Source organism: Buteo buteo, chromosome 10, assembly GCF_964188355.1.
Source record: "Buteo buteo chromosome 10, bButBut1.hap1.1, whole genome shotgun sequence".
In the NCBI taxonomy this organism is placed as follows: Eukaryota; Metazoa; Chordata; class Aves; order Accipitriformes; family Accipitridae; genus Buteo; species Buteo buteo.
Window position 1 is genome coordinate 34,630,343 of NC_134180.1, and position 60,948 is coordinate 34,691,290.

At 47.4% G+C, this 60,948-nt stretch overlaps 1 protein-coding gene across 3 annotated transcripts; it reads right to left on the reverse strand.

Annotated features, from left to right (window-relative positions):
* Positions 1-27,292: 27,292 nt before the first annotated feature.
* Positions 27,293-40,796, reverse strand: TMEM275 (transmembrane protein 275). Of its 3 annotated transcripts, none has more exons than XM_075037603.1 (2): positions 40,695-40,796; positions 27,293-31,646 (listed from the first exon to the last, which is right to left on the reverse strand). In XM_075037603.1, the coding sequence occupies exon 2, from the start codon at positions 31,553-31,555 to the stop codon at positions 31,007-31,009; it is 549 nt and encodes a 182-aa protein (XP_074893704.1). In that variant the 5' UTR covers positions 31,556-31,646; positions 40,695-40,796; the 3' UTR covers positions 27,293-31,006. The 3 variants fall into 3 exon arrangements, with proteins under 3 accessions (XP_074893704.1, XP_074893705.1, XP_074893706.1); XM_075037604.1 differs by lacking the exon at positions 40,695-40,796 and adding an exon at positions 36,167-36,318; XM_075037605.1 differs by lacking the exon at positions 40,695-40,796 and adding an exon at positions 33,610-33,668.
* Between the last annotated feature and the right edge of the window lie 20,152 nt (positions 40,797-60,948).

Genomic DNA, 60,948 nt, shown 5'->3' on the forward strand with positions numbered 1-60,948 from the left:
TAAATACAAAAAAGGCCCCTCAGGCTATTGGTGCCCAGACACTCATTTTTAGAGTGGATAATTGACTCCTTTCAGTTGATAATTCATAGCTTGCATATGCCAGCTAATACATCAGTGCCCAGAGACTCAGCGAGAGCCCCAAGCACAAACGGGAGAGGGGGAAAGGAAAAGAAAAAAAAAAAAAGAAAAAAATATTTCGGATGATAGATGAGTGCATTACGGCTTTATGAATGAATTATGTCCTGCAAATACCTTGAGCAGGAGAGACTGTCGGCCTGTATCTATACTAATCTGGGAGGAATTATGACGATTTTCACATTAAAAAGGGAAAAGGGAAAGAATTAATTGAGCAATTGGGCCATTAAAAATGTATGTCGGCATGTTCTGTATGTCCATTTTCCAATTTATCATACGCTAGGAAGCTTCCTCCCAGGGTGACTGCCATTTTTCTTCTCTTTCTTGTTTGATCTTTTTTTTATTTATTGTAGGTTCCTGTCATACAAAACCAGATCAGGATCGTTTTGACAAGACAAAGTCTGTTTTTTCTGCAGGGAGGTGTTGTCTTTGTGCATGTGCTCCCTGTCAAAAAATAGGGGTGGTGGGACCCAAATGAATTTCTTCTTTGCATCCCATACCTCCTACAGTCAGTATTTCTAACTTAATAAAACCAGATTATTTCACTCTGTAGATTTTTATTCCTTCTCCATCTGAGATGGTTTGAGATGAAGTTTGGCTATAAGAGGGCAGAAGTAGTGGGGGCTTTCTTTTAAAAAGTTATTGGTTGCTAATGCTGGCTTATCTAAAAGCACTAAGGGTAAGTGCCAGCACATGCCAACACCTGCTCTACACACGTGTGAAATGCCACACACGGCTGCTTGAAAAATTCACTGACACGGACAACGCAGCGCCCAACTCTGGCATTTAGCTATGGATCATATCCATTGTTGGCCAAAAATATATTCTGAATGGTTATAGTGTTTGTATTCTGCATATGTACCCTGTAGAATGTGTTAATTATTTTCAGATCTGAGAAATAATTTAGTGGATTAGAAGAGTTTGCCAATGGGGAAATATTTTTAGAATAACAGCAATGTTAGGAACTGTTTTCAACTCTATAATTAGTAGGGTTTTTTAAATATCTGAAATAACTACAAAATATGTTTCCTACTTTCATATACATAATATATTCCAGTGTATTTGCTTAAAGTTGCTTAAAATTTTAGTACCCTTAAAAAACAGATCTTAGAGTCTAGAAAAAAAAATATCAGTAACTCAATCAATGTAAAAAAAAAAAAATCCCATTTAAGATCTGCCAGCAAATTTCAAGCAGTCTGACCAACACATATTGTTTAACCTGTGTCTTCGATTTTCTAATCCAGGAATTATGCTTCACCTGAACTTCCTCTAATACAATTAGCGTGGTGTGTTTGCTGAAACATAATGCCTTTACAGAATAATGTTTTATGCTGCAAAGCATATCTAATCTCTTCACGCAAGCCACTCTACGGCAAATCATTTTATAATATGCAGGACTTTTTTTCTGATGTTTATGTTCTGGTGTTTATGAGGTCTTTAATTGATTGTAAGCTGCTCTTTAAGTACTTAAAGATGGTTTTTATATCCTATTAATTTTTTCTGTCTTTTCTTTTTTTAGACTTGTTAAATACTTGTTAATGTGCTGGCTAAAACACAGGAGTGCTGGAGGAGAATTTCAGCAAATTATTGTATTTGTATTCAGGACCTTTATGTGGGATATGTAGGTTTATTGTCTTATTTGAGGTGCAGCAAGCCCCTAAATTCCCCTTGATCACCGTGTACATGGGACTGGGAATTTTGCTGTGGGTTTGATTTAGTTGTTCTCTGCTCTTGTACACAATGAAGAGGTAAGCACATCTCAGTGCAAATGTCACCCTCCTGGATATCGGTGCTTTTTCAGCAGCTACTCGGCTGTACAGAAGCTTTTGGGAGGTCTTAAACAACCCCTGTGAGAAGGCTGATGTATATAAAAGGGATGTGAAACAGATTTCTGCTCCTGCAAATCTTTCTGAGCTTTGAAAGATTCCTGCGTTCCCCAAGACTTTGCAAATTTTATTCGGGGGGAAAAAAGCAGGGACACCCACTGAGCAGCACCCAGTGGTCCTGTGCTGAAGGCCCCCGTGACAGGACCATTTCAGGTCTCATTGCCACCTGACAAAGCGCCCGGTGCTCCTGGACAGCCCCCAGCCCCAGTGACCCCACTCCTCCTGCTCAGGTGGAAGCCCTCTTCTCCAGCGAGGGTGGTTGCGGAGAGCTCGTATCCCTATCGACAGTTTTGTCTTCAGCAAAATGGCCCTTTTCCTCCAAAACCACCGCAACATTTTGACAGTGAATCAAGGCTCAGAGAGAAAATAGGAGGGAAGACCAAAAGCTGCATGCCTCCCCTCTGACCTTGTCTAGGGCAGCAGGCTCAGGCTGAATGTGGGATTCGGGATCGTACGTGGATGCAACCTGGAGGGGACCGCCTGAGTGACTGCTGGGATAGGCAGGACACCCCTTGCCTTTCTGGGTTCCCACCAGCATCCTTCAGTCTGGCTTGGAGAGCTGAACTGCTCTACAGAGATGAGGCTGAGTCACATTCCCCCTTGCTGCAGGAGAGGGCCAAAGGTGTAAGGTGCTGTACAGATACCAAAGGAGACCTGGTGGTTTTGTGCCAGGTCGTGTGCGGGTGCCGAATCCTGCACCCTGCTTTGCTAGGCTCAGGGCCCTCCTGGGGCAATGGGGTACAGCATGGGGTCAGCAATGAACCAGAATCCCATTGCCTCCCTGCACATTGTCTGGCTCTTCTTGTCCTGACCACTCCTAGCCTGCAGCACAGGAAGAATTTCATGGTGGATTTTGCCCAGTGCAGGGAAAATACCTAATAATACTCACTTCTTACTTCTGGGGATCTTAATTTTCTAAAAACTACGTATCAGAAATGAATCACCCAGCGGGACATCTCCAGGTAGTACCACTGAAGAGCTCTGAGCCCCGTTGCAGCACAGCACCCTTGGCCAGCCACCTTTCGTGCCCACGCCTCCGTCACCCAGCCAAAGGATACGGGCGCACGCTGCCTTCCCCGTGTACCTCTGCGCTGGGGATGGCTCCTCGCCCTTTGCACCGTGAATTAGCCCAGCAGGGCCTTCCACACCATGGCAACTGAACATAGTTCATCCAAAAACCAGCACATCAGTCTTGCTGATTACACATGCCTTCTTCTGGTAACACACATCTCCGTAAGGATTAATGACAGCCAGAATCCCATTAAGAGAGAAACACAAGTTCCCCAGCTTACTTAATATCAGGTTTCTCGCACCTGGGTCACTGAAGTAGGACGTAACCTGCAGAATATAAAATGTCCTGTTATTGCCTTTGCCACTGACATGCACAGAGAGGTGTTGTGAAGAACAGACATTTATAATCCAGCCTCCCTTAGACATGCTAAGGCATGCACAGACCTGAAGGTTGTACATAACCTTTGCAGCAAGGTTGCTGGTATGTTCTCCTTATAACTTAGCAGCTCCAGTTTTGGATGGATACACAGAAACATGGATTTTTTTCTTGCTGTACCCCACAAAAAGACAGGAATGAATGTTCCCCTGAACAACTCCTCCATGAAAACCTTGTGCATGAAGGTCTCGGCCGGTTGAAACATTGAAGATATTAACACTATAAAAGCTCTAAGCATGCACGTGCATGCGTGTGGCAGGGACTGTGCACTGTTTTCATGCCCAATCCTGAGCTATGTGAAACCAAAGGAAAGTCTCCAGAGTGGTCTCTGGTCAATGGTTGTGACAAACATGGAGTTCAAGGTGTGTTGAAGGCCATTTGTCTACAAAAGTTTAACCATTTTGCCAGTGTCTGTATATTATATTCAAAGAAAGTCACAACCAGTTCTACCTGCAGCTAGCCCCCATGTGTCATGCCATCCTGTGGTTTCCAGCATCTTTCCTTTTCTGCTGGAGCCCAAGGAGAGCTATCTAAAGTAGAATATTATCTTTGTTGATCCACAAAGAAACCATTCCCATGGCTTTTCTCCCATGGCCTTGCAGTGGGATTTGGGTGCCTCTAACCTCAAAGCTGTCTCAGACCAGATCAGCCATTTCTGAAAATGTTCCCCAAAATGCAGCCTGAGCGAGGAACAAGGGAGCAACTTTGAAAGTCAAAGAGACTTTTCCCTGTCCTGCTTCCTGGACAACTTTACCTGGGACAAAGTCACTTTCAGAGGACTTTAGTAACAGATGATTTTATGCCTTTTGCCTGATGTACTTATCATTTTACAGTGACACCAACCAAGAGAAAGGCTAAATAAATATGGAGAAATAAGCCAATATGCTATCAGGATAGTAGTCATCATCTTTTTTTTCCCCAAGATCAAAGAGTTTAATAACAGACTAAAAAAATAAAGGTTACGTGTTGCCTTTTGTTTTATTTAAAAACAGATAATTTGTTTTTAAAAAAAAATCCTCAAGTGTCAGTTTTTAAAGAATATCTGTAAGTAGTTTTATCTCTTGTGCCCCAGAAACACAGGGCCGACTATTCTTACCTACACTGTAGGAAATACATGAAGATCACTGCACTTCATGGGGAAAAAATGGAAACTAAGTAAAAGGTGGGATTTCTGGAGAGGCACTTGCAATGGGAACAGGTTCTATCTGGAGTCAACAGCTACACCCTGACTGCAGTGAATCCAGGTCTTGCTGTTTCTCTACCTGAGATGACTCCATACACCCATATGATCCATCCAGCTGCTCAGCAGGATTTAAGAATCAATTAGACATAATTTGCTTATTTTTTGTCAAAGCTCTATGACTAGCAGTGCCTCCTATTGCATTTCCGTGATGGTGCCATGGGGACAGAGCAGCAGCCTCAGTGGCTGTGTAATGCTGTGATGTTCAGAAGTCTCCTGCATGCAGATATAAAGAAAATGGGTCAGGGATGTGGCACCTCCCTGAAGCCAAGCCACAGCTGAAAACCAGCAGAAAAGCACCTGCAGCCAATGCCATTTCTCCACCGAGCTTTATACCGGGTCCTTTCTGGGGTGAGAAGTTTTTTGAGGGAAGGATTTGTTATTATTAACGATAATAAAATCGGCCATGCCCTTTTCTCCACTTGCCTTCCCCCAAATCTCTCTGTTTGGTTACCTGCTACTTCAGGGATCCCACACTCAAACTGTGCTGATAACTCGGGGGTGGGACCTTTCTTATAGAACAAGGTGGGAAAAGCAGCTTCAAGAGTCAGGAATTTCTTCCAGACGTTCAGCATCTGTATTTAAATTAAGAGGCTTAAAGCTCTCCTGAACTTTTCCGGATTTTTAATTTTAGTTTAACTTCAGGAGTGGACTTTTAGGCCCAGAATATCATATCTGGAGTGCCATCTACTGCGTCTTCCAGGGACTGCTCTGAAATAATCTTTGAGCTTGGAGGAGTGCAGCTGTCAGGAGCTCTTCGCCTGAAATTCTGGATGCGGGTGTTCATGTCTGGGTAGGGATGGGAGAAACTCACACGTGTGCTCAGGAACACTGAAAATAGTGTGAATGGAGGTTGGTTTTGCCAAAGGAGGTGAGGTAATGTTATGGTTTAACCCCAACAGGCAGCTCAGCCCCACGCAGCCGCTTGCTTGCTCCCCCCGGCGCAATGGGGGAGAGAATCGGAAGGGTGAAAGTGAGAAAACTTGTGAGTTGAGATAAAGACAGTTTAAAAGCAAAAGCTGTGCGAGCAAGCAAAGCATAACAAGGAATTAATTCACTACTTCCCATGGGCAGGGAGGTGTTCAGCCATCCCCAGGCAAGCAGGTCTCCATCACGCATAAGAGTGACGTGGGAAGACAAACACCATAACTCTGAACATTCCCCCTTTCCTCCTTCTTCCCCCAGCTTTTATTGCTGAGCACAACATCTTATGGTCTGGGTTACCTCTTTGGTCAGTGGGGGCAGCTGTCCCAGCTGTGATCCCTCCCAGCTTCTTGTGCATCCCCAGCCCACTCACTGCTGGGGCAGATGGAGAAGCAGAAAAGCCTTGACACTGTGTAAGTCCTGCTCAGCAATAGCTACATCACAGAATCACACAATGGTTTGGGTTGCAAAAGACCTTACAGATCATCTAGTTCCAACCCCCTGCCATGGGCAGGGACACCTTGCACTACCCCAGGTTGCTCAATGCCCCATCCAACCTGGCCTAGAACACTGCCAGGGATGGGGCATCCATCCCTGTCACAAATCCAAAACATAGCACCATACAAGCTACTATGAAGAAAATTAATTCTATTCCAGGCAAAACCAGCACTGTTCAAAAGGAGGGGAAAAAAAAGAAAGAAAAGAAAGGAAAACTGCTCTCTTGTGCTTCTTGCATCTTGAAGTTAATGTCAATGCGTGCAAAAAAGTTACATTAAAAAGGCCTTTCAAAGTACTGAAAGACAAAATAACAAATTAACTTGCCCTTCAACTTCAAGCCCTTTTATGATGCCCTGACGTACAGAAAAGTTTTTAGATTATGCCTGTCCTTTGCAAATGTTTCTGTGGAGAGCAGGCCCCTTCAAAGCCCCAGTGCCCAGTTGGCCTTTCTCGCTGGAGAAGTAGGATCATGGCCAAGAGAGGAGGCCAGGGCTCCTCCAGCACTGCACCTCTGGCACTGCCACATCTGGCACCCATGGTCACATCTGTGCCTCTCCTCAAGAGGTGTCCGGAGCACCAGCAAGGGTAATTCTGTCACGGTGACATCCTCATTGCCTGACATAGGGTACAGCCGTGGGACACCTCAGCGGGGCCCTTTGGAGTTCAGCGTTTAACCTGCAGAGCTCAAGCTTGTCGTTTGGGCCAAGTATTTTGGTAGCCGACTCTCCTTGAGGTCTGGCCCTGGAGGATGCTTTTTGGGGCAGGGACACTCTCCGGTGTGTCACTTTTGTAGGCAGCACAACCACATCACAAGAAACAGCCATTAAACATAGAGATGGTGGGGAATCTACCCAAATTGAGACGATGCAGCAGATGTTGCCCACCTGGCCACTCATGGGGAAGCTGGCAGCCCTCCGTCCCGCTGCAGAGCACCCACAACCTCAGGACGGGCAAATCACAGCTCCAGGTGAGAAATTGTTCATACCAGAGGAGCGAGCTCCCTCTGCTGCCCAAACCTCTGCTACCGGCAGGCAAGAGCCGGCAGCCTTTTTTGCCTGCATCGCCTTGGAAAAGGGGAAAAAGAAAAAGAAAAAGAAAAAGAAAAAGAAAAAGAAAAAGAAAAAGAAAAAGAAAAAGAAAAAGAAAAAGAAAAAGAAAAAGAAAAAGAAAAAGAAAAAGGAAAAAGAAAAAGAGAAAGAAAAAGAAGAGAAAAAAATCATGTTGGCTGTCTCGGAGGGGAAATGCGATCGTGGCAGGACCCGCTGCATCTCATAGCCCTCCTACAGACTGGGTCCTGTGGCTTGATCCAAGCCAGTTCCCGGGCCAGACGATAGTAACTGGGAGCCAACCACCACCAGCACCCCCTCTCCCAGTCCCTGCTGCCCCAGGGAGCCGGGGGGGCCATGGCTCAGCCTGGGCCAGGCAAAGCACTTACTGGGTTTCGAGCTGGCGCGGGGTCACAGCACGTCCGTCCACCTGCAGCCAAGTGAAATGTTTACCCTGGCTTGTTTTTGTTGCCAACTGTAATTAATTACAGCAAAAGGGCAAATTGCCTGTCTTTTGAATTATTTATTGCAGTCAAATGCAGGCAGATTGCGTGGGTCTGTGTAGCTATGTGGCTTTCTGGCGTCAGCTAAAGGATTGGTGTAATCCCTGTAAATTCATTAGCATTTATCAGCTCCCTGTTTGTGGCTGTACCGCTCCATTCCCCCCCCCGCCCCTTGCCCTTCTCCCTCCATGGAGCAAAGATTTATCACTGAATTAAAGCCGGAGAGCTCCTGGCCGATGAGCTGGGAAAGGAGGATAATTCTATTACTTGTCAGAGCAGTTGAGGGGGAAATTGTGTGCAATAACCATGGCTCAGAGCACAGGCTCCAGAAGTCCAAGCTTGTGAGATGGTGTGGGGAAAAAAATGAAAAAAAACCACCAGGCAGATGAGGTGGTGCCCAGGGCTGGGGTTTTCCTGACTGAATGTCTGTAGCAGCGTGGCTTAGCAGCAAAGCCACCCATGCACCCGTTGGCCCATCTCTAGCATCGTTCTGCACAGCCGTGCGCCGCATTATCCCATCAGTTTGTAGCAGGGTGCTGAGGAAGAGGATGGTCCTGCCTGGCGTGAAGCCTGCACGGAGGCAGGAAGGTCTCCCACAGCTGGTGCCACGTTCCTGCCCCTCCCCATCACTGGCAGTAGCAACTGTGGGACAAAGCAGGGAACTGATCCAGTAGGAAACTAACTTTTGGAGGTGAAAAGGACATCAGATTTTTCAGCCAGATCAGGTTTGTAGTGTTGATAGCAAGAAGGGGGCAGCTAGGGCAATAGAGGCAGGACCTTCCTCTTGGCAGTGGGGTGGACTAAGACCAGCTGAAAGTGAGTGCCAGGCCATGGGCCAACTCATCTGAGCTCAGGTTAGGCTGGATTAGGAGTGCGTCTGTTCCATCTACTCTTTCGGCAGCTGCTGACAATTTGCTGACAAGTTTGCAGGACAACTGTCGCATCTGCTTACCCTGGCAATGCAGGGCTAGCATTGGTGCTCAAAGCCCATTGCCACCTTCTCTTTTCCTCCATCCTTTCCTTTATGTGGGCTGTCAATATCAGGCAAAACCCATTTATGGACAATAACTTCAGTAGAGAACAGAAGATGAGACAGTGCTCTGGCCATCCCTAAACCGTGAGCCTAAAGTGGCTTGTGCAACATCTAGATTTACACCCAATATTGCGCGATGCCAAACATGCACACCCTTAATCTAGCAGTGAAGGCTTGATACAGAAATCTGAACTGAACATGCATGTCCTTCTTTCTTCAATTGTATTTATTGCCAGTGACACCTACCAGCTTCATCTGGTAGCACAGAAAACAAATACAGCCTTGCTCTTCACCGAGGATATATATTTCCTACAGCCCTCTGTGCCTGGGTTGCCCCATCAGCTCTAAGCCAAGGGTACATTTATCTCTGAGGGTCCCTGTTCAGCCCCAGGGTCTTCTCCACAATTGCAGCCATCACATCTCACAGCCACAGCAAAGTTCTCCAGCTGCTCTGCTTTTTTATGACACTGTCTTGGGGGTTTCAGCGGAGGGTGTTGCTTTTTGTCAGGGGTGGGCACAGATTTGAGAGCTGAGGGAGGGTTATGGAGAATAAATAAGCTCCACGGTTGGTCTGTGAATCTAGAAAGTCCCAGATGTCCCCAGATCTGCATTGCTGCTGGCTAAATTGCCTCCAGAAAGTTTTCTCCAGCAGCATTTGGCTCACACCCTGATGCATGAGGATTTTGAGGCATTACACCCGGTGCCTGGGCATTACCCATCTCTCACCAGAGGGTGCTGAGTGCAGGACTCACCCAGCTGATGGCAGCTCCCTGCTGTGCTGTGGCCAGCTATCAGGGCCACCCTCCAGGGTCACGGCCTCCCACTGCTCTGACCCAGGGTGTTTCTGAGCACATGCACTGGCCCGTGCAAAATTTAAGAATGAAAATGCCAGTTCAGGATCTCTTCTGGTGTTTGCATATTGTCAAGTCGCAGGCTTTGGTCTGGGGGCTCTCTGCCGTGCTCAGGGAGGTTGGCGTAACAGTGGGACGTAATCTGGTCGTCTACCTTTGGCGATTGCTGCTGAAAGGCTGAGGGTATTTATTTCCCAAGGTCTTCTCTTGCAGCCTCGGGTAAAAATTTCCTTCCATTTATTCGTCAAAGGCTCCGCTCCTGTGCTGTGTTTGGGCTGTCAGCAGTTGCCTTGGACATTTAGGTCAATCACAGATATTATTTCTGTCTCTGGAGCTGGCAGCTCTCAGCCTGGGCCTTCAGCTTTGTGTCTTGCCTATAAATAAAACACCATTCATTCTCAGCACAGTGGGAAGAGGCAGCGATGAGCTCAAAGTGCTGCTTCTGCAGGGAGGGGTGATCATTTCAAATAGCTCGACCCCTCAAAGAATTATTAAGCCCCATATTAAGCATCCCTATTGCTTTGATAGGAAGCCTGGTGAGAATTAGGGGCATAAAAATAGGCATTAGAGCTAGAGCGTAAGGCAACTTGTATTTGCAGCTCATCATTCATGTGCTGGACAAAACTCTGCGTGATGGAGACGTGCAGCCAGACTGGGAGCACCTGGTGAATGAGGGGAGGCAAAGGCAGAGCTCGAGGGGTGCAGAAACACTTGTGTTTGCTTTAGTCCTTGTAGGTGCTGATTTAACGCACGGGTGATGTTCCAGGTCTAAACCCCCAGAATCTGTAATCTCACTAATCCAAAGACTTCGGGACCATGGGTCAGGTCTGTCAATGTTCCTACTGCTGACAAATACCAGTTCCCAGACCCAGTCTGACAATAGGCTAGTGAGTCTTTTTCTCTGCAGATGAGTATTTTGACATTAAAATAAAAAAAGTAATAGCTTTTAAACATCAGTACTAAACAGGAGTGTTTACGGGTGGATGCAAGGTTGCTCAGCACAGAGTTTTTTGGAAGAAGCCTTGTTGGCTGTAGAGGCAATAAATAGCTGCTAATTTGGAGGGACATCCTTCTGCAGCCATTTGTTCTCTCATGACCTATGGATGCAGATTTATGCACTGGTAAGTAGAAGAGGCTGTTTTTTCTAATTATTCTGGGTACAAAAAAAAAATTTGAAGTATTGGGTAGGAAAGGGAGTTGGGAAAAGCCTGCAAAAACTGCTAAAATACACATCAAGCAGGCATCTATTACTGTAAATTATTCCTACCCCAGAGCAGCAATGACTACAAGCTCTAGGTCTTTGTTTAATCTCTTACTTCCTTAAGAGTGTATGCATATTGTTTTGTCATTCATTGGAGTCATTTTGCAAAGTGGATCTGGGGTGTTTTCACAGAGGGTTTACATTGCACATGATTGACTGAGCTGATTCCCTTCCAGACGCTCACGTATCCCCCTGCTGCATAAATTGGAGCTGAGCACTTTTTATTTCCTTGCAAGGGAAATGAGCTCTGACGAATGGGAATGAGATGAATATCCCGTTATTTGGGGGCTGAGACAAGGACAGGGGCCAAAGAAAAGACATTTCTCCAGGGCTGCATGGTACTCTCTCTTCTCACTTTTCCTCCCCACCCTCACGCTGGAACATTTCTTTTCTACACTAAAATAATCTCCCAGACACCTGGTGATTATTGTATTAAGATGTGATGAATTGCAACGCTCAAAAAACCTGACAACCTTCTGCCTTTTTGATTTCCAACCACAGTGGTGGAGTATGGGCCAAATTTTGGCAGAGAGAACCTGGGAAGCTGCTGGGGAGGTTCAAGCATCCGCTGTGCCTGAAGCCAGGTTGGCCGGTCCTGCGGCCACCCTGCATCTCAGCATCCCTCCTGCTCCCTGAGCTTTGCCCTCGGCCCCAGCCAAGCCCACTGCAGGGTCTGGTGTGCCACACCACTCAGCACTGCTCGACTCTCCCCGTCCTCCTCAGAAAGGCATAGATTTTCCTATTAGCTGCAGTTTCTACTCGTTGATGATAGATCCATCACTGTGAGCCCCGGCTCTTTGTAACCAGTCTGTCCCCCGCCCCGTAATTAGTCCCTATTTAATCATTACCGAGGATAAAAGGCAGGGACACGTTGCAGTCATCCTCACAAATCATCTTTTGTCCAGATGGCCCTCAAAGTACATTGTAAACCTCATTAACAGATTGCACCAATTAATTATCTGATATGGGAATCACTTTGCTAACCACCGAAGAAGGCAACTGCCTCCAGGAGGGAGCGCAGCCAGGGAAGGACCCGCAAAACTCAGCCCCAGCTGCTGGCCAGGGAAGGGATCAGGGTTAGCAATGCTGCACATTGCTACTGGTTTTTCAAATTTTAACTAAGTAACTTTTTTTTTTTAATTTAAAAATCTGCTTTTTGAGGGAAATGCTGGTTATTTTGCTGAAAGATCTACCCTTGTTGGCTCCAAACCAGGAACCGTGTGGATTGAAATGGATCAGCCTTTCAAACCACACCAGCAACATGGGGCAGTTTTCTCATGTCCTTAAATTTACCTTCAGCTGCGTGAAGTTGCATTTCTTTTTTTTACCCCAAAGTAAGCAGATTAAAAACCAATTTTTTCTCAGTCTAAAACTCAGTACCTATTGATAAATCTGTAATGAATTTGTACTTTAGGCTATTAATTGCCTTGCAGATGTTTAGCCATAGGATTCCAGTGCAGAAGGAGATCGATAGATGTTGAGATTAAATTATCCAACTGTTTCAAAACCCAAATAATCACTGCTTGAGCTTGTTTAGTTTGGGCCTGGGACAAAAGTCAATTCCTTCCCCATGGACATTTCTATAAAGTACAGTTGACATAAGAAATGATGAGACTCTGGAAAACTAGATTGAGCCATAAATATTCAGCTCTGCAGTGGATCCGAGAATAATAATTTAACTTTCTCTAATGCCCAGCTCTCAGAGTGCTTAACAAACTCTCTATTCTTGGCAATCCTCAGCTGTTTAACAATTCAGAGCCCCTAATCCATAACTTGGGAGGGAAAAATGAAGATTTGGTTCAAATAAACCCCTAGCTGATGGAGTTAGAAGAGCTTCACTGTGGCATTTGCAATCAGCTAAAAAGAACAGAAAAGGATGGAGAAGAGTGTCCCTGTCTGTAGGTATCTATAGCTACTCCAGATAAGCTCTCCTACTATTTTTTTTCCTGCTTTTAAGTTACTGTATCCTAGGACAATCGTCCCCTACAAGTGTTTGCACGCTCTAGCTGGCAGTTTCCACCTCCTCTGCCTCACCTGAGCCCTCGCTGGCTCTTTTCAGCCTAAGAAACCACAGCAGCCCCTAGGAAACCACAGCAGCCCCTCTCCTGCTGCTTAAACGGGCTGTGCTCAGGGGCAGAGGAAAATTTTCCCAGCCAGTTGCAGCCAGAGGGGGATGTGGCATCCATTTACCCTCTGGAAGTGCCTGGTTTGCTACATTACCTAATTAAAGTCCTTGTCACCTATCTCCTTCTTGGCCAGGATGGGAATTTTGCCCGACAAATGAATCCTGGGAGCAGCCCAGTAACTGGGGACAAGCGATGCTAAACCCAGTGCCTTTCCATGCAGAAGCAACGCATGAGTTTTAACCTGAACAGGGCAAACGTTCTCCCAGGAGATCAGCCCTGCGTGTACGATGGGGAGGGTCCTACAGCACATCCTGAGCAGAGTCAGGACCCGAAAACCTCCTTCCCCCAGAGATGCTCCTTCTTCATGTTTCTCTGCCTTTTCCCAGGTGGTGCTGCATCCTACCCCTCGCAGGGATAATACAATGGGGGGGTCTCTCCACTGAGGTCTCTCTTGGTCTTCCCAGTACCTTTTTCCTCCATTTCTTGCTGGCAAAGAGCTCAGCTGTTGTTATAGCAACCTCAGTGCGGTTAAGTCTCTAGAGGCAAGGTTTACAGGGAGAGGCAATATCTTTTATTAGACCAGCTGATACAGCTGAAAGAGAAAAATAACAGAGCGGAGCGGGGGGGGAGAGATGCAGAGAGCAGCTCTCTGGCTCACAAGCTCATCGCAGGTCCCCAGAGCTGTGGACAGAGGAGAATGAAGCAGGTACAGAGAAGAAAGAGGTGACACACGGAGACATGGTGTGGGCACCTGAGAAGGGGCAGACCCGGCCAGCGCAGGCTCAGCCAGCCTGCCAAGACGGCAGCACAGCAGCCCAGGCATTACAGGGATGCTAATCTGTTTTTTTTTCTGATGGAAAGCAGCCATTCATTGGGAAATGAGACCCATGTTCAATGCTGGCTCTTTCTGCCAAACACTAGCATGGTGCTGGTTTGCCTTCACTGCCCCAGTACCATCAAAGCACCTCCCAGGCGGAGAGTTGGGAGTCCCTGGTGGTCAGTCCCTCTGCTCTGATCTGCATCTGCTTTTAAGCTCTGACCAAACCACTCAGAGCAAACTTTGGTAGCACCCACGCTAAGTGGTCCTCTTGGGGTACACTCCCCACCTGATGTATCAAAGGCAGCAGAAAACACTCCAAGGAGCTAATCAGCAATGTAGCTCCTGGGTCACCGTCTGGTCTAATCCCCAGCCCCAACCCCAATTCCAGATTCTCGGCCGTGCCCGCTGGTTCTTGGGTCTTCTTCCAGTGCGTGTCCAGCAGCATCGAGTGCCTCTTTGCTTGGGTCTCACCTGCCCTACTCTGCTTGCCCGGGATCTGATCTCTGGCATCCATCAAATATGAGCCACCGCTTTCAGGCATCTCATCACTCAAGCAGACAGCGCTCCTGATGTTGGTACATCCTCATCAATCAGCCTGCTGTTCTGTATAAAACCCACCTCCTAATGCACAGCCGGTATTCGCCTGACTGGTATCTATTTCATATGCTGACTGCTGGGCAGTCTGTCGTTCAGGCTGTCAGTTTTCAGTTAAATTTATGGCTTGATGATAATTTTATATAAACACCAAACTCAGGGCAAAAAGCTTTGCAGGTACTGATGTAAAAGCTCTTTTCTTTCTCTCTGGTGTTTCTACTCTTCAGTATTGCTCAAGTGGAAAGTAACCTTCCATTTTGCATATTCTTTCCTGTTTAACTAGACCCTTGTAACCTCCTGAACAGAAAAGCAGATCAGGCAATAATTCATAGCCTGTCCGCTGAAGAAAACACAAGCGCGTAAAAGAAATGTAAATGAATTCAGCACTAAACAAGTGGCTCTGGGGAAGGACGGCCTGTCTGCAGTGGGGATGGGCTTCTATGTGGCCCAACAGAATGATGTAGGATGGAGTCAACTCCTCCGAGCCAAAACTGAAAAGAGAAGCAAGGTCTGTGGCAGCTGATTTCTTCTTTGCAAGAGGAGGGGAAGTTGCACAATGTTAGTTAAGGTAGTGCAAGACTTTCTTTCTTTTAATAGCTGCAGCAAATTTTGTCTCGACAGGTTTGATGACCGGAGATGCTCAGGGATGACACCATCATTCGAGGTGATGCTGGGTGCTGCTGCGCAGCAGCTTCACCCCCGCACACTCCACCCAACAAAATGCTGCTTTAAGCATAACCTCTTTTGTCGTTTGCTCCCTGTAAGGGTGGTGGATGATATCTCCCCTTGGTTATAGAGTGCGAGGCTCAGTCGCTGTCTGAGGCATGTTTGTGAGGGGCCAATAAAGCTCATGGAGAGGCCAGTTATGAGCAGAGGACAAATCTGCCTTCTGGGCTTGGGCAAATCTAACTTGCTTGACAACTGCATGGGTAGGCTGGCTCATGAGTCTGGGCCTTGCCTTCAGCACAACTGCCACAGGCCTGGTAAGCACTAGGAAGAAGGCAGGATAGCTGTGCTTTATTTAAACCCTACTGGGGTTTTTCCTTCTGCCCACAGAAGAGCCTCGCACCAAGTAGCGGAGCTCTTCAAGCCCCCACCACTCCAGTCACAGCACCACCTCCTTCCCACCCAAAAGGGTGCCCTTTTGGGGTTTTGGTGAGCAGAAGCAGCGGACCATGCAGGACACATGCATGGCCCTGCACACGGACACATCTGCTGACTCAGCAGGGCAAGTCCTGGCCTTCGTTGGTCCTTAAAGCAAGGGCTGCCGGGAGAGCCAAGGAGGGATGCCTCAGCAAAGCTTGACTCCGGCCCTCCTCCTCTCGCAGAGGGAAGAAGTTGGCCTATAAATAGTCCCATGTAGCCCTGGCTTCTTAGCAATGATGGAAAACAGAGCCGGATTTCACCAGAGCATCTAAAGTCATCCCCAGCAGAAGCACGCCCCATCTGTTCTCTGTATCTCCCAGCCGGAGCCAGCACTGTCTCACTGGCCACCTGGCAGCAGCCACGCCATCCACCAGCACGGAGCACTGGCAGGCGAATTTGGCATCGCCTACGCTTCACGTGCATCTTGGGGCACCTCCCATCACATGCGCTGGCCAAGCTGCTTTCCCTACCATTGGCCTCGCCACCGCCAGAGTCCCCACGAAACATCCAGACAGTCTTCCAGCTTAGAGCAGAGCTTCTGTAATTAAAGTGAAATTACTGCTGTGAGCAGATGAACTCCCTCCTAGTCATGTCAGGAGAGACTGCACAGCAAGCTTGCTCTTAGCCTCTCTGGAAACACACCACGTAACGGGGACACTCTGAAGTTATACTATGACTGAGACAAAAGTCTTAGCAGGTGCACTGACCATTTTCATAAGTTCCCATTAATACTAAACCACAGTTGAATACCCCAAATGACCCTGAAGCATCAATTTTGTGGCCAGTCTTCACCTGAGTCTGTGAACACCTTGCCCAAAAGCAACTGATTTAGCCCTTATTTCTCATTAAAAAGGCCATTCATTCCATCCAGGACATCAAACGGTCTCATCACTGGGGAAGGAAACAGTTTTGGTTTGGAGAAAGGGAACAACCTCAAACAGTGCCATAGCACAGATGGTTTAGGGCAAGTTTAGCATGAAATCACTGCTTTCCATTGCAGATTCAGTTCTTTAGCTCCTTTTGAAATCACCAGGGAGTTTACTCTGGGCTTCTCCTGGCATAAGGGGATGCAATTTGGCACTATAAGTTTGGCCTGAGATGGTAGGGACTGGGCTCTGGGAAAAGGGCAGGATCCAGACTGAGACCAGCAAAGAGCTCCTGAGCAACGAAATTAAAGAGCATGGGATTAAATCTAGATCATCACCCCAGTTCACAGACCATTACACATCCCTTCCTCCACTCCTCATCCATTTCTGTGCAGATGAGAGCACACAGAAAACAGGGGAAATAATAGCTGTTTCACTGGTCCCTTCATGAGCACAATTAGCAGAGCATCACAAAACCACAACAGGAAGCATCCACGTGCCAACGAGACCTTTCCAACATGTCTCATGTGCCCAATGCAGTCTTGGCTGACAAGGAGAAAGTCCTCCCAGGCTGCCCCCCAGGTAAGTCCTCAAGAGTCAGAAAGGGCAGGAATCATGCTCTTGGCAAGAGAGGCATCATCCTGCCCTTCAGAGCAGAAAAGACAGGTACATTACTGTGTGTTGGCACCATGAACCCCATTACAGGTTGGAAGAGACGTCAGGCTTGCCTACCTGACATGCCACAGAGTTATAGGCTCAGCCTATGGTAGATGCTGAAGTGCTTTTTGAGGCGTCAAGGACTTTCACCTTAGTCACAGAAACTGAAGGGAGGACGACATTGTATCCTAGATGGGAAGGTCACAGTTTTTCAGTATTGCATCTCCTTGTCCTCAGTGCTGCTGCATGGAGGCTGTATGGTACTATCCTGTACTGCTTACTGCCTAATTGGATCAAACTGACTCTGATTACATTTAGGGAGCTGATAAATAGCATATCTGAAAGCCATTTGCCCGTTACAGACGAAGTGGCTCTTGCTGTAGGGAGTTAATTAAAGCCAAGACTATAAAGCTTTTTTTTTGCTGCTGTGGAACTTGGCTTTTGGGGTAAGCTGGAGGCATCAGTCTGAATGGAAACAATCTGAGGAGCCTGCACAGAGTTATTTCCATTTAGAAGCATAGTTATCACTGCAGTCCCAATAAACTGTGAAGCTGAAATGTGAAACCATGCTCAGAGCTTGTCTAGAACTTGTCACCACCAAAGCAGGTCCAACTAGAATATGTTGACTCCTTGACACGAACATATTTGGCAGAAGTCCTTGGTTTTCACTACATATTTTCTGCAAGAGTTTCATTGGTCTAGGGTATCGGACACAGAGGGGAAAGGCAAGGGCAGGGAAGACACAGAGGAAACTACAAAAGCCCAGCTGAAAGAATACACAGGGAGATGGGAGCAAAAGCCTCTGAAATTAGCAGACCAAAGATACAAGCCTGTATCATTTTCCTGCTCAGGGATATGCTAAGCATTGTTATTCTAAAGTGGGCCTCTGAAATTCTTTTTTAATTTTTTTAAAGACCTAGATGTCTTACTGGTTTTTTTCCCAGTAGGTGATGACCAGGTGACCTAGCCTTAAAGCAGTTTGGAAGACAGGCAGGGCAGCATTCCCACACTGGTCTGACTTCTCAAACACATGTCTTCCTTGAAATTAGAAGGTCTGTAACCAAAAGAGTCTAGTTATTAGTGATAGTGCTTGTGCTATCGGCAATATTATGCCACTAACACCAGGAGCTCGTCAACTTCAGCTGGAAAACAGGTAGCTGAAGCTGATCCCATCTCTACTGGATTTTATGTCAAAGGAAGAGTTCCAGAACTTGCAAGCATAATTTTGCTTCCCCAGGGGAAACAGCCAGGTATAGTGGTTTTGGTCCATAGTTAGGTGTAATCCTCAATTATTCCTGGATGCCAAGTCCTCAGAGCTGCCATTAACCCATCAAAGATTGCACCTCACCTTGGAAAGGTGACTCAGGCACACCACTGTCACCTCCCTGCTGGCTGTTAGGACTGTGCCTAGGCATAAAGTTACCAGGTCTTCAGAAAATTGACCTCTGGCAGACCAGTGCATATCAGAGCACCAAAAACCTGGAGAACTTAAGCCATTTGACCTGATGCCCACACAGTGTCACACGCCAGATCTACCTCAGCCTGGGCAGACTCCGGTCCAGAAGCTAAGAGGTAGCTCACATGCACCTTGCTGAAGATTAGCTTACGTGTGGCTTCTGGGCCACCATCAGCCAGGCTGGAGTGAGGACCAAGGGAAGCAGCGGACCATCCCCATGGTGCCACAGGTAGGGAAGCCTCAAAGCATTAAGAAATCAGGCTGAGGCCAGGTATGGCAGGGACAGAATCAGGTTCAGGTTAGCCTATCCTTACAAATAAAGAGACAAGTTGAAGCTCAGAGCTGAACGGACAGTAAATTACAGCTGCATCCCGCAAAGAGGCAGAGCTCTACAGACATTAATAGTCATTTACCCACCCCGCTTTGTAAGGCACTCAAAGTGGGCAGTACACTCTCAAGACTGCTCTTTTTCTTACTGCTACCTCCTGACTTCCACCTTGCAGACCAGAAAAAGGTCTTCGTGGAAATAGATTTTAGCCTATAAGCTTTAAACAAGGCTCTGGAACCAGGGCAATTAACCGGAAAATGATTGAAGGCTATTAGAGGGTTTTGCATGGCTTTGTTTAATGGTAGAAGATTGCACACAAACGAGAGCTGCCAACTGGAGCTCAGCAGCTGGGAGTGCACCGTGACCCCAGGTGCCAGCAAGCCTGGCAGAGCCGGATCCTGCCCAGCAGATGTGCAGCATGGGACCTTCTCATTTTCCTGGTTAAGCAGTGAAAACCATCCCCCCGATGTTCTTTCCTGACCTTGCAAGCCAGCCTCAGGCACCACAGAGTTAAACAGCATTAATTTCTAACCCAGCATAGAGCCCTCAGGGCATTTTCCAAGTATTGAACAAAATCTCTTACCTCTCCACAGCTGGCTAGGGTAGCTAGGAAATGGGGAAAGCAGGAGTAAGGCTACTTGCCTCAAACCTCATGAAAATGAGCTAGGATAAACAATGCATATTCTGGTATGCTTACACCATGAGGCCCAGATCCCAGTTCTTCCATACTGGTTTCCCCAAAACCATCAGTTATATGGCCAGCCACAAATGAATGTGAGAGCCAAAGGAGCTTGAGGTATTTTTGTGGCTCACTCATGTAAAACAAAAGCCCGCTCAGCCCTTCAGTCCTTCCTTCTCGGGAATTCCCTTCGCCCAAGGCTTCCTTGCCCCACCACAGCACCGGGGACGGCACCAGAGATTCGTGAAGGTGAGCTGAGATCACCCCGCACCCACCTGTGTGGCAATATCTGTGCAGATGACACCTCAAATGAAAAATCAAAGGCTGTTTCTTTACTCTCCTCACCATACTGCAGGTATACAAGTGCAGCCCAGGTTAGACAGCGTTGTTGGGGTCTCTTCTTCTCAGCAATGACTACAACATTTTTTTCCCCTGAATACTCTTTGCAACTTAACTTTTTATTTTCTTCTGAGATCTTTCTCACCAAGTCAGTGTTGATTTATTTGGGGAGAAAAATGCTCTTTTATTTTTTACATTCTCCCCATTGCTGCCCATTTCTTCCCACCCCTCTGCTCCTTCAACCCTCTGCTCCTGCCCACCTCCTCCCTTGCTCTGCTTAGGCTATTTGACAGACCCCTTTCTGAGCCAACTAAACTGACTAATCCTGGGGAAAACAACTTGGTCTTTCATGCAGCCTAAGTTTAATGTGGGTTTGATGAGCTGACTTGCTGCAGTACAGCGGCAGACAGACATCAGTCCTGGGTTGGGAGGAACAAGGGGGGGTCTCGGGTCCTCCCTGGGTGCCAGGGGATGCGCAAGAGCCCCGTGGTGGGATGCACAACCTCACTGAGGCCCTGGGAAAGGCTGTCCAACCCTAGCCTTGTGCTGTCTGCAACAGCTCTGCTCCCATGGGACATACGAGCTAGTCACCGCACACCTCTGGTCATGGGGATGGAGTCTGTCCATCAGGCAATTGCTCATGGCTCAATACAGAGGAGCTTCTATCCCTTCACCATCACCTTCCCTCAGTTTTGCTTCACAGATCATAAAAGAAGATAGATCACTGCTTTTTTCACTCTAGGCAGTCCGTCACTCCTCACACCAGCTCTTCACTTTTATTAACACACATCCATGCTCGTAAAATGCAAACCAGTTACCTTGGATCCTCTTGCCTGCCCAGACCCGTGCCGCATCTGCAGGGTCTGTAATTGCTATTTCAGGTGGCTGCTGCCCATCTCAGCGGAGATCATCTTCCTACCTTCAGAAATGTGTTTTATCACTCCCGATCTCTGATTAAAACAAAACCCTTTCCACATAACTAGGAAAATAACAAAATACAAAAACCCTACACAAACCCACCCTGGCAGACTGGGCTTTATTGCTGTTGATGTGAGCTTTTGCTCTGCTGTTCGCTTGATGGACATTTATCAGCTCAGCAGAGTTACCCAGCGGGAGCTAAGCAATAATCTTACGGAGTAAATACAACCTTGTAGCAGAGAGCGATCTGTCCTGCTTGAGAACATTGTCAGCAGCGATAGCATTGGTACAGCTGGTGTCTGCTCCTTGCTGGGACTTGCTTTCTTGCCTTTGATAGGAACTTTCAGGAGCTGCCAGTTCAGTGCTGCTCCACCAGCTCTAGCCCTGGGTTGAGCCTCCTGCGGGTACTGAGCCTTGGGCAGAGGAAGGACAGATGTCTGGGAGTGGGTTGATGTACCCTTGTCACCACAGCTAAAAAATCTGGCTGGAAGGGTGACCGCATGCCTCCAGCAGAAAGCACATGTAGGTAAAAGGGAGGTCTGGTGGGTAAGTCACAACAACAAGATGCAGTGAACCTAAGCAGTGTTTTCTTCTTTGCCACCAAATCCTTGTGTGACCTTAGTCACATCATCTCCCAGTCCATCCACTTCCCTACATCCAAAATGCGAATGTTCACTCCTTTCTCCCACCCTTTTGACTGTTTATTTCTACTCAGAATCCCAGGTCTTGGTGGCAGCCATGGCTTCTTGCCATTCCTCACACATAGAGGTCCTGACACCTCTGGGTCCCTACATCAGTGTAGGCACTGATGTAGTAAAACCCAGAATGCCTGTGTTTTAAGTGCTTTTAAAAATGTGGGGAGCAAGATGTACGCCCTTACTGCTATTCAGTCCCTCCACCTGTTGCTATGTATTTCCCTGTGAAGATAATAAGGCAAAATATTTCACACCGAATGGGCTCTCTCCTTTCCTCTCCTCAGCAAACGCACTTTGTACCTGCTCATTAACGAATGTGCACCATCCACATCGACCAGGGCTGGCGCTGAATTGAACTTCGAATGCCTTTTCAGTGCCATAGCCTAGTTAATAATTAGTTTTATGACTCACTCCACTCCATGCTGCTGGAGCGCCATTAAGAGAATTGACAGCAGAAATAACAGAAACATTAAGCTTAATGATGGTGCGAGTGTTAGCCCTGCTAAAGTGCTCCCGGTGTCGTGGAAGAAGAGCCCTTCCTTTTAGCAGTTGTCCCTCTCAGGGCGTTGTTTTCTTCCCATCCATGGCATTACAGAGGAAAGTCAGCTCGGTGCTCCTGTGAGTTTTGACAGTAGCTGTGTGGGGTGCACACATACACGCACACATCCGTGTGCCACACACGCTCACGCAGCAGTCATCCCCATTTCCGAATATCTTCTCTCCCAATCGGCAAACCCTCGGCATCCTCGTTTTCAGCGTGGTCCTGCAGCTCCCCACCTCCCCTGCCTCCTGGAGTGGCCCTCCACCAGCCGTGTCTTGCGAGGAGCCCATGGGCTCGCTCTCAGCTTGCCTAAATCATCAGGGAAAAGGGACTAGTTTGAACCACTTTCCTGGATTTCCCTCCCAGTGCACAGGGGCAGAGGGATGCTCAGTGCCTTGCTGACGGGTGGATGGTAACTGCCATGTCTGGATGCTCCTGTCTCTAACAAGATCATTTTCAGACATGGACCAGTCCCCCTGAATTGATTTTTCCCAGTGGCTCCACTCATCTTCTAGACAGCAAGTTTTCCCCCATGCCACCAGGACCCCCCATCTATTCCCCACGAGGATGCGTAACCCTCTGGAAAGGTCTGGCCAGAAATGAGAAGCAGGAGGCGGCTGTACCTCCGCTGCAGTACTGCTGCGGTTACAGCGCTGTGCATTTGTCCTGCCAATTTACTCTCATTTTTCCACTAATTTATAATCCACAGGACTGGACTTAATACTTCCCAAACAGCTTTAAATAGCATATCTAAGGATCATGAAGCTTTTTGAATGTGTCAACGAGCCTGTTTGTTAGGTTTAATAACTTTGGTTCAAGCAGGGAGTTTTCCCTGCTGTTACTTCCCGAAAGCAAAACTGTTTCTGTGAAATAGCAATTTCCTTTTCTTTTAACAGGAAAATTCAATTTCTCTTCCCTTTTTCTTAGCCAGTTCGTCCTATTTGCCTTCATTGCCACAAATTCCCTAATCTTGTTATTCTTGGGTGTTGGAAAAGCGTAATCATCTGAGCCATGAAATCGAAGACAACAGCAACACTTCCAGGGAGGTGACTTAAGTCAGAGGAATTAATTCTCCCAGCAGACAGCTCTTATTTAGAACAAATGTGATTTTCAGAACTAAAGCTATGTTTTTAATGAGGCTCTGTGAAAATATACGTAGCCCAGAACTGCTGGGAAATTCAGAGTTATGCCAGAGAAATGCATCATGTCAGGAAAACAACGGCCAACAGGATCATTCATTCAGTTTCTTGCAGAGAAAACCCGTCTATGTATTTCTCACCTTGGGAGATCGCTGCCCTGAACAAGGGAATCTACAGGTATTTATTGAGGGTCTGAATCTGGCCCACTCAAAAGGTGCGTTCTGAGGTTTAATAGAGAAAAGAGATGGTTTTTCCTCCCTCTTTTCCAAACGAAGCCAGCACGCATGAGCAGGTGGGTCTCCACACAACACAGAGTTAACGCGTGGAAGTCCTTGCCCCAGGATGTTACAGGTGCTGAGAGTTGTTTATGTCTTTCCCTGGGAAAAGCAAGATTAATGCTTTGATCTGATCTGAGACGCCCTTTTCAGCTCTGTGCCTCAGATTCCTTTCTCACCTGCTCTCTTTCTCTTTACCCAGAGCAGGGACTGCCTTACTCACACCTACAGAGCCAAGTACCAGAGGCATGGATGGGACTGCTGGTCACCACCATGGTGTGAGACAGCATTCAGAGGGATTTCCAAGGATTTAGGGCCATGGAAAAGGGTTTATCCAGCAAGGATGCAGCAAAAATTTGCCTTGGCTATGGGGCTGGTTGGCGTTTTCAGGTGAAGGATAAGAAAGAAAAGCCGTTTAGAGACCATCACACAGCATGAAGCTGGGAGGACAGCCTCGGGAAGCTTTCCATGCTCTGCTGCCTGGGTTTACCTCCCTGGAGCAAACAGCTCTGCTGCTCCCAGGTGCAGCTGTATTTGCCAACCAAAGGTTATTTTTCTCCAGTGAACTCGGTGGCCCCGTGAAAGGTTCCCAGCCCGGGAACCAAAGCTGGCTGCTTATTTGCGCAACAGCCACGGGGTGCAGGCAGCAGTGATGTGTCCACCCCTAAGGAGGCTGCAGAAGACAGACTCCTTGGGTCTGCCAGCAGCACGTCCTTCCCATGTGTAAAATCCGCCTCCGAATGGAGAATGTGGAGCCCCAGAGACAGCAAACAGGATAAAGCACCAGCACCTTGCAATGAGAGAGGGAAGATCAGCTCCTAATGACAGCATCATGTTTGCCTGGCTCAGCTGGAGGTAAAAAGATGAACCATAGATCATACTGATTTCTCATACCAAGGTAACTATAGAGGAGGGTTTGTCTCTGAAAGAAGCATCGTTTCTGCCTATGTGCCAGCAAAAGAAATAATTTTTCTGTCTGACTTTATAGCAAACTTCATCAAATATCCATCTGGCACCAGGCCAGAGTGCTACATATGAAGCTGTGTTCACTGCCACAGCGGATTAATGCCGGAAACTCCAGCAAAGATTTTAGCAGGAGAGACCTCCTGCGATGGTTTTGGGAGGGTACGCAGATCTCTGGAGGCACGGCTGATTAAAACCACCACTGCAGAGAGATCTGGCTTTTTGGACTTGATTGAAAGCAGGGCGTCTGGTAAGGGACTGTAGCCCCAAAGCTGCCTTTGATGTTTGGTCCTCATGTGGAGACAGAGCCCAGCAAGATCTCGTTTTAGGGTTGCCTGTAGAATTGAATAATAGAGCAATTCTCAAGTGTCTGGATTGGAAATTTCATCTGGAACCTGGGAAGTTTTTTTCCTGGCAAAAGCATCATGAGAACCAGTGTCTTCTCAGGACAGGCCAATTTCAAGAAATCAGAATTTCCCGATTAATATGTGCTCCCTGGAAAAACTCCTGGGGACTCTTTCTATGCAAGGATGCCTTGAAAAACATAATCTGTCCTCCCAGGCCAGACACCCGCTGTGCTCTGAGAATTCAAAGCCATGTCAGCGTGTGCAGGTCCCACAGGGAGAGATAGAGTGATTACAAGTAGCAGGAGATCTGCTGATGGGAACGGCAAAAACTCCTCTCCACAGACTTTGTAAATCAGGCTGAACAAAGCCATGGAAACGAGCCTGTATGGAGCAATCCTCACCAACCAACCCCGACGGTCCAGCTGTCTTCTGCAGCCTGATGGTTCACTGTGAGCCTGGATGAACAGCGGTCCCCTCCTTGCTGGAGCTCCCTTGGTCAGCAATGGGGGCAGCTGGGACAGCAGAAGCCCCCAAACTGGCCACCACTGCATGGACCCAGTCTCCAAGAGATTTAAACTGATATTAAACTGAAAAAAAGTCAAGCTCCCAGCTTCCTTAGGAAGTGTGAGAGAGCAAACAGTGTAGGACAACGCCAGGGGAGATGCTCCATACCCTTGGTCCATCTAGAGGGGGGTGCTGCTGCAGAGGATGAGCATCTGCTGTGGCTTCACACCACCCTGGGGACATGGGCAGGGTGTTGCTCTGAGGCCACCCCCAAAAAAGAGCTCTTTGGGGTCATCAGTCTGATAGCCAGGAGGTTCAGAAAACAAATATACAAGCCTCTCCTAGAGCATGTTGTAGTGGGGCAGCCAGTGGTGTCTGAGGGTCTCTCCCATGGCTGCTGAAAGCTCAGCTGAGCTGACAGCATCTGACAGTTGGAGAAAACCAGCCTTTCAGCCTCTAAGTTGAGCACATTTGCTATGGGCTTACTGGAGGCTAATGACATAAAAGCTCATTTTTTTTTCAACAGAGGGACTTTGCAAATGGAAATTTCACATTTTCATGGATATTTTTGCTCTTTCATGGATATTTTTTTTTTCCTCTTCCAGGACTTATCCAGGGAAAAATCCCCCATTTCTTGCACACAAGAGACCTGGAAGGTTTGTACCTTTGCTCTGGACTTGTGAGTCCTGCAAAAGAATGGCAGTTCATGAGCATTCATGGAGCTACTGAGCCAAAATCAGAGTGATAGTCTAGAGAGGGAGGTGAGGGCTCCGGGGAAAGGGTGAGCATTTCACAGGAGAGAAGGGTGGAAGGCGTCAGCCGGCTCAGCCTAATGAAAGGGAAGCTCTAGGAAATCTGCAACAAATCTAAAACATTTCAGGGATGAAAATTTCCAGGCGACAAAAAGGTATCTTGGTTAAAAGCCATTGTTGGTACAAGGATAAAAGGAAATAAACTAGCCACAAATAAATTTGGGCTGGGAATTAGAAAAAGCTAATCACGTTTCATGTAATGTTTCTGTTTTATTCTTCCAGATGGAGAGAGAAGCTCACGGTCCAGATTAGTGCTGGGCAGCTGCCATGGCAGGAATGCTACAGGCTGCAAGTCCAGGAGGGCAGCAGCGGATGCTCAGCAAACCCTCCTCTGTGCTTTTCTCTCTGGTTCCACTTTTAAAAAAGAAAAACCCTTCCAGGGAGTTCTTCCTAATGGCCAAAAAAAATCCTTTCTGAAGGGAGCGGGTTTTCATTTTACACACATTGTCAGTGGAGCCTTCTTAGCCAGCTCATTTCCCAGGTCTTTAACCAGCCAGCCTGCCTGGAATGGAAAGATTTCCTCTCGTCTCAGATCACTTGGTTGCACATGGGAGAGAAGCCCTTTGACGAGGTAAATTTGCAAGGCTCTCAAATCCTCTTTATTCTTGCTGTGCTATCCCTCCTTGACTCATCTCCAAGAGACCATGTTGGGCTAAGCCCAGAAGGAGCACGGAAAGGTGATGGCACCAATCCTAGACACACACAAACACACACAGATACAGCTTCCACCCCTTCCCCACACCATAAATTAAACATCATCTATACCCAGGACTGGGGAGGATCAGCTAAAATAATCCAGTCCAGTCCTCTGTCACCAGAGAGGTTGAATTCAGAACAGCCCACAATCCTCACCCACTCCAGCCCACAAACCTGCTCCTCCCGTGGGCCTAATAAACCGGAGGCCCACAATTCACATCTGGCCTTTCAGGTACACATCTGGGGGTCAACATAACACATGCAGAAAAAAAGGCTAAATTGGGCTATTCTTGTGTTAGCCAAAGCAATGATAGTGAGAGTCATGGTGGCAGCAGTGTCTGGGCAACCAGGGCTTCAAGGAGCAATGGCATTCAAGAGGCAACATGAACTCTTAGGGATGCGTTTTCCTTGCAGCTAGTTGCGCTGGCTAGAAAAAAAAGTGCAAGAGTGGGGAGCACGAGGTAAAATGAATACAGACAGCCTTGGGGCACACACAGTCCCAGGGTAAGGGAGAAGGTGGTTGGTAGACTGAAAGAGCAGGCGGGCCAAATGCTTACTGAGTGCAATTATTTTAATGGGTCTGTCTTTTCCAAATTCCACATTGCACACACAGAAATAGTAATTTAAAAAAAGACTCACATCAGAAATGCTGACTGGGAGAACAAGAAACCCTCCCTGTCTCCTGCTACACAAGGAGGCACAAGATTCACAACAACATCAGTAACAGCCGATGACGGAGGCGGACAGACAGGCAGACATGGAAATCCCGAAAGACAGAAAAAGGCAAAAGCAGGGCATTCATGCTTCGGAAGGCAGCAGATGTTCCCATGCCCACCTTGCTGTTGCAGGCAGGCGGCTGGGGTCACGGCTTGGCGTACAGACCCTCCACACCAGGGGATCAGCATCTCACTGGTCCTACACCTCTGCTTGCCCGGGTGCCATCTCTGTTGGTTGTTGTCTCGTGGGTCCCAAGGGCATCAACTCCCAAAGCCACACCGGCTTTATGGCAATCTGCACGTGCAGCAGAGGATGCGCTAGGTCGCGGGGCTGTGTCACGGTTCCCTGTATGGTACTGGCTGTGATGCCACAACGCAAGTGTGAGCCACGCTAAACTCCTAGTCGGCCCTCAAAGTCCTGCTTCTGCCCCTGTTCCTGCCCAAGGGGCCTTTGCCTTCGACTCGTATGGGATCTGCCATTGTATTACCCATCGCTGGTAACATCTCACGGTGCAGCTGCAATAAGGAGGGATTCCAGCACGCACACTGCAGACTTGGTTTTCAAGCCTTCTGCTAGTAGAGAAAGGAGTTGTATGGTTACTACCTGATTTTACCATTTTTTGACTCCAAGTACTCAAAGTGCTGCAGTAACCATATTCATGTGGGCAATGCCTCTAAAGGACTTCCAGCCCGTTGTGTGCTATTCCAAAAGGCTGGCGAGCCAGCAAGCTGGGAATCAAACCTATATCAGCAAGCTATTGTGTTTAATTGCTACAGCAATCACCAGCAGGCAAAAATCATGGGAGCCATTTGCTCAGTGCAGCAGTTCCTGTGTGCCGAAGGGCAGCCAGTGCTGGATGCAGAGCTCACCCATGAAAACGAGCTCTAAAGGAAATCATGCAGAGATCAGACCGTACAGACTGATCCACCTTCAAGCCATCTCCAGACTCAGGTGTCCTAATACCGAACCTGATGCTTGGCAATGTGTTCATCTTTAAAGCAGCTTTAAGTGGAGTTGGGAGCAGGTATTTTCCCTCTCGCACAGGCAGGGAGCTGAGCAGTAGCACAAATAAATGATTTGTCCAGGACCTGGAGGCTGTATCAAAGACTTGAACCCACATTTTCCCAGGCTCACACAAACATCCTTCTCCCAAGCCTGCTTCTGCCTCTCCTAGCCAGTAGACCAACCCTGCTAAAATCACAGACGTAATTCCTTGCTGTAGAAGGAGCTGTTCAAGGCAGCAAACACTTAGAGCACTCGAGGAGGACCTACATCAAGACAGAGTGTTTGGTTACCTCTCATGAAAGAATGAAATTGAACTTCAGCCTACCTGAGCTCACGAAGGGGTCACCAGCTGCACAGCAGCTCCCCAAAGCAACTAGGACACCTTCTGCATGGACTGTACTCCACGTGCCATCACTTAACCCAGCACACCAGCCACATGGCTCTCAGGGACTGGCCATGCAGAGGTCTTCTGGTGGCCCAGGGGAGCCTTGGCCATGTCACAACCTCTCCCTCTCCTCCAGCATTTCCCTTTCAGTCCTCCTGCCTCTCCATATACCCATTTCTGCTGGCTAATGCCTCAGGGCTGTGTTGTCCTCAGCCTAGAGAACCACTGATGCTGAGTTGAATGGGAAGCATTACGTCCCTCCGGCTACAAGAGAAGTGAAGTACCATAAGAAGATGACTGAAGGAAACATGACAAAGGCCACAGAAAACCTGAGTGGTGGGGGGGGAGTGGACTGTTTGCTGGCCCTTCTAATCTGGGAAATTCAGGGCATCAAAGGGAATTAGTAGGGTGCAGGATGAAAATAAGCCAAGGATAGAGAACTTTATGGCCTCTCATTAAACCGTGCAACTCCCTGCTGCAGGATCACAAATGATGAAAGTTGACAGACATTCAAGGCGCAAATAGAATACTTCATGAAGAAGAAATCCATTCCGGGCTACTAAATGCAGGCACCACTTCCAGCTCAGGAAGCTCCTAAGCAATAATGCATTGGAGGCTGGGAGAACATTTTGGGCAAGCAACATCCTGGTTTTTCCCTGTCTTTACACTTTTCTCCAGACCTTGCTCTTGGCCTTGTCAGAAATGGGATGCTGGGCTAGCTGGTCCCTTGGAATGCTCTGGTATGGTCACTCTTGTGTCCATATGACTTCCTAGTCACTCAAAGTCCCAAGATCCCCATTTCAAATATAGGATTTCCATAAACAGAGGACCTATGCAGCTGTTCCTACTCAAAACCTACTCTCCTGCTGCTGCCTCCCCACAGCTGTTGCACAGCTGTCCTTCCCCACACTGGTCCCATATGTCATAAAACGTGTGAACAGCCTCTACAGGAGTCAGAGCAAAGGCCCATTAGGACAGCACCGTCTTCCCAGCCAGCATCGCACAGGGAAGAACACAAAGCCTTGGCAGCAAGAATCCATCAGATCAGCGTCTTTCTGAGGCAGAGGTGGTGTCTTTGCATTGAACAGCTCTTGAGAAATTCTCTTCTGGCAACTCATCCCATTGCTTTGCAAGCCCATGAGCACATTGAGCAGCCGGTTCCCTGCAGCAAGGAGATCCACTCCTGACTGCCCACTCTATGTAATGGATCTCGCAGCCACTTCAGGGAAGGAGAGACAGTCACCATCTTCCAGCACAGGTATACTGAAGCCCATACAGTTACCTGCCCCTTGTCCCAAGCTGATGTGTATCCCAGGCCAGCCTTCCACAAAAAGATGGAAAGGAAGCTGCCTAGCATTCAGTACATAATCATTGCCCAAAGATTTCATTTTCAGGCTCCTGCCAATCTCTGGTGACTCCAACAGCTTGTCCCCAAGGATTCAGCCTGGCTGACCTTCCAAGAAACGTACTGCACCAAGCAGCACAGCTGAAGCCCAACCTGATTAAAACAAGAGGAAAATACCAGTATTAATTGTGATCCTTGTGATTCATTGTCTCTTATAATGGGTGGTAAAGTCACTCCAATGAAGGCAAGACAGAGCAAGGATTTCAAGGGAGGGGAGATTGTTTCACACTGCTTTTTCAATAGCAAACACATAGCTTTGTCCCTACTGCCAAAAAGCCTGGCACTAAAAATGCTGAAATCTTCTTGTGACTGAGTGGCAGCAAGCTGTAATTTACTGCATTCCTGCTTCTTTTATGTTCAAGAATTGCTTCACTACTGGGAAGAAAGAGCTGTCATTTGTCAGCCCCATGTAGCCCCTCTTTCCAGCCATCACATTTCCACGTTATGCTAGACAAATTAATTAATTCCCTTCTTCCTATCTGCCTCCCCCCAAAAGCCGGTGTAGTCCCAAGAACTGAGAGTCATCCTTTCACAGCAATATCATTATCAATTCTCTTTTTAAAGCCGTGTAATGGGCATGTTCCTTTCAGCAAAAATCCGGAATTTTTCTGCTGTTGCATCCACCTTCCTTAAAGAGATGACAGAGACCTGTCTGTCTGCTGGCTTTTCGCAAGCACCTTCCCCACACCTCTGACCGATGGTACATCACGGATTTCCAGCCCACCCATTGCAGTGCCTGGCTGGCTGCTAACAAAAGCTCTGCCTGGCTTTAGGATGCGGCCAGGTCCCTGGGCAAGTTGAGCTGTATCGCCTCTCCTCCTGTCGTGTACTTGGCCACCGGCCCATTGCCTTCCATGGTGAAGAGCTTGCAAGTCTTCGCGTTCTCGTGAACCGGTGTGGACTTTTTGGAGGAGATGGGTGAATTTGTGGGGCTCAGCTGAACAGCGGTGGTATCCTGCACCGTGTGCTCACTAGTTTCAATTTCAAAGGCTGTGTTGCCAGGTTTGATGAGCCCAATGTTGGAACCTGGTTTGGATTTCCTGGCCCCATGAGCTGGCGGCCTCCGGCTGCAGATGCAGCAGGCACCGAAGAATGTGAAGGCCACCACCAGCAAGATGGGTCCAATGATGATGGGAGGGTTGTTCACAGGGAGGAAGGTCCCAAAGGCAAATGCTCCCACTAAAGTGATGTTGATCCCTGCCAGCATGATGCAAAGTCCACAAGCGCAGCAGAGAGCAGGGGAGGGGAGGCCCTGAGGTCGCGTCTTTTTCTGGATGGGTTTCTGGGACAAAGAGGCGCTGCTCTTTTCACTGAACATGTTGAGATGAGTCTCAGAGGTCACTTCAGTCCTCACAGGGTGTACACTGTATTGAGAAGGCTAGCTCTGGTCTCCTGCTGCCTTGAAATCCCTGGAGAGGAACAGAAAAGCATGCAGCTGTTAGAGCAATGAACCAAAGGCACCTTTCCACCACCATTCATGGTGAGCAGCATCTTCTCCAGGTTTGTTTGGTACCAACAACTAAGTACAAATCCAAGCCTACTTTCTCCCTCTACTCCATCCACCCTTCCCTTAAAATACAGGTTATTCAGGACAGGCAATACATCCTGCTGCCCATTTGGGCAGTAGCTGGCCTCGCAGTGTTTATCATCACCCACACAACACCTGCCCAAAATAACAACAGACCCCAGCACTGCTCTGAACATCCCTCACCGCAATGTGAGTGCGATATATTCTTGGATGGGTAAAGGTCCCAAATTGTAACAGAAAGTGGGACTCTTTGCTCCACATCTCAGTTGTCCAGCAATTGAAACTAGTCATCCAGGTTGCCTTTCTAGCCAGTGGAGAAGAAAAGGTCCCAGAAGATGATCCAGAACATCCCCAAAAGATGTGCACAATGGAGGGCTGAGCTGACTGCAGAGGGAACCTTGGCGATGGCTTGAGCAGTTAACAGTCAGATGCTCAGTGCGATAAACTCCATTCACAGATACTGAATGACTTGCTGTCAGTCATAGAAGTCTGTGATAAAATGGAGCAAGCGTGGGTGTTTTGCCTGCTGGACCATGCTTTCTACCATGCATCACACCATGTTCAATGTGATCACAGGAGATCCCGTAGAAGGGGGCAGGGAAGCTTGTTTCCCTCAGCAAATCTAAAACCAAACTTGTACAAGGTTTGTGCACAAGCAACATAGGCTCCTGGATGGAGGCTCATGGAAACTGAGATGATGAAGCTGGAAAAGACCCTGTGTGGGGATCTGCCTAGGACCCAAGGCAGGAACACATAGCTCTGACTGGAAACAGCAGCTTCTCCATGGAGGAGATTAGTGGATGTGATGAGAGTTGGCTTTGTGTTCACTGTACTTTGCTGGGAAGCCAAATTGCCAGAAGCCAAATTGCCAGCAGTTTGCTGGTGATGCCTACGATTTTACAGGCAGGAGAGCATTTCTATTCCCAGCCTAACTGCAAACAGTAGCGGTCTGCTCTCTCCTACTCCGCTGCCTGGCTCCCTAGCTTCTGCCCTCCTCTGCTGTCAAATCACTTTCAAAAGGGTTGCCAAGGTAAAACCGATACCACACAGGTTTCTACTGCAAGAGCCAAGAATCACTGTTGTGCTATTAACACTCCGCAGCCACTAAATTAAAAAAAAACAAACCATCACCCTGAAATATGCCAGTGGGACCAGCCGGGCATTTTCAACATGTTTCCTAGGTTATAAAATTTTCCCGCACCTCCAGCTGAGGCAAAGCTCTCTGCTGCTCTATCCAGTGTCATATCTCGTTTCCTCGGCTTGGGCTTTTGTTTAGACCTGAATGAGGTGCAGCAGTGAACTTTCAGTGAAGTTCCTATTCAGTGAGACATCAGCTGGCGCTGTGTCTCGGATGAGTGATTTAGGATCCTGAAAGACAGGATTAAATCCTTCCTCATCTAGGGATGCCTGACTGGGGAGGAGTCTCTCTGCAAGCAAAGATTTTTCAGGAGAACTGGGAGTGTGCAAGAGAGAAAGGGCATTTTCTCCACTAGCCAGGCTAACATACACGCATTGGCCTTTTGTTCTGTCTGGGAACCTTGGCACGCTGATGTGAGCTGAAGCCCTGATTCTGCCTCCTTCACTAGCCTTGGACCAGCAGCAAGGTAGCTTCTGGTTAAAGACACACATACACACAGACTGTTCTCAGGCCAGCTCTTAGGGATGCCAGTCTGAATCTTTGGCACACAGAGGCTGCAGACCCCTCAGCGTGGCTCTTCCCCTTGGTTTGCCCTACATCCTCCCACTGAAAAGTGCTTGGCAGGGAACTGTGTTGCTCCTTGTGGTTAAATCATATCACAGATTCACTCCACCAGGTTTCTCCCTCCTGACTTTTTAGCGCTCACCTGCTTCCACCCTGCAAGAATTCTCCCTCCTGGGAGAGCTGGGCGGCTATCACAGCTGCTGGGCTCCAGCAGGATGCACAAACAAGCTGGCTGCCTCTGCTCCTAGGCAAGGCAGAGACCAGAGGTCACGCTCCCACTGAGATTTTCGCGAGGAGATTCAACCTGTTGCCCATCACATCTGTCAGTGGCCACCTGTAGTCGCTCGGAAGAGAACATGCTGTTTCTGGCTGCTTTCAAGGCTGCAGCGATGTCACCCAGCGTGGTCCCTGGTAGCTCATTTTCTCTGCCTGGTAATTTTTGTTCATCATTACAGCTTCATGAGCATAGGGGGTTAAGCTTGGGTAAAATCCTCACTGGACCTCCCCAGGCTGTAACAGCGGAGGAGGGGGACAAGAGGGTTTGTTCAAGCACCATTGGCAACGATAAATCAGGGCAGCCCATCCAAGCACAGCTCACCCCAGCAGGTAAAAGAGAACCACAGATCCACTCTGGAAGGATAAATGACATGAGAGAATGATCCAGCTGAGCTCAGGGTGGGTACAGTCACCACCAGCTTCCCAGGCATTCATGGCCACTTCCCAGAAGGAGAAGGCACCAGATCTACAGTACAGAAATAGGGATGTGGCACATAGGGACAGAGACCTCTCACCCTGCAGCTTAACTGGAAGAGGCACCGGCTGCTCCTTGGGCCAGCCTAGGACAGGCAGACAGCTCCCAGGTTGTGCCAAGGGACTGGTCAGGCACCGACAGCTACCTGCCTCCTGGCAAGTGAAGAGGGAAGAAAGCAAGTTTGCAAATAAAGCACTGTGGCTAAAGCAGTGATGAGGAGCTTGTCAGGAGTCCCATCCCGTTGGACTGGGTGTCTGGGAACACCCCTAGGTGGGGAATAAAAGCACCTGGGAGTGACTGAGGGAGGAAGCCATCAAACCTGCCGAGGTGGTGTCAAAGAAAAGCATAGGGAGCCAAATCTGGCTCATTCACATTATGTATATGGAGATACACTCAGAACCATGGGACAGAGCTAGCTGGAGTGGTCAAAAATAGAGCCAGGGTTGAGATCTCATTTCAACTGTGTGAGCTATTCTGGGGCTTGTCATACCCTTTCTATAGCTGCACTGTAAAGGTTCTGACCACGCTATGTGCAAGACAAAACTTCTTTCCCATCCTCTTTGCTTGGAGCACCTATATGGGATAATGGACCTTTCCTAGCAGAAAGCAATGGAGTCATTGGAGAATCTAAGGGGAACCCCGCCTGGAGTGGGGATCTCTCCCATCAGCCTGGGGACAGAAGTCCTTGGAAGACAGCACCATCACAGGGCTAGGACATGACCTGCACACACACCACAGGATAACCAACAGTACATAGAAGACAGCACGTTTGAACTGGGAACATTTACAAAGTAGATCACTGTTTACTCTTGTCTTGATCTCCATATAAAACATCAGGGATTATACACGGGGGATTCCTGTTGGAAAACCAGATGAAATGGAGATGAAAAGCCAGCAGAGCAGTGAAGGATAAAGCAAAAAAAACAAACCAAAGCCACAGAATGCCTTATACCATCCTCTACCTGATAAGACCCTGCAACAACACAAAGTCCATCTTTATTCTGATTGCCATATACAACAGAAGCATCTTCATTCTCCTGTCATCTCCTGGAGCACAGGCTGATGCTGTGTGGAGAAGGGTCACTCTCCATCTGCTTTGCAGTCACAAGAAGTCACTGGTGTGGGTCAGCTCCCACTGCTGACCTGCCTGTGAATATCTGGCAGCTTTTACCTTCCACTTCAGCCAAGTTAATGGGTTCAAAATTGACCAACTTTCTAGCCAAACTATCCTGTCCAAAATGACCAACTTTTGTTCCATCAGGAGTGGAAAAAGTTCTCTTTGGGCTCTCTGTGTGAAACAGGTCCTTTCCTTATCTGTTAGAGTCTAGGTTTCTTCTCCAAACAACATTTCAGCCTGAAATGCATTACTGCTGAGCACTGCTATGCAAAACCAGCTGCATATCCAAGCTAGAGTGATGGAAATCCAGAGGCTATAGTGATTTCTTCCAGGGGAATATCCATCCCTCCCTATATTCTCAGGGGGACAAAGAGAGACTTTCATTCGTAGCTCTGAGAGTTCCTAGAGCTCGAAGGGCATATGGAGATACTCAGCCAGGATTTTAGGAGCATCATTTAAAGCTGTACCAGCAGCGCCAGCAACACGCACAGCTAAGCGTGCTTCCCTCTTAGTTGTGGCAAGGGGGATCGAGCCGTCATCCTACCACCCTGTCTCACCGCAGCAGCACAGCCAAAATATTTGACAGAGCCCAGATGAGCCTCCTTTCTAGAGGTGTGATGGCACAGTGAAATAATGACAGCGATCAGCAAACAGAAATTGCAGGCAGACAGCGATAACCACCCCCCCACACCCAGACAGACTCACGAACACACACGCAGGCACCCTTTTAGCTATCAGGAGCAGCAGAAGACTTTTTCCCCGGGCAAAGTGCTGGGAAACTCTCCGGCAGGGCAGAGAGAGCCCCGGTGTCTGGAAGGGGAGGACACTTACCGGGCTGGAGCCTGGAGCCGGGGAAGGCGATGGAGAGAGCGGGTGCCCCGGGTCTCCCCTTCACCCTTCAGCCGGGGATGACAAAGCCGTGGCTAATCCCAGCAGGGCCGGGGCTAGAAGCCCAGCTGAGCGCTGGGAGGAGAAGGATCTCCCATGCCTCCCTCCTCTCTTTTCACCGAGCTCGGGAAACTTTGCTCGGGTGCCAGGGGAGCCCCGGGCAGTCCCCGGGAGAGCTCGGCGAGCTCTCTGCCAGCTCGGCCGCCTTCTCCCCACTTTCCTCCTTCCCTTCGCAGGATGATGTCCTTCTCCTTAGGCAGAAGGGAGTTCAGACGCAGCATCGCTGCCCCGCCGCATCCCCTCCTGCCTCCTCCTCCAGCCCCCGGTCCCCCGGCTCACCCCCCCCCCCCCCCGGCCGGTTCTCCCCCTCTCCCCGCTCTTTTTTCTCCTTCCTTTTCTACTTCAAGGCTGCAGCGCTCTCCCCCTTCGGCTGACAGAGGTGCCCTGAGCAGAACAGCCCCCTTTTTTCCCCCCCACTACCCGGGGAGAGGAAAAAAAAAAAACCCGGACCGCGGCTCCGCCGAGGGGCAGCCCCGCTCCGGCCCCCCCCCCCCCGCGGTCCCCGGGGCGGAGAACAAAGCGCCGGGGAGAGGAGGGGAAAAAAAAACCCAAAAAACCCAACCCACCGCCAAATGCCAAGCAGTAAAATGCAGGCTCCCCGCTTGCTGCAGAGAGGCAGGGAGCTCTTAAACGCGAGAGGTTTGAGACGCACGTTACGAATTGAAAGAAATAAGTACAACCGGTGCCCGGGTGCCTTTGGATCCTGGAGGGATGCGGGGTGCTGGGCGGTCGGCAGGAAGGGGTGCTGAGGCAGGACCTCCCACAGGTGGAAACGGTCAGGGTGTGGGAGCTGGCAAATCCAAACAAAAACCCGTCCTCCGATTCAAAACTAATGTTTTAACGTAGCAAGCAGATGTCAGGTACGCTTAAAGGTACTTGCTCTAAAAACACGCCTGATGCTAGACCCTGTTGCAAGCAGAGCCGAGATCTTAGCTCCCATATTAAGAACCCAATCGCTGCTTCCAGAGTTGGTGAGCGCAGGAAACAAGGCAAACCGCAAGTTGTGCGCCGGGTAGAGTATAGGTAATCCTTCTGCAGCTTAAGCGGTGCCGACACTGACGTGCCCTCATCTGCTCTCCGTGCCCACACTGCTATGTCTAGCCTGGATGCTGCCAGTGACAACTGAACAGAGGCTCTCCTCCAGCTTATTGCAGAAGAATCCTATACGAATCAGGCTGGAGCTGACTGAACATGAATCATGCTCCCCTCTTTTTTAAATGATTGCTTTCATGATCGAGAGAGAGAGAGAGAAGGAGAAAGGTAACGTAGAGATGGAGAAAAACAAAGGTCAAAGAGAGAAATTGCGTTGAAGGGGAATGAACACTTACTTCTCTCTATTCTCCAGGCACTACTCCAGCCTCAGTATTCTTAACACAGCAGCATCCTCTACTGCATCTTATCGCATTTCACCTTACAGGCCATCCTAGAAACTCAGGGAAAAACAAGCTACCAGAAAAGTGATGGGAGAGCGCACGATGGAAGCTTTTCTGGAGAAAATCTCCACGTGGCACATCAGAGAGAGACAGTTCCACACGCGGCAGAACCAGTGTTTAGTGTTTGCTGACTGTTGCTGGGTAGAAACTGGAGTGGCTGAACTCATTCTTGGTGTGGCTCCATAGAGCTCAGGGGAAACAGTCCTATAAGCCATGTTTATTTAGGAACCGTGGCTGTCAGAGGGAAAGAGAGCACCAGGGTCATTGATTCGAGTCCCCTGCTATCATGTTGTATAATAGCATTCATAAAGTGCTTAAGCTCCAAAGGGGGCCAATTAATACCAAATGACCTGTGAGCTGTTCCCTAATTGCACAAGGCAGCGATGAAGAAGCCTGCACCCGCTTCAGTTTGGCTGTTGCATGACTCTCCATCACACTTTCTGCTTCATGGTCCATAAAGCCAATAAAAAGACTTTACTGAAACATTACATATTTAGGGCTCCACTGAAGCAATAATTCTGAGTTTCGCATATGTGGCCCTGACAACCTGGCAGACTGCATTCACATGATTAAAACAACTGCTAATTCAAGAACCAAAATTAAAGGCTAGATTTCCCACTGGTATAAATCAGAGCAGACTCATTGCCTTGGAGAGCTTTGATAGCTCATGAGCATTCATGATTTGCCAAGGGGGTTTTGCCAGACTGATGGTTCCTAATTTCAGACTTGCCAGGTACTAGGAAGCCCTGCCTTATTTAGAGGCAAGATCCCCACCCTCATCTGACTAGAAATGATATTCCTCTGGGAGAAGCTGTTTGTTCCCAGCTTCTGCTGGGACATAGCTTAAATCAGAAATTCCTGAATGAGAGGCAAAATTGCCTGCCCGCCTTTTCCCATTGTCCGTTCCCGACTCTGGTTTACATTATTAAGAAATCTAGCTCAAGCACTCTTGCAACCACAAAGGCTGGGTTTCAGTGTCACCCCCTCCTGGTCTGAAGCGGGTCTGGATGGCAACTACCACATATGAAGCCCTTAGATATCACACTGGTTTGGGGGAGTTTCTCTCTGCAAGAATACTGAAAAAAAGGTGGGAAGGGTAAGGACGATCCATGCTTTCACAGAGGTTTCAAAGGATTTTGGTTGGGACTAACACTGGACCGAAACTGCATGAGCAGCGGCCATGCTTATGGGAACAGCAGCATGCCCACAGCCCAATTCCTCAGCACGACAGAACCAAAGAGCAGCAGCCTGTGATGCTGCCCGCTGAACCATATCCATCACGCAAGGAGCATGTGGGAGACAGAGAATGCCTGGGAGTTTATGGTCCAATAAGATCATTAGACAAAGGTCACTGCAGAAATGTCCCCCTGCAGATTTCCACGAGGTCTCCAGAACTGGCATCTCTCTGTGCATTTACATTTTAATTGCCTCTTAAGAGAAGGAACCACCAGACTGAATCTGCTGTTGCTCCAAACCAATTCTAACTGCCACCACATCTGTCTGAAAGTTTGCACTACGGCAGTATCCAGCTCTGTGCTCTGTGCTGTCTCTGACAATTCAGAAGAGGGCAAGACTAATTTCTTCAGCAATGTTTACCTGACTATAACATCAAGTACAGAAAGAAGGAGGTAAAAAGGAAATTAATATTTGTCATTCCTAGAGGCAGCTGTGAAATTACTGTGCAGGAGATTTAAATCCACGAAGGAGACATCTCCTTGTACACTGTGTAATTAAAATCACAGGACTCTGCCGTGGAGAACAACAGTATTAATGTGCTCAGACCCAGAATACAGACACAACTGGACCTGTCAAACACAACAGACCAGCTGCAGCTTCTGGTTCACAATGTCCCTATGTTTCCGATCACTGGGAATGGCCTGAGGGGGAAAGCTTGCTCTAGGTTTGCCACAGTCCTTATAATCTAAGCCTCTGCTATTGACAGCTGTTGAGGCAGAGTAATAGGTAAAGTAGATTTCTTTTACCTTGTCCCATATGACTGTTCCCATGTCAGGGATGAAGCTTTTGTTGTTTCTGAACATAGACCAAAAATGGCTTTTCTGATCAGAGAGAGTTGGCAGCCACACTTCATGCCTAGCCCCACTCAGGACAACTGCAATATCGAATATATTCACTGCACGTCAGCAGGGATGGTTCCTACTTTTACTCTGTTCTTCCTGGGAATTTCCTCATCATGCACAGCACTGTCTTCATGACCTAAAGCATCTGGGCCAGCTGTTCCCAGATTCATTAGCAGCTGCTCCTAACCCCATGCCTGCTCATGTCGTACACCAAACCCCTTCAGAGCAGGGGTCAATTAATCCCCAATTAACAATTTTAGCTGAAGACTGTAGACAGAATACCTGTATTTCCTCATCAGATTGCATCTCCTCAGGGTGCTGGCAGCTTCTCACCATGTGCCAGTAAAGCACTGAACCCACCGAGCCCCTCCATTCAAAGAGCTGTGACCTGACATGGACCCGACCTCTCCTGCGTGACCCACTCATGCCAAGACTCCAGCACACGATCTTGAGGAAGCTGAAATCAGAACAGGACACTGCTGGGAGGTAGACTGAGAAAGGTATAAAGAGTTGTCTTCATGCCACACTGCTTGGGATTTGGGCCCTGGACAGAACAGGGGTCTCGGCTAGGCTGTCAGCGTGTACCGTCAGCCTGGCTTCCAGCATCATAAAAGCTTTGCCTCTAGCCTCTGATCAGATGATCTACTTCCATAGCACCTTTCTGGATTGGTTGGGGTTTTCTAAATAATCTAGAGATCATTTTTCCCCCTTCACACAAACAGAAGTTTTTCTTTCCTATGACACCCTCTGAAAATACTGAGCTGAAGAAAGCAGGCAGGAAACATCTATGCAAGTGGCTGTCCTGTTACACAAACAGTACAGTAATTTTTTATGAAGCTTTCTCAAACAGAAGGAAATCAGCAGGTCAGTTATCAGCAAGGGGCAAATATTTTTAATTACCTTGCAGGGAGGATTATGTCTTCTGTGTTTAATTCTCATAGGTTCCCACTGGCAAACTAATTAGCAAGCATCTTCTCTGGAAGAGCAGGCCTGAAGTTATGTGGCTTTATTCACCCAGGAGGCAAACACCCAGTTCATTCTCCTCTGTCACATCGTGGTCCTCTCTGCTAGCCAGATCAGACCAAAGGATAGTTGATCTGGAGGAGACAAAAACACATAGTGTGCCCATCAGCAACTCTACCTCAAGATTTCAAATGCAGTTCATCAAAGACCTCAGTGTTACATCTTCTTTAAAAGAAGTGCTGTTAGAGATTTTAGTTAAAGGGCTGTCAGCTCCTCATAAACTGAAATCACGGTGTGCAATATATATTATACTTTATACGCTGTATGCCACATATTATAATATTTTTTCTTAACTTCCCCTTCTTTTCCAGGAATAATACACAGATACATCTGATCTGCCTTTGAGCTGCCAAGGTCATTAACAGCCTTGGTGGGATTGGAGTCATGAAAGTGAGGTCCTGATCCAGCAGAGCACTTAAATACATGCTTTTTCTAGGTATTGACCTATTGACTTCAGTGGGACTACTCACAAGCCTTAAGGTAAGTATGTACTTTCTATGGTCAGTAGCTTCACCAGATAAAGCAGAGGTAACACCACAAGAAACAGTGATGGGCATGGGAACAGTCAGGCCCCATACATGAAGCATCACATGAACAAGGAACTGCCCTTCCAAGAGCATTTATGTTCTTTTGTTGGGAGTATGTCTTAGGTGAATTTAAGGACGTTTCTGAGGATGGGATTTAAGTGGCATCACAAACAAGCAGTGGTGAACTGGGCTTTTGATCATGAAGAAGACCAGAAATGATGGAATGTTAAAGAAAACAATAACCAAACGTCGTGTCTTCTCTGAACCCAATTCTGGTGGCTGAGCCCAAATCACAAGAAAGAGGACAGCCATCTGTGCCACCTTCTGACATGGGGTAACATCCCACATCAGTTTAGTCTAGGGAACCAAATCCACCAAATGGTCCACTGGCCTGCCCACAGTGTCTTCCCGTCCATCCAGCCACTCAAGTATCCCTTTGAGCAAGGTACTGCTGCCCAGCTGAGCCATGGGCAATATCAGAGGCTGACTGCAAGCATGGTCTCAGGTGCCTCAGGTGCAAATATGTTCATTTCACTCATCCTCATGGGGAAAAGTACCCACATGGTGATTTAGACCCTCAAAGTCTATTTCTCAGTGGAGGCAGGCTAAGCTAGTTACTATGGGTAAAACGATGGATTATAGCTTTCCACATCTTGGTAATTTCACCATTTTCCACAGTGTCCCCATTCAATCTGGACATGGAGACCAAAATCCCTTTGGAACAGATCTTTGTGAGCCAGCAGGAAGAGACTTAATTTGTGCCTGTTATATCCACCTGATGGTCAACTTGTAGCGTGCCAGATCACAAGAGATACTAATTACCAACAGCATAAATCACATTACTCTAGCCAGTTTGGATTCCTGGAAAATCTAGCTTTGAGGAATGACAGACTCAATATTATCAACAGATGGTGCTTCTGTCTGAAGAGGAGACATGTCCTTGATCAGTTCGTCACTGCTTAGGGCACTGACGCTCTTGTTTCTCACCCAACAGAATTCAGCCAAGGGTTGAGGCTTTACACGGCAACACACAGTCTACAAGGATGATTAAGACCTGGAAATACAGGCAGTGCTGAAAAGCAATGTCAGGATGATGTAGTTCACGTCCGTTCAAAATACCTTACACCTTGGACACAGGTGTGATCTCTTGAAAGTTTTTGTGGCTTGCAAAAACTCTTGGGCCCCTCATGGCTCCATCTGCAGCACAACAGTAGAACACTTCACAAGGTGACTCCCTAACTCTTCAGAGCAGCAAAATAAGTGAGACTCAAGTGAAAATTAACGATCAGAATTGCGAGTCCTTATTTGTCCTTATGTGAAGGTCTGGAAACCTCTTCAGTGGGTATCCGATCTCCTCAACTGCAGGATACATAAAAACCCAGACTCTTTGGATCCTTCTGTGGTTTAGCCAGACCCCACATAACTTCATGAAAGTTGTTGCAGTGACTTCAGTGAGCTGCGAACAAGGTCTGTAGGATGCTGCCTTGTGAATATTTACCCTCTGGTAGAGAGCAGATGTCTGCAGCCTCCATATGGGATATCAAGTTATAACATGGCAAAGCACAGCTCATTAATTACATCCTTAAATGAAGTGATTATAAGGTCATCACGTCAAACATTGCCTAGCATCATTGTGTCTGCACAAGTTTTATTTTACACAGAGCCTGGGGAAGCATCTGTTTAAAACACTTGACTCCAACTCATTAGCTCTGCTGCAAAGCCTCTCTCCTAATACACTTAATCTTTCTGCCTCTCACTTCCTACACCACCCTCCCAGCATCGTCACCAAACACAGTGAACAGGTTCTCCTCTCCCTCAGAGTACCTGCTGTCAGGATGAATTCAGCTCTCAGACACCAGAGACCAGAAGTGCTGTGTTTGTCTATAGCAGACAGAGACGTGCACACACCCCACACCAGACCCCATAACTACCCACAGGTCTGTAGGGAGCAACTGCTTCTCACAGGTTTGAGATGAGCTGCACGTGGTAGACATCTTTTTGCCTTCAAGAGCAGGATCCTGAGGAGGAAAAAATCCCATGATAATTATGTGCCGTGAAAACTACGGCAGCTCATACATGATTAGTTCAGCAGCCGTTGGAATAAGATCCTCAGCAGAAAGCAGTAGTGTGGTCATATAACCTTTGCAGAGTTTTATTTACAGTAGTTGAAGAGAAAGGAGAAGAACCCCAAGTCAAACAAGTTTCACCTCCAGCCAAGAGCAGCCACCAGTATTTGCTGTCAAGACAACCAAATCTTTTATTTTAAGCAACTGGCACAAAACAGAGACTCCTACTTCCCCATGCCATTCACAGACTGATGTGATCCATAGAGCAGTGAATGAGGAACCGTACCTCTCTTCTGCAGCGCACACCGTTTCAGAGCTGCCAGCAGGTGTTGGTGTAGGTGAGTTCCGAGCAGTAGGATCTGGGTGAGCACCTCCAGCCTGTAACTCTGCTGGCAGACACCATGAAGTCTCACTCGTCTGCTACAGCTGGGTGGACAACTGTTGGGGCAGGACAGGAGCTACAGAAAGACACCTTTCTGTAGACAGGTTTTAGTGCTATTTCGTTTTAGAAGTCACTGAAATTGCACTATTTCCCTTTCCCCATCCCACACGCAGACAGTGCAGATACAGGGAAAAGCTGCCTCGACCATCGGTGAGACCCTGCTAACTCCTCCAGCCAGGACACTGATTAAGACCAGGTAAGAATTAAGCAAGGGACTCTCAGCTATCACCACTACCAGGATAATGTGAAACTCTGATTAAATCTCACATCCTCTGTAGCAAAACTTGTAGAGCTGAGAAATCATAAAGCGTCATTAGAAGCAGTTGTTGGTTTACAGGAGCACTTTTCCAGTACCATAGATGTGGGCAAAGCCAGACACCCCTTCCCTTACCACCTTTCAATATGCTTTTTGTAAGACTGACATTTCACCCCTTCTACAGAGATCAGGGACCAAAGGTGCCACATAAACACATGGATGTAAGGGATTTCTGTCTCAAAGAGGACACAGGAATGGTAATAGACACATTTGGCAGAGTGGGAAACTGAGGCACGGAGACTATGTCAAGGTGAGGCCCATCCCAAGACTGTGGTCCAGCCCTGCCTCCCCCAGCCTGGGAGGCAATGGGGAGAGGCTTTCCAGGATTTGTGCATCACCCAGAGACACAGCACAACTGCAAAGATGCTGTGAGCATCCCACCCCACTGCCCAGGGGACCGGCAGCCATCAGCTGAGCACTCAGTCTCTCTAAGCTCTGCAGAAGCTAAGGGTTTCTCTCTTTTTCCCACGAAATCATTTGCAAAAAGAGAGTGAGGACACAACCTGCCTGTGTGAGGAGTCACTGCTTGCCTATTCCTTAGGCAACAGAAGCGGTGCCTAGAATTATTCACTACTATTTTAAGCAAATAGGAAAAAAACCAGCCTGAGTATCCAACAACCTGAAGATCAAACTGTGCAATAAACAAAGCAGCAGCTCAGGCTGAGGGTAAGAAACAGAGGCTGGGTGAAGAAGCCTGGCCAGCGCTGATTTGACTGGGAGAGGTGGTTAGTGCTACAGCAAACTGCTGGGGAAAGATCTGCAGGACTTAATGAAGCCAGAGAGGATTTGCAACCATTTTCTCATGCCCAGCAAGTGACAGACTGCCCCCAAAATATTGCAATGTGTTTGGATATAGGATGAATTCACCAGCTGTTTTCTGAAAAGCCTGGGATGCTGCAAACATGATTAAGGAAGAGAAAGAAAAATAAAAATAAATAAACCTAACAACTGGAAAGATCTTGGATGAGTGTTTCTGTGACTGTTTAAAAGGATTAAAACGGTCTCCTCCGAACACAAGGTTCCCCCTCACCTTTCACATGTGCTCTTTAACTGATCATTACTTTCTCTAAAAAAGGGCAGGCGGTTACCAGGGGGTATGGAGGCATTCTCCCAGCTTCCTGTAAGACGAGGACTGAACTTTTCCTACCTCCTCAGAGAAAGGGATGGGGATCAGAGCTTCTGCTTACCATTCATTTGGAATTCGGACCTGCTGCTAATTACACTCCCCGGCCATGCAGTCTCTGCCCAGCCAGCGGAGAATTTAACTCCAGAGAAGAAACCCACTTCTTAATGACTGTCGCTGGATTCTCCGCAGATTTGATTTTCTCAGCTCTTCTCAGGATCTGGCAAAGATGTTCACAAGTGATGAGCCCATGGCATAACCTCTCACCAGCCCCCAGCTCAGCTGCAGCCGCCGCCGATGCACGCTCCCATCCCCTTCCAATTATGAACCGAACTGTGTTAGCAGCACCACACAGCAACTTTACCGTGTGATCAGAGCAGGCTGGGAGCGTACGCAGAGCCAGCTCTAGAGATTCAGCTAACAGGGGCACCTCATTAAGTACCTTGGGGAGAGCTTTCAGCTAATGTGTTTTGCTTTGAACTCAAGATGGGCCTGGAGCATTCACACGGCTGAAAGGAGCCTGCTCACAACCGCTAACTCATTAAGTGCAGTAACTCAATGACGTGCCATATGTGACGGTCTCTAAATAATTAAGCGTGTCCCTTATCACTCCTTGCTGCTCCCTCAGCAAGTTTTCTCGCCATCACCTTGCTGTCATCTCTCCTCCAATGAAATTATTGGGGATACTTCTTGTAAGTGCCCCCAGCCTTCCCCCTCGGCTACCCCAGCTGTCAGGCTGCCTACAGGAGAAGCCAGCACTCCTTTGGAAGCGAAGCAGCTCATCAGCCGGTCTCCAGCATTTTGTCCAGGGCCTACATCCTCCTTACAAGCTCCACGTTATCGAGGACACCACATCTTCTCCACCTCCAGGGTTTTACCACCAGCTCGGCCACGAGGAAGCTGATCCCTTACCTATGCCATGGCACTGAATTGCCCTCGAAGAGGGAAACCGGCGGCAGTGCCAGCATCATCCCTCTGCTCACGGCATCCCCGGGCGCAGGAGGTTCACAGCCTCAGCTGGGTGTTTGTCACGTTTAACCCCATTTTGTAAAGGCTGGAGGCAAATGCTCCCCCATCCCTATCTCACCCAGGAGAAATCTACTGTTGGCTCCTCTGCGTGTTCGAATGGATGCAATTTGATGCTGGGTGGATTGAAAGGGCACTTGTACTTCCCTGTGAGATTTTCTGCTCGCTGCTGGGGCCCATACAACACCTACTCATCTCAGTGGGAAATGGTATATGCTTCACAGAAAGAGCAAGAAGCCAAAGTACTGAGTATGTGCGTTTCTCTTACAGTTCTGTGTGCAACTGCAGCTTATTCCTGACTCAATACCATGGTGATTCCAGCTTCTGGAGAGACGGATTAAATCAATGATTAATTTAAAGTAATTTATACCTTTTACCCATTCAAGCATATTTCCCAGGCCTGAGACCTGCAAGCCGCGCTGGATCAATGCCTGGAAATCTATGAGTATTATTTCAGGTGTAACTATTTATCCCCTGTAGCACAGCAACATCCTCACCGCTAAGGAAACAGTTCAACCCTTGGCTCAGCCAGACTGCTTTTTGCTGGCATTTTGGGTCCAGTTTACTTCTTTGCTCCCTCCAGGGATCATCCAGCGGGTCTGGGGATGCACAAGTGCAGTATACAGAGAAATGTTTTTCTCATCTAACTTACCCCTGTGGCTCCTCTGTAGCTGCTCCTGTACAGCCTTAGCCCACTCTCAACAGGGAGTCAAGGACCAGTGCCCTCGAGGTCCACAGATCCCCACAGGCAAACACTCGAGAGGCTCCTGGAGCAGCCCAGAGGACAACAGCCAGTTTGCAAACTCGAGCCTTCCCTGTGTTTATCATGCAACAGAGATTTGGCTGGTTTTTTTCCTGACCAGGAGATTTTGCTCAGCTCCTGGCGATTGCCACAGCGCCCATGAGACAGGACAGGGATTCCTGCACCAGGCAGGCACTGAGAAAAGGTTGTTGTGACTTAGGAAATGAGGAGATGTGCCCTTTTCTTCCTACCTCTGCCCCAACTCCCACGTGGTACCTTCGGTACGACACAGTCTCTCTGCACCTTGCTCACCCCTTCTGCAAAACATGGTTCATTATATTTTGAGCATCTCGGTCTCCCTGGCTCATCTGTTCAGCCATAAACTCTCCTGCTCTGCACCTTGCTCCAAGTCTCCAGCCCTCTGAATGACCAGAGAAATAGAAATAGCAGCAGAGGGACTGAGTTGACAATGACCCAGTTTTATAGGCAACATAAAGTTGACTCTAATACTCTTGAGTGGCAGAAGTGTCTGTGTGGGGAGGGAGTAGCAGAAGACTTGACTGCAGGAGAAATAAAAATAAAAAAATTTAATGCAATAAAATCTCCCCAGATAGTGCTTGACTGGCTAGTTATATCACAAGTGGCGTATTTGTTAGAAAGCATTAATAAAACCCGCAGTATAATCCAGGAAGATTCATAGGAAACATTACACAGGAATTTACGGGTTTGCTGCAAAGTTTTATGCTCTCAGTACTGAGGCTCAGTTCCAGAAGACAGACTCCGGGGTGGGCTGGAAGCTCTCCCTGCTCTCCAAAACAGGCAGGAGGAGAAAACTGGGGCAAGAGAAGCATCTTTTGGAGCGGCAAGAATCTCTGTGGTACTTAGCATTATGCCAGTAAGGTATCAGAGCATCCGAATTGGCTGCTGGTCCCTCCAAGGAGTGGGAGAGGTGATGCTCCAAGCCTCCTCCTCACTGTGGAGCGAGCAGTGGTCACACAGGTGCCTGCCCACACCTGGGAGGCATCCAGCGGAGATCACTCTGCAGCAAGCCGGAGGGAAGGGAAGGAAGTCAATGCAAAGCATGGAAAAAAATAGCAGCCTCTTACGGAGTCAGCCAAGAATTAAATACCCTGATCTCTCAGAGAAATTGCCAGCAACCACCTTTTCCACTTGTTATCATTCCTTTTCCGTTTGCTTTTAATTTGTTCAACCTATAATTTGTTAAACAGGCTGCCCAGAAGGTATCATCTCAGACCTGACTATTATGCAGGTGCTGCTTTTAGCCTGGAGCAGAGAGAAACGTATCAACACCAAGACTGGGGATACAGCCAGGAAAGCTGCTGATTTCACTGAGAAAATACTAAACATAAATTGTGTCCTGCTTCCATCCTGTAACACTTCGAGCTCCTTGCAACAGCGGCATTAAAAATCACAATGCAATCAGGACATTACACAGACCAAAGATGAAACACCACAGGAACAATGCAGGGACATCGATCACACGGGGGACACAGTTAGGAACCCAGAAGGACCAACCCACATCAGCGAGTCCCAATTTTTCAAGGCAGGGAGCTGTTTCTCTGCTCTGCGTTTGCAGTGCAGCACCAGATACCGCGGTTCCTTGAGTGGCGATGTGAGTAGCAGAACTAGGCAGAGCTGATCAGAAGTCTTTCAAACCCTTGATTCACCAAGAAAACCAAAACATCTCAGGTTCCATGCATCTAAGCCGATTTTCTCGCAAAGATCGGATACCTGCTTTCCTCCTAGACTGACCAAGGACCAGCACCAGGTCCCACGGCCTGCTGACATATGGATTAAGCAGGGCTGAGCTCCCAGCTTTGCAGAAGAGACCTCGGAGCCTTGGGATGGTTACAGAGATCCCACAGAGCCTGGAGCTCATGGCAGTGTGCTGGGCCAGAGCCACCAATCCCCAAAGCCTCCTGCAGCTACTAAAGGAAACCAGAGTCGGGGCAAATCCCACCGACGTCCCCAAGCAGCTACCGGGCCTGACAGCACCTAGCTCACACAAAAACACAACTCTAAACCAAAGTCTTCTATCCTGCAGACAAATTGGATCTTTTAGCCTGCTTTAGACACTCAAGGACAGCTACGATCCCCAAACATAAATAACAATACTCGGCTGCTTAGATGTTTTGTGATGGGAGGAAAGTGGCATGACTTAGACCAGAACAGCCTTCAGTTCATTTGGAAAAGGAACCCACAATAAGGTATCAGCTTCTGACACCTGCTGAAGCCTTATTTGCCCTGCAGAGCGCTTGTGGACACCCAGCAAATGTTGTGGGTTAGACACCTGGTGCCTGAGGGCAATTCCTTCAGGAGTGAAGGACACAGACTGACTTCAAACCAGTTTGCAAAATGACCCCAAATCTCCCACTTTCCCCGTCGTCTGTTGCTTCCTGTAAAATTCCCTTGGATAGGCAGCACCACTGCCAGGCAAGCATTTCAGACCCTTCTCAAAACATTCTCTCTAGCTATTTCTGATGCTTTTTGGAGTGGAGCCCCGTGGCTCCAGCACTGCAGGCTCCAACCCCCGCACCGGGTTAATGTCCCTGGTCCTGCTGCATGAGGCACTTAGGCAGGTCTTCTGGGTCCAGCTGAGGACAAATACTGATACTAGTATGGCAGAAACAATTTCTGTCAAACAACACACCATTCAGCTCACCCACAGAAACCCACAGAACCCACAGAAAACAAAGGAGTAAAAGCAACACGTGGTCCGTCTGCAAGCCCTTTACCCAAACCAGGCTCCTGTAATGTTCCTATAGCCCAGGTACAATCCCCAGAGCCTGGCACCCTGCAGATATGTGAAAAACACTGTTTGTCTACACTTCTCCCTGATTTTCAATGACCCAAGATAATTTTGTGGCCAGAAGTTTCCATCAGCTCCAGCCAGAGCAACCCCTTTGATTGTAGGTGCAGGGATAGGGAAGACAGTTCTGGCATTAAACGAGACCATTCACCCCAGAACAGCATCCCACCCCGTCCTGCCAGACCTGAGCGCTCTCAGAGGCTCATCGCCCTTTTGTCCTAGCACGGTTTCCTCCTTTCTTCCCCACCTACAGCCTCCTTTAACCCAGCACAGGTCTCCTTCCTCTGCTTCACATCTAGTCACCACCAACCTGGGCCTCCGGGGCTGCAAGAGCAGAGCGAGGCTGCCTGGGGAAACGTGCCATTAGGGTGGGGAAGACTTTGTGACTGGTTTTGGTGAAGATCTGGAGCTAGAAAGCAGAAGATGTAAATGGGTATTCATCACTTGCTGTGCTGGACCGTTTGGTCACTGGTTCAGAGGGCAGGAACTCTTCCCAAGATTGCAGCTGACACATCTCACCTGGAAAGCTCTGACTTTGCAAAGGATTATTTCAGGATGAAGATGAGCTGCTGTTTGTCTCTGTAAGGCTTGTGAGAGCAGTGTGACCCAGTGCTCTTCACCCACCCTCCTCCTGTTTACATCCGTCAGAGGAAGAAAACATCAGCTCTCTGAGGCCAGACAACTTCCACTCGGGTTTCACCACCAACTAATTATTATAAAGAGGTAGGAAATAGAAACCAGCCTGGGATCATACCAGACGTGGGCTAGGAAAATTCTCAAGTTCACCTTCTGCGGTTAAGCTGCCTATCACAAGCTGAACAAGAAAGATGATTAAAGATAGTTGTTATTGCAGTTTAGAGCCAACAGAAACAGCTTGTACTGAGAAGCGCAACACATTGTGCCTGAGAAAGTCCACTGTAAGCATTAAATTACATTTGCTCAGAAAGTATCAGGCTGAAAGATGGAAAGACTCAAATCTTTGGGCCACCAAACAGCAGCAAAACAAAGAGGAAGCTGAATGTCATTCGAAATGGGGAAGATTAGGCAGACAGATAGGGAGTGTGGTTGCACTAAGATAGTCTCTTAGTTACTGCTAAAACAGTGCTGCTGTAGCAGGTGAAGCAAGGGGCCGCGGCAGTGAGGGATGACATGTAGGACAACAAAAATATCTTGCTACCTGCTCCCTTGCTTCTGATGAGCAAGGCCAGCATCTGCGTCCCACATTCAGGTCTTGCAAGCCCTCTGGGGTGGGCATGACCCCTGTGGCCAGTGCAACTGCATCTACTCTTTGGGACAGGATCGAGCCCGTACAAAAGATGCTGACAGGCTGCTCGGATGTGCCACAAAGGAAATCCTTCTGGTCCTTTTTCACATGTTGAGATGAAGTGGCTTGTGTTAGATCACACCACAAGGCTTTAGTAGGGCTGAGGACTAAAACTGCTCTTTTCCCAACCACTCTCCCTCACCCATATCATGCTAATAAAGTCTTTTTCCTCATTTTCTCCCTCTGTAGTGAACCATATAACAACTGAGCCTGGATCTATCTGAATCTGCAGCTTGTAAAGGCACATAACAGTTATTGCATCTAATAACATACAAAAATACATGCACTGATCCTATTAATGTACCAAGCTCACCTTGGGGCAGCAGGAAAGTTTTTTCAAAGCCTTGTCCAGTCCCAAAAATCTACGATTTCCACTCTTCTTCCTTAAGGCACAAGCTGGGATGCAGCTGGAAGGTTTTCTTAATCTAGTGAGACAAAGATGCAACACCAATACCAAGGTCAGGTGCTGAAGAGAGCAGGCAAACGTGAGCATTGCTGACCTGCACACAGCACACACACCTTCCTTCCTGCATCAGGTTTTGCTGCTTTTAAAAATAACATTTTACAAACGGGAGATTTTATTTGGGGTGTTACTAGAACTGGCCCCTCCACTTCTTCCACCTTTTGCATTAAGTATCATGATGCTCCAAGCAGAACAGGATGTGGTTCTGTAATAGCTTATAAGCCTCCCAGCCAGTTTGGGAGGCAGGTTGTGTTCATACAAGTTTTTAAGAAAGTAGGCTGCTAAGCAGAGAGGGAGAAACGCTCTTGCTGAAGAAAGGGCAACAGTTGGCTACTGTCAAGTGAATCTAGATAGAAAACGAGAAGGTCTAGGCCAGGGCAGGCTGAAGCTGCTCTGCGAATGCTCAGTGCTAAGAGAGCCAAGGCAATTGCATCAATACAAGACACAAGCTGGCACAGGTACCCCGCATTTCCTACAGCCTCCGTCCCACCGTAGTTTGCTTCGGTAATAAGCCGTAAGCAGAAGAGACAATGCTTTCTGCAGCCCCCGTAAGGAGACATCCAGAACTCTGCATTATTGTGGGAGTCCTTAACGGCCCATAAATAGAGCACTTGTTTTAAGAGACAGCCCGTTACTCCCACTTACGCCGCCAGCAGCTGCCCTTTCCTAGCCATGGCAAGAGCACTGCGACATAAAGGACCTTGCCCCTTCAGAGCTGGTACCTTATTTTAGCTATTAGCGGTGAGGCCCTAGTGACTGGAAAGGAGGAAAAGAGAACAAAAAAGGAATGAGAGCTTTATGAAGGTGCCAGAAAGCAAAGTGCCAGGAAATCTATGGCAATGGTCCCCAGGAAATGCACTTGGGGGTTTGAGCCGAGCAGCAGGGGCTGGAAGGAGGAGAAACAGCAAGCTCAATAAACAGTCCAGCTCATCGCAGAAGCCAGAGGGGTTCTTCACAGCCCACGAGTCCTCCCGGACCACACAGAGGAGCACATCTTTAGTACTGGCATTGCTTTGTTACAATCGGAGTAGAAAAGCCACAGTCCTATAGTGTTAGGCTATGTGAAGGCACAAGCTAAGATCCTGAAGACTGGGTGTCCCCCATAAAACAAGGAGACAAAGGAAAATTAATTATCCCATTTCCCGTCTTGAAACTAGAGGTAAACTGAGGCACAAAGCAGTTCCCAGGATAGATGGCTGTGTGCATGGCTCAAGTCATGAGAAACAAAAGAAAACAAAAGTGTGTTTCATGCATCAAAATCTCTAGGGAATCAATCTGAAGAGAAGGAATATTGCTCTCAGTGACTGCATTTTAAAATACATTGGGTATTTTATTATATTTCAGGAATCACAGCACGTATGTCCTTGCCTTGTACAGACTTGGCCCCTGTCAGAGCTCCCACTTCTGTCCGGAAATAAAATAATGGGGAAAAATCTGTATTCCTCTCTGGAAACATTCACACAAACAGCAGCACAACTTTAATTAATATAATTAGCACTCATAATGTATTTCTGTTCTTACAGCTGTGACAACACAGATATTTTGAACTATACTGCTGCCTCTCCAGCGTGAGCTGGGACATTTTGTCCTCTTCCAGCATGTTAAGCCGCCACCACAAAGAAAGTTCTTCCTAATGGGTTTTCTATGGGAAACTCAGGACAACAGATGATTTGATGTTTCACAAGAGCTTATGGTTTGCCGCCCTAACTTCAGAAACAGTCTAGTTAGATCCAGTCCTGACCACGCTGCTGAGATGCCCCAAGCTGTTTCCAGCTCCCTGAAGTGGACAAGCAGATGCCACAATCTGCATCCCTGAAGAAAAGGCAGCAAGAAACTCTGAGCTGGGCTTCCAGCTGGGAAGGCTGAGGTGTGCTGTCGGCAGGTTCACAAATTGCTAGACAGATCAGCAGGGAGAGATGTCCATCATGCGTGGAGGAGAGAGATTGATTTTTACAAGCAAGCTAGATACAGAGGGACAAGGTAGTATTAAACTGATTTTCCACTGCCCTTTTGCAAAATGCCTTGCCACCTTGTCTGTGGTTTGTTCAGTCTGTGGCTGAACTAGATACGTAATGCACCTGAGGTAAGTATGTTTTTCTGGAGATGGAGGCTTTAAATACATTTTGGGGGGAGATAGAGACAAAAAGTGGCAGGGAACAATGGGTAAGAAATGATGTGGGAAGACTGGAGGGAGAGGCATCCCCCAGACCTTCCGTCTCACCCCTTCCTTACCAGCAGGCTCACAACTGTGCCCTTTGTGCTGTAAGATGTAACTTTGGGACTGGTGATAGCTCTGGAATAAATTCTGAGAAGGGACCAAGGATGCAGATTGAAAGACGTTATGGATATGCACCCGATGGGCCAGAATCAGAGACCTATTATCCCTGTAAAGTACACAGACACACAGCAGCAATCATTAACTGCAGTCAAGTGTATTATCTCTTCATGTGCTCTTCTCCTGCGGACCCAATAATTTGTCTTATGCTACACCTTAAAAGATCTGATAGCTGGGAGATGCAACAAGTGAGATCTCACACCACAAGACATCATTAGTCTGACTACATCTACTCAAGGCTGCTTATTTTTCTCCAATACAAAGCAGAAACATTTAAAACCTTGATGTACAGTCATGAGAACAAATGAACCGAGAGCCTAGCAAATCTGACAGTTACCCTCTTTTGCACGCTTCTTTGCTAATTCATGACTGCTGATGTTATGTGACAATTCTCCCCCTCATTAGCAATTACTTATTAGCCATATAACTCCAGTCCACGCACAGCCTCTGCACTGATGCCCTGTGAGACCCTGGCTGTTTCCTTTCCCAAGGGGGCTAATACACCTCTCTCAGCCTCACTATCCCCCAGACCAGACTCTTTTCATCATCCTCCTGCTCTTTTTTTTTTTTTTTTTTTAAGAAAGAAACTGAAATGAAGATGAGATTGTTTCTACCAAGAGATGGTGGCAGCAGCTCTGAAGCTCTTATGAATTACAAAAAGTCAAAGAAGATAAACCTGCTGAGTGGAAACAGGGAGATATCACTTGCTCTCATCAGAGGACCTCCTGGGAAGAGCTGAACCCTGAGTGTCCCAAAAATTAAGAGTGTAAATTGATATGTGCTCCTTCGCTTCACAGAATCTGTGCGTCATATGAGACAGGGGTAGCTGCTACCACGGCAACTAATCTAATCTTTATTTTAATTTTTGCTGTAGTCAGATCACAACAGATAGGAAATAGCCTTGCTGAGAATTAGAGCAATTGTATGTGTGAACACAGGCACAGAAAACATATGTAATTGTATACGTGGCTGTAACTAAATGTAAAAAAAAATATATATTTTTATATGGGGAATACACTTTTTAAGGAAATAGAACCAAACTGGACTTGATCTCAGAGATACACAGAACAGAGATAGCTCTATGCACAGCCATCGAGTTGAGTGTAACTGAGCCTATCACCATCCTAGGGGAAAGGACAGTGTACATCTTCTATACCTTGCATTTGGAGAAGTACCTTATCCCATCCCAAACTGCCTGTCAGCTCATTCTCCCTCCCATGAAGGCTTCTTCTGGTGAGGAAACACAGGGACCTCTTGGCCATGTCCTAATACAAAAGCCCTGACATCATCCCAAAAACCATAGTCCAGGCAACAATATGCCGTCAACACAGTAACATCACCATCCCAAAGTCATACATCTCAGGAAGGGAAAAGCTCGGGATCTTCCTTTCTTGACTCACAACATGGCTGGCAACCATCGCTGCCCATCCTCAGGGCACGAAGCCAAACAGAAAGTGCAAACAGGCCAAAATCAGGAACCCCAAGTTTGAAACCCCTCAAATTCCAGGTGTCAAAGTGCTTGCAGCTCTGAGCAGGGAAGTGTGCAGTGCCTGAGGCACAATATCCCTCACCGATAGAGCTGGTGTGCCAGACATTCCTCAATGCCAGATGGCAGACATGGACAGAAGAAAAACCTTAAGCACGTTCCCAGGGATTCAGGTACCTGGGTGCTCACCAGTCAGGTACCATCTTAGGCCACTGTCATCACCACAGGCTTCCAAATAGGACAAGACAGATCCTCTCCTGCTCTAACTGGGATAGTTCTCACGACATCATCAACAAAACTGAACAGTTCTACATCAACATTGTTTCATCAAAGGGTCTCTTTTTTCACAGGGACTCTTTTTGAGTCGTTTTGTTATTGTTGTTGTTGTTGTTTCCTTTTACCTGGGGAGCAGGTTTTTCCATGAAGAGGTCGCAGCCAGAACACCAAACTCTGACGCTGCTGCTATCAATACAAATCCAGAAGAGAGCTTGCAAATTTAGAGCTTAAGGCTGCACACAGCAAAACTCTTTACCTACAGGACCCACCCTGAAACATCCTGAGTCAAGAAGAACAATTTCAGCTAAAATTCAGCCTGTCTTCTGAGCCATGAGGCTGTAAGAGTGTTGTGTCATGGGTGAATCTGACAGGAAGGAAACATGGAATGGCAAGTCTTCTTTAAGCTTCATAAAGATGACAGACACGTCTGCCTTTTGCTGACTGCACAGCACACCTCCAGTTCATGAAATCCTGATTGTCAAAGGCTGGGTGTTATGAGCAGGGAAAGTATACTAATTACATGTCCTACTTCAGCATCTCCTCCTGGCCACTGACAAAAACAGGATGCAGAGTTAGACAGGATTTAGCCTGACCCAAAACAGCCCTTCTAATTCTCAGCAAGAAGCCAAGATGTTCCAACCTCCAATTTAGAGGATGATGGGATTATCAACCCTTCCCTTCAGCTATTACCAAACTAGACCCCTACCTTAAGTGCTGGATCTCTCGTTAGCTCAGCAGGAGACAAGCCAGGATTACAGAATAACAGGTTGCCTAAAGGTGAAGTTCTGCTTTGAAGCAGTGAGTTCATTTGGGCAGATGAGATAGGTGTTTAGAGAAAGATGGATGTTTGTGCCTGCAACAAGAACAAGCAGAGGAAACAGCTCAGTAAATGATATGAGTTTAGGTATTTTTGGTAATGTAATGCAGCAGTAAGAGGAAAACAAAAGAGGAAGAGCAAGAAACAATGAAAATCAGTTCAGCTTCAACCAGATACAACCAGATCACACTGGTGCATCAAAGCAAGTTCCTGGCCATCACCTTTACAGGCAGGCTAGAATAAGTCTATTCCTATGATCCCACTATCCAAAAGAAGGCCTAAGCCCAGAGTGGGGCTGAGCATGCCCCATCCCAGTGGATTTTAATCACATGCCACCAAGACATATCCCTCTTCATCCATCTGCTCCTGGCTGCTGCTGGGAACCCTCCCATCACCTCCAACTGCAAAAACAGCAGCTGCAATTAATAACGTGCAGACACTCTCAATTGCTCATCTTGGCAGCCATCTGGCTTCATTTCACATATATCCCTGCTATGAAAAGCAAAAGGGTATTTTATCTCCTGCCACCAATAGCTGAAGGATGGACTAAGAAACAAGCAAGACTGATTTGAAACAGAAGACAGATTATAAACAAGCAAGAGGCAGAGAGGAGGGTGCTCAGCGACACATCCATGCAAACAAAAGGGGAGCTGCCTTCCAGAAGCAACAATTGGGAATTTGCATTCCCTGAGGACCCATTTTGAGCAACGCTCCATGAGCTGTCAGTCATTCATTTTGTCTGTTTTCCTTTGGTTTTTTTACTGTCATCGTTTCTGTTCATCTCAATTTCCCTTCTCCAGGCTTTGAGTGCAAACAAAAATAACAAGTCAGATCTTTAACTGCTCTAATTTGGTGCAGTTCCCTGGGTGTCCATATAGCAAGGTTGATTTAATTCAGCCTTGTGTCTTCAAAGGCCCTTTTAATAGCGATTACAGGCCAGATGAGTGGGATTTTAATTTCCAATTAAACCAGCTTATCTCAATTCAGAAGTGCCAAATTTTGCCCAGATCTGCCGTTCAGCTCAGTGTTCTGCTTTTTATGTAAATGCTGGCAACACAACAGGAAAGAAATTAGAAAACACACTTCCTGGGATCAGGACAATCTCTTGGCACCATGTTTGTACAGTACGTAGCATAATAGGGACCTTTGCCATATGTGAGGTTTTTCGACGTACATTTTTAAGTCAATATTTGAGATGATTCTCTATCTCATTAAGCATCCCATCCCACATCCGCTGCTGAGAAATCAGCCCCAAGACCTAAGATGAGTATCTTCCCTGTATCGCAGAAAACATCGCACAGTTAAGATAACGATGTTGAACTCAGATTCAGCACTTGATGTAATTTTAGTTCAGCTGCAGAATTTCACTGGGCAGGGATTCAAAATGAGAATTCTGGTCTCGGGCAAGCTGCTGGCTTGCAGGAGGACTTGTCTGAGCCACATCAGTTTGCATTTCTGCCCGATTCCCAATTTACGGCAGTTATTGTCCTGCAAAGGAGTTGAGGGACCTTGCTAATGTCCTCACTTGCTTGGAGGCCAAATGGGACTCTTCAGGCACCCAGAGCTGCTGAACCCTGCTCTGGTAAGCAGAGCTGGGGATCCAGGAAAGAACAAATGCAGGGAGGGCTGAGGAATAAACATTCATCTGAAACACGTCAGTGTGAATCTTGATCTGAGCAAACTCAAGCCAGTATGATCTTAATGCTATTTTAAAGGGGTTTAAGCAATGTGCAAAAAGGCATCACGTATTTATTTTTTTAAATCCCATCTGTGTCACATGGACCGTAAAACGTTCAGTTTAAAAAAACAAAAAAAGTTGGCAAAGAAAAAAAAAAACATTCTCTGTACAAACCTTTATTCACATAAACATGGAAAGAAGCAGAGCTGCCAACAGATACACCTACACCCATCCTCTGAATTACTGCAACTACATCTCTTTGGTGAGTTAACATCCTTTCTCCCATACAGCTTTCCTGTTTGCATATACTGAGACGAAATGAAGTTGCAAAGAGATTTCTCTTATCATCGTTTCCTTCCATGCACACTTCACTTTCATACTTTGTTTTCCCGTACTTTGTTTTCCTGTGCAGGGCTTGAGTTTCTTTCGTTCGGTTTATTTTTTCTTCCTTGCCCACTTAAGTTAAGACAACAACATTTTGTTCTGTATTTCCATGGCTATTCCACGGTGATTTGTTAACGATGTTGGGTTTGCAGTCAAACGACTGGAAAGATAAAAATTTGGCAAGCTGCTTCCCTCATTAGGGAACACAGCTCTCGAGCACTCAAGTACCAGCCTATTAGCTGAATTATTCAACAGAAGAAAAAACACATGACAAATAATAATAAAAAAAAAGCTACAACAAGAGTGGAGAGGGAAGGGAAGCTTATTGACTTTGGTGCTGTTGGAAAAGTTTGGCAGTATTCCTTGAAACTCAGTTTGGAATTAAATCCACCTCAGGAACTCAGGCAAGGCTGACTGGCTGCACAGAAGCAGACAGAAGCTGACATTCATAATTCAGATACTGGACTGTATTGTTGCTGTCTTGCACTGATAATGAAAAAGCCCAAGGGGGGAATATTTCCACAACCATAATGTAAGGGATCTGTTTATGTGCAGTATGTGAGTAACTGGCGGTGTTGGAAATCTTCCATATCCAGCCGCAGGCTTTAAGCATTGAAACAACTCACCATGAGGATCCAAAGTAATAGTTTGTGTGTGTGTTATTGTGCAATAAATACCGTGTAATTCAGAAGAGCTGAACCACCCGTGAGAGAGGAGCGCGTTGCCTCACCTGCGCCAATGGCAAGAGGAGTTGACATGTGGCAGCTGGTGCCCTTAACAAACCTATAAACTAGACCAAAAACTCTGATGGGAAAGTCAAGACTGTCTGGCTTCTGTTCTCATGTAACCAGAAATGAGAAAATGCTTGATTCAGGCACAAAATTAAGCAGGGTGGTCAAGACCTGGAGGATCCTCATATTGCTGGGAAGCTGCATGCAAGTGGGCAAAAGCAGGATCTCAGTCTTAATTCCTGAGGGAGATAAGTAAGGACACAGCCTCTGGTGAGAGATTTCATCCACCTGGGAGGTAAAACAGAGAGGGTATCTTGGAGACGCTTCAAGATTATGGGACAAAGTCCTCCACTGGAGAAGTCAGTACGCAGACTGGTCTGCACAGGAGAGCATGGACAACTGTCCACGCTCTAGAAGCAGCATGGACACGGGAGGAGAAGGGTGTTATTGGAAGGGTTCAGAAACAGGGACTGTGTAATTTAGGTATCAACTGGTAATCAAAAGTAGAAGAAATTTTGACTTGTCAAAGCATTTTGACATACGCCAAAAATACTCAGAAAGGGGGAAGAAAACAGAAAAATTGCACATGAAAACTACTTTTTCTTACAGCTGGATATTTCCCGTGCTAAAACAAAAGGCAATGAGTTTTATGAAACTTCATAAGCTATAGGGATCTGCTTACTTTAACTGGCATGTGACATTACAAAGATAAAACCTGAATCTGGAGATCTGGGAAGCATGTGCTTTAGCTACTGCAGGGCCTGAAAGAGCAGTGCAGCTTATGCAGCAGGCTACCGCCCACTCATTCATTCCCAGGCAGGTTCTTTCTTTCACCCAGAAACACTGTACAAGTAGATTTTGTATATTTTTCTGAAGAGATTGGTTATACATACATCTTGTGTAAAAGTAACTTCCATTACATTAGCCCCCGAGAGGAATCTGTGTAGAAGCCAGAATTTTTATGCCACGATTGTGCTGACAGGAGAGGATCTAACAAATGAGGAGAAAGCAGCAACAATGGAATTCATCTAGCAGTTAAATCATTTTAGTTGATGACCCAGACAGAAAGAGAAGTCAGGCAATGAGATCTGCTGATGACACTGAGCCATCACTTAGGAGTGGACCAGAATATCACAAGCATGACACTGAGCACCTCAGTAATGTAACAGGGCTGAAATTCAATAGCAAACAGCAATGACATTAGGGAGCAATTAGAAATTTTGCTGTAAGAGTGAAGACTTGAACTTTGGTCTATTGTTCCCAGAGGATAGAAAAGGACTGGTATACAGAAGCAAGTTAGTGGCTGCAAATACCAAGACACCAGAGAAATCTTGACATAATTGGGTGAGAGATTTCTGGGGAGCAGGGAAGCATCAGTGCTAGTGTGCAAAAACAGTGATATGCCTTAGCGCACGCCGCCAGAGCCAGAACAAGGGGCTTTTCCCACCCAAAGGGCTCGGTGTATTTGCCTGGACATGCAAAGGCTGAGAAGGAATGTGATTACAGGGAATAATGTTTACAAAAGTAGAGATATTTACATTGGAAGATGAGGTCATTGCATGAAC

Coding starts and splice junctions, on each gene's coding strand:
- TMEM275 (XM_075037603.1), bottom strand. CDS start 31,555: ATGTTCAGTGAAAAGAGCAGCGCCTCTTTGTCCCAGAAACCCATCCAG.